At 33.8% G+C, this 72,089-nt stretch overlaps 3 protein-coding genes, 3 long non-coding RNA genes, 1 other non-coding gene and 1 pseudogene across 13 annotated transcripts in view; 4 read left to right on the top strand and 4 right to left on the bottom strand.

The window, feature by feature from the left end:
* Positions 1 to 2,752, top strand: part of LOC105178711 (uncharacterized) — a 12,042-nt gene extending 9,290 nt beyond the window's left edge. For 3 of the 6 annotated variants that reach the window (XR_016063209.1, XR_016063211.1, XM_088876483.1), the window contains exons 8-11: positions 22 to 237; positions 690 to 1,125; positions 1,368 to 1,816; positions 2,067 to 2,752. Coding sequence is in view for 1 of the 6 variants with exons in the window: in XM_088876483.1 (XP_088732609.1) it covers positions 22 to 30 (9 nt within the window). In the remaining 5 variants the exon portion in view is untranslated. The remainder of the gene's footprint in view (positions 1 to 21; positions 238 to 689; positions 1,126 to 1,367; positions 1,817 to 2,066) is intronic. The other 3 variants (XR_016063213.1, XR_016063210.1, XR_016063212.1) reach the window with 3 other exon arrangements.
* An 11,732-nt stretch (positions 2,753 to 14,484) lies between these two features.
* On the bottom strand, positions 14,485 to 30,114 carry LOC105178713 (uncharacterized). The gene is made up of 13 exons (XM_088876477.1): positions 29,942 to 30,114; positions 28,919 to 29,095; positions 27,897 to 28,073; positions 24,646 to 27,050; positions 23,880 to 24,062; positions 23,206 to 23,424; positions 22,157 to 22,339; positions 21,520 to 21,776; positions 21,174 to 21,397; positions 17,656 to 20,673; positions 16,876 to 17,091; positions 15,972 to 16,418; positions 14,485 to 15,728 (listed from the first exon to the last, which is right to left on the bottom strand). Exons 4-6 carry the CDS (start codon positions 24,796 to 24,798, stop codon positions 23,329 to 23,331), a joined length of 432 nt encoding a protein of 143 aa, XP_088732603.1. The 5' UTR covers positions 24,799 to 27,050; positions 27,897 to 28,073; positions 28,919 to 29,095; positions 29,942 to 30,114; the 3' UTR covers positions 14,485 to 15,728; positions 15,972 to 16,418; positions 16,876 to 17,091; positions 17,656 to 20,673; positions 21,174 to 21,397; positions 21,520 to 21,776; positions 22,157 to 22,339; positions 23,206 to 23,328.
* A 787-nt stretch (positions 30,115 to 30,901) lies between these two features.
* On the bottom strand, positions 30,902 to 33,176 carry LOC148784789 (uncharacterized). The gene is made up of 3 exons (XR_016063323.1): positions 33,004 to 33,176; positions 31,986 to 32,162; positions 30,902 to 31,140 (listed from the first exon to the last, which is right to left on the bottom strand). It is a non-coding gene; the product is annotated as an uncharacterized LOC148784789 (long non-coding RNA).
* Positions 33,177 to 34,007: 831 nt separating this feature from the next.
* On the bottom strand, positions 34,008 to 36,338 carry LOC148784788 (uncharacterized). Its single transcript, XR_016063261.1, has 3 exons — positions 35,641 to 36,338; positions 35,048 to 35,224; positions 34,008 to 34,202 (listed from the first exon to the last, which is right to left on the bottom strand). It is a non-coding gene; the product is annotated as an uncharacterized LOC148784788 (long non-coding RNA).
* TRNAF-GAA (transfer RNA phenylalanine (anticodon GAA)) lies at positions 36,307 to 36,379 on the top strand. Its single transcript has one exon. It is a non-coding gene; the product is annotated as a tRNA-Phe (tRNA).
* Positions 36,380 to 44,536: 8,157 nt separating this feature from the next.
* LOC148784786 (uncharacterized) lies at positions 44,537 to 47,419 on the top strand. 2 transcript variants are annotated; one of them, XR_016063312.1, is made up of 5 exons: positions 44,537 to 44,693; positions 45,613 to 45,789; positions 45,900 to 46,187; positions 46,265 to 46,479; positions 46,608 to 47,419. It is a non-coding gene; the product is annotated as an uncharacterized LOC148784786 (long non-coding RNA). The 2 variants fall into 2 exon arrangements; XR_016063311.1 differs by having other exon boundaries at positions 45,613 to 46,187.
* A 6,005-nt stretch (positions 47,420 to 53,424) lies between these two features.
* On the bottom strand, positions 53,425 to 57,236 carry LOC148784785 (uncharacterized; annotated as a pseudogene).
* Positions 57,237 to 61,523: 4,287 nt separating this feature from the next.
* On the top strand, positions 61,524 to 62,264 carry LOC148784784 (uncharacterized). Its single transcript, XM_088876516.1, has one exon. The coding sequence runs from the start codon at positions 61,524 to 61,526 to the stop codon at positions 62,262 to 62,264; it is 741 nt and encodes a 246-aa protein (XP_088732642.1).
* The last annotated feature ends 9,825 nt before the right edge of the window (positions 62,265 to 72,089 follow it).

Raw genomic sequence — 72,089 nt, 5'->3', positions numbered from 1 at the left:
CTTTCATGTGATCATTTGCAGGGCTGGTAATAAAGAAACATGTAATATACATTCGATCTCTGTGGCAAAGCATGTGTGTTGGGTCAAGACCTGATATGATTCTTCATCTGATTCAAGCACTGAGCCAAAGAAAGTCAGAGGTATCATGCAGTTGCTGCAGGCCAAGCCCATGTTCCACTATCTCTGACTGCTGAGACTCTAGCTTCCCCTGTGGTCCATGTGATCATGGCGGCAGTGGTAAGACAAAACGGAAGTTTCTGGAAGTGTTGGACAATTAAGTTACAAAATGATTGAAATAAAAAGCATGACTTGGAAAATGCCAACATCCAGAGGCCATAGGTGATCCTATGGCAAAAATTAACTCTACTGGATTTGGTTTACAGGAGGTTATTAAAGCTGAGAAGGAAATGGAAAAGTCTAAGATGTAAAATCCGCTATTACATTCAAAGAACGCATCTAAGTCTGGAAAGCTGAATATGAAAGGACTATCGTTGACAAAGTTGTTCACCCCAGTATTGTTTTTGCAGAATAGTAGTATTATGTATGCCTAGTTTGCTGATGGTGATTTTCTGGTGCAACAACATTCACTGTTGGATGTAGTGCATGAGAACTTGTAGTGCTCTTTTTTATTTTTAATCTATTTATGTTGAAAATATGGCAGTGACAAACTTTGATATGATCATTTGCAGGTCTGGTAAGAAAGAAACAAGGTCCTTCTGATATGCCAATGATATGCAAATATGTGCGGATCAGATTCAATCTATGTGCCAAAGTATGTGTGCTGGGTCAAAATGAATCTGATTCTTCATCTGATTCAAGCACTGAGCCAAAGAAAGTGAGTTATCACGCAAAGAAAGAAACAAGGTCCTTCTGATATGCCAATGATATGAAAATATGTGCGGATCAGATTCAATCTATGTGCCAAAGTATGTGTGCTGGGTCAAAATGAATCTGATTCAAGCACTGAGCCAAAGAAAGTGAGTTATCACGCTGTTGCTGCTGGCCAAGTCCATGTTCCACTTTCTATGAGTGCTGAGACTGTAGCATCCCCTATGATCCATGTGATCACGGCAGCAGTGGCAAGACATTCCTAAGGTTGAGACTTTTGCTTGAGGACAATATAAGGTAGTACTGTTAGTTAAAACATGTTGAACCAGAGGGCACCAATTGCTTACCCTTTTCATTTATTCTTTTGTTATACTATTGAAAGTAATTTGTTTTTATTTGCTTTTCCTAGTTTAGCGAGAACAATTGCTGGTAGAAAGTGAGTCTTTGTACATTGTCTGCTATAACATTAACCTAGACATCATCAAAGTCAAATTTCCTTGTGGAAATATTTGTTAATCCTGCTTGTTCTGGTTTTGTAGGGAGTCAATCTTTTGAAGAAGTATGGCCTAAGCCCTGGTACATTGGAGGGAGAACAACACAAGGAAATAGGGGGATGAAAATGTTGGCAAAATCTTCATTAGTGATTTTGTGGTTTCTATGTTTGGTAGCTTACATTTAAGCATGTCAACTCGCAATTTTAGATATGATTGGCTTTTACTTGGTGGGAAATTTTCTTTTGCCATGAATTTTTGAGTTGAACCTCTTGGATACACTCCGTGACCTAGAGAATTTGATCACTTCAGCTCTAGAAAAGATCTTGTTATCTGGGTATCTATTACGCATTTGTGTTGCTGACAAAGAATGCATTAATTTTCTCTGTGATTCTGTAGACTTTGGGAGCATGGATGACATTTCTGAAGTTTCTGGTGGAAAGGATGGAAATGGTTCTTAGTATGAGCTTTTGGTTTGCAGTCCATCCAAAATTGAGGTTAGTAAATCTCTTTTGTTAATCTGGGAGTTGGCTTACCAACATTGTTTTCATCCCAAACACTGAGGTGTTAAGCTTAACTGCTCAACTTCTATGCAGAAAGAGATATTGTATGAGATTACAGCAAAATGCTGAAACTGTTAATGTTACTCTTTATCAGCAGAAGATGATTATGTAGATGTTAAAACTTATCTAGCATTGATTATGTTGTTTCTTTCAATTGAGAGTTCATGGGCTGTGTTTCGGGCAGTCTTAGGTGGCTCCTTCCAGCCTGGAGAGTTCAAGGAATGAAGGTGGATTCCTACTTGGAAGTCTCTTCCAAACAGTGATAAGTCAGTATTGGAGTGAAGGCAGAGTCTAATGACATCTTGAAAAAGTGACTTGCCTTGTTTCTCATAGTTGGAATGACTCTGAAAAATAGATGCCTCTTGTGGTATACACTATGCTCTTCCGAGCTTGTACTCAGCTTGAAGTTCCTCGATTGTACTAATTTCTGACAAGGCCTCGTAGCCACATAATTAGACTTTGACAGGGAATGAAAAGAGTTGCTGATTTTACCACTTTCTGATGACGGCCTTGAAGGAACATAATAAGACATGACAGGGAATGAAAACAGTTGCTGAACTGAGGAGGGTAATCTTCCAGTGCCGATCAACAAGGATCCACTTTACACGGTGAGAACATGGATTCACTTTACATGGTGAGAACATTCTATTATAGCTTTCTTTCATTCATCCTATTATAGCTCTTTTTTATTCGTACTCCAACCTTAAGAAAGAAATAGGACTAACAAATTGATTTTTCATTTATTTGTGTTCGTTTCTAACCATTTGTTTCGTTTTGCGCACAGCCTATTGACAATAAGCCAACGAAGTTCAATCCATTGGTCACAATACTTCGGTTTATGTGATGTGCGTTTAATTGATAATTTTTCTATGGGTGATTTTATAATGTTTATTCTTTAATATGCTTTTTATTAGTGAAAACATTAAACGAAACACATATTGCTTCAAACTCCTAACTTAACTCAATCACTTAAGTTTCCTATCTTAATTTTTTTGAAAAATATATATATATATATATATATTTTGTTTATTTTCTAAGTTACTTCTAGTTCAATGCTTATTTTTTATTCTTTTTATTTACCTTATTTGAATGTTGACGATATTAATCGTTTATAGATTTTTTATTAGTTATCATATTCAATATATAGGTTATATAACTTATCATTATTTTAACTAATAACAAAGTTTTTATTATAGGGGCAATTAGTTATGAGGTTCCGAAGGATTAAATTTTAATTCCATTTATAATTAAATTTTTATTATCAAAAGGTTTTATATAATTTATACAAATATAAATTTATAAATTCAAATTATTGTTTATAGAATATTAAATTATTCATTTAATATATTAATAAAATTAGTTACTAGATTATAAATTTAAATTAAAAGTTTATTACACTACGAGTAATTAATTTTTATTTTCAAAAGGTAGAGGGGTAACAATATTTATGAGAAAGTATTATTTATACTAATTTATTTTATTGATCTTTATATAATTTGCACCTCTATAACTATATTTTATAAACTTCAATGAATCTGTAACAATTTACATGTCTTAATAATTAAACTATTGAATTGTTTATCTAATATATCAATAATATTAGTTGTTATATTGTAAATTTAAATTAAAAAATTCTCATATCGTACATTTTTTACATTAGTTAATTTGTTCTTTTTGCTTGTAACCAAATTTTGTTTTGAAAGGAAAAACTTACGAGAATGAATAATATGATCTGTATATATTTGTATTATTTTTTTGTAGTATACAATTTACGCCTCTAGTATTTGAATATTAAATTATTTATCAAAAATTTTTATAAAAATTTGTATAGGTTATAATTTAAAGTAAAAATTATGAATATTATTTTAGATTTTAAAATTATAAGATTATGTTTTTATTTTTATTTATAATTAAAATTTTATTATCAAAAGGTAAGTAGCATTATGGGAATGAATAGATTCCATATACTTTTTTATTATTTATAAATTTAAATTATTTAATTCATTGTCCTTTTATTGAGTCTGTATATAATTTAGACCTTTTGATAATTGAAATGTCAAATTATTTATTTAATATATAAGTATAAATTATTGTAAATTTTTAGACTTAGAACATTAATTTTTCAGAGGGTAAAATAGGATAATATGATCACATTTACACCTCTTAATAATTGAAATATTAAAAAATTATAAATAATTTTTTATATCAAAAGGTAGAGGATGTGTCAAAATATTATTTATAAAAATAAGTAATATAATTTTTTTTTATTTTTATAATTTCTGCTGATTCAAATTTAAATTTTTTTATTGAATTGTATATAATAATTAAATGGAGAGGATTTATTACACTTCTAATAATTAAAATATTAAGTTATTTACCTAATATTATTTAAATTAAAAAATAATTACCATTTAATAATTAAAATATTAAATTGTATATAGAACTTACAACTCTTAAAATGAGTTACTAGGATATAAAATTGAAATTATAGATTATTTTAAATTTTTAAAATTAATAGATTAATTTTTAAACTTTATTACAAAAAAGCAGATAATATTTATAGGATCGAATAATATGATCCTATATATGTTTGTATTATTTACATTTATTTAAATTTAAATTGTTTTGTTAATTTTCTAATTGAATATGTATATAATTAACACCACTTAATAACTAATATATTAAGTAATTTTATTAATATATTACTTTGTTATATATTGTATGCGATAAATCTCGGTTGGTTGTTTTCTGGATTCACTAACGGTAGGTATATTACATTATTTGTATGGTCTGCTCTTTTTACTCTCAGCTTTGCTATTTCATTAGCCTAATTAATTAGAGGTATAGGTTTCGTCTTAAAAAATTGTCACACTAGTTAATTAATTTAAATTTAAAATTGAAGGATTAAATTTTAATTTGTATTTATAACTAAATTTTTATCATAAAAAAAGGTAGCGGATGTTTTTATATAAATTTATATTTATAGATTTAATTAAAATATTATCAGATTTGTATAAATTATTAAATTATATTGTTTATTATTATTGATAAGTAAATATTTAATACCAAAATAAATAAATATTCTAATCAAATTAATTATTTTGTATTGGCATAAATTAATAATAGTGTAGTAGAATGACGCAAAAGTTGGAATTTTCTTCTGTTTTGGCCCTCTCAACATAATTATTTGTTTTCTGTTAAAATATTAAAATCTTAAATATGGATTAGTTAAATAATTAAAATATGCATTGAATATGAAACTAGAATGAATATATTTATATTAAAATCTAGGTGTCATTTTTTAGTTTTTATTTGTAAGTGGTATTATCTGTAATTATATTTTCACAAATAAAGTTCACAAATATCCTTAACTAATAATTATCAAATAAAAAGTCTTAAATTGACAATTTTGATTGTAATTGTCAGTTTTTTCACTCCAACAACGGCCTTTTCATAAATAACTAGTTTCTATATTCATCTAAGTACCATAATTGATTCTTTTAAATCGGAACTGAATGTTTATTTTTGCTTTTTATAAATTTATTTTAAAGAAAAAATATTTCTCATTTGTTTATTTATTTATTAAAATTTCTATTTCTATCTTAAATGTAAGGGATAATATCTACTTTCTATTTATTGTTCTATCTATACAAACCACCTCTCTCTTTTGAATAAAATCTAAATTTATAACCTAATACATTAATTAAAGAATTTAGTTTTCATTATAAAGAGGTGTAATTTTATACATAAAAAAATAAAAATTATTTTAAGTAATAAATAGTATTAGTTCTCATACTTTTTTATCTTTTAGTAATAAAAAACGAGCAATAAAAAATTAATCTTTTAATTTTCAAAATTTAACATGATTTAAATTTATCATAACAATTTTATTAATATATTAACCAAATAATTTAATATTTTAATTTTAAGAATAATAAATTACATACAGGTTCAATAATAATAATAAAATTATATAGGTCATATTGTTCATTTTTCATAAATATATTTTGACACACCCTCTATTTTTAATAGAAATTTATAATAAAAAAATTAAAAAATCATTTATACAAATTTGATAATCTAATTTTTATAATATATTAATTAAATAATTTAGTATTTCAATTAAATGTATAATTTTATATACTGATTCAATCAAAAAAAGGTCAAAAAAGATATGGAATCTTATTCTTAAATATTGCATCGCATCCCCTCTATCTTTTAGTAATAAAAAATTTAGTTATAAATAAAAATAAAAAAATTTATTTGTTTATGAATTATTTTAAAGAAATTGAATTTCTCATTTGTTTATTTATTTATTAAATTTTCTATTTCTATCTTATATTCACTTTCTATAGTTTTTATTATAAAGAGGTGTAATTTTTTACAACTATTATAAGTAATAAAAAAATTCGCGCTTTTATTATTAGTTCTCATAAATATTGATTTTATACCCTTTTATCTTTTAGTAATAAAAATTGAGCAATAAAAATTAATTTTTTAATTTTTAAAATTTAACATAATTTATACTTGATTTTAGTAGATGCCTAAGACATAGCATGAAGGAGGATTGTGGCCCAAGACCTCCCACGGCCTAGACCATAATGAAGGCCCAATATTAAATAATTTTATTATTTTAATTAAATAATTTAGTATTTTAATTAAACGTATAATTTTATATACAGATTCAATTAAAAAAAAATTAAAAAAATATGAGATCGTATTATTCATTCTTATAAATATTGCATCGTACCCCCTCTATCTTTTTAGTAATAAAAATTTAGTTATAAATTAAAAGAAAATTAAATCTTTTATTTTTAAAATTAAATAATTTTTAATTTAATTTGTTACCTCATAACTATTAATATTAATTAAATATGTAATTTAATATAAAGATTCTATAGGCTCTGTACGTTAGATGTATAATTTTATATTAGATTCAACAAAGAAAAAGTCAAAAAATATGGAATCTTATTATTTATTCTTATAAATATTATTCATATCCCTCTAACTTTTAGTATTAAAAAATTAGTTATAAATAAAAAATTAAATCTTTTAGTTCTAAAGACGGATAAATTTTAATTTAATTTATTTCCTCATATATCAATTAAATATGTAATTTAATATAAAGATTCGATAACAAAAATTAATAAAATAATTTAAATATAAATTAATACAAATTATTAAAAAAAATATACGAGATCAAATAATTCATTCATACCCCCACCTTTTGGTAATTAAAATTTAGTTATAAATAAAATGTAATTTAATATAAAGATTCTATAAAAAAAATTAATAAAATAATTTAAATATAAATTAATATAAATAATACTAAAAAATATACAGGATCACAATTCATCCATAATAACTATTATTAATTTTTCATAATAACATTAGATGTATAACTAAATATTATCACGGCGAGTCGCCGGGCGCCACACATCATTCGACTCCTCTAGATGAGGCGAACATTTCCCCTCAAACAAATTGGGCTACCACCACGACCACCGAAGCTTTTCGTCGTTACCGGAGCGACCCACGGTTGTGGACCACCACCAATCACTTCGTCTCCTCCTTGCGAATCGAATGAGACCCCTCCCATATTTAATTATCTATACATGCATTTCACGATCGTGGACCACCGCGAATGCTTCGCCATTTGATTTTTTTTTTTTTAATTTTTTGATTAATTTTAATTATATTAATTAAAATATATTTTAATTAATTAAGAATATTTTAAGTAATTACAATAATTAAATATTTTAACTATAATTGTTGTAATTAAATATATATTTTAATTAGTTAAAATAATTTTGGATTTAACAATTAAGAAATATAAAATTCTTTGAATTTAAATTTAAATTTAATAAGGCAAAATTTAATACTTATTTTTTTTAGGGTGACAATGGCAAAAATAAATATGAACCTAAACGCACCAGACGCATCTCCTCCACCTTCTGTTAGTTTCTAACAAAATGGGGGGTTTTTGCTGACTAAAACAAAATAAGCCGTTTTTTGCATACTTTCTAAAATATAGGAGAATTTTATGCATTTTATCCAAAAAAATTAGTTATAAATAAAAATAAAAAATTAAATCTTTTAGTTCTAAAAATGGATAAATTTTAATTTAATTTATTACCTCGTAACTATTAATATCCATTAAATATGTAATTTAATATAAAGATTCGATAAAAAAATTAACAAAATAATTTAAATATAAATTAATACAAATTATTAAAAAAAATATACGAGATCATATAATTCATCATAATTATTAAAAAAATTAATAAAATAATTTAAATATAAATTAATACAAATTATTTAAATACCTTTTGGTAATTAAAATTTAGTTATAAATAAAAAAGATAATAAAATAAATAAATTAATATAAATAATAATAAAAAATAATAAAGGCATTTTGTTATAATAATAGATGATAGATTTTTCATTTTAAAAAGTTAATTAGAAATATATTTTCTGCTTATTCCTCAAGATATATAACCTGAAAAACACATCAATAAAATTCCAATCAAACACAAAGTGTGATATGTATGTGATCCGACTCGAAAACCCAGCTTCTTCCCAAGCTAGTTAGCAGCCTTGCCTACGTACTCAACAATACTCTGCAAACAAGAAACGAACATTGGGATGTCTCCCGGCGAAGATGCTCCGACGCTCAAGTCAGTTCCCATCTCAAAGTGATTACACCTTTTTTTTAGGATAGCATTCAACGTTAAAAACCAAATAAAAAACTTACCTTTCCCTTCAGATTTTTCCCTTTTATCTCCCTGCTATCCCGCCATATTGGCAGGTTTATTCACGTTCCCGGTGCTAAGTGTCCCCCTTTATAGGCATCAAGTATGCTCTAAATATGTTTGGTCTTTTCCAGAATTACCATCATCAGTATATTATCGAATCTCGCTTGTATAAAATTATTGTGTTATTGATTGTCATTATTATTATTAATTATATTGATAATTAATAATTTGATATATATCTATTTATACTATTGAATAAGTGGTACGCGTCAGATGTGGATGCTTAGGGTATGAGAACAATCTAACTCACAACCTAACTAGACAACGCAAGGAGGCCAATAAGTTGTTCAGCCGAAGGACCTATATGCCCTATTTAGATTCAACAAAGAAAAAGTCAAAAAATATGGAATCTTATTATTTATTCTTATAAATATTATTCATATCCCTCTAACTTGAATTGAAGAGTTTTTAAAGAGTTTGAATAAGATAAGCTTTTTAATATTATAATGAATTGAAGGAGTTTCTCAAGGTTTTTTTTTTTAAAAAAAAAAAAACAGTAACCAATTAATATATTATTTAAACAATTTTATTAATATATTATTTAATAGTTAATACATTAAATAATATATTAATAAAATTGTTTAAATAATATATTAATTGGTTACTGTTTTTTAATTATTAAGAGATGTAACTTTATATACTTATTTAATGAAAAAAGTTAATAACATAGTTTAAATTTAAATTATTATAAATAAAAAAATATAACAGGGTTATATTACTCAAATATTGCTTTGACGTGTTCGGGTAATAAAACTAAAAAATTAATCTTGATAGTTTTTTAATCTAAATTTCTAACCTAATATTAATTAAATAATTTAGTATTTCAATTAGATGGATAATTAAGAAAATTAAAAAAAAGATATGGGATCTTATTAATCATTCTTTACATATTGCTTTCATACCCCCTCTATCTTTTAGTAATAAAAATTCAGTTATAAATAAAAATAAAATGTCAAATATTGTAATTCTAAAAATAGATATATATTTATTACCTCATAACTATTAATACCAATTTAATTTAATTTAAATTAGTATAAATAATAAAAAAAATATACAGAATCAATTTAAAAATTAATTAATTTATAAGTTACAAGTAAAACTAACAAATTAACTAATTTTAAAAATTTAAAATAATTAGTACAAGTATGAGAATTTTTAATTTAAATTTATAACATAACAACTAATATTATCGATATAATAGATAAATAATTTAATATTTTAATTATTAAAAACTATAAACTATTACAGATTCATTAAAGTTAATAAAATAAAGTTATATAAGGCCCTCCACTTTTTAGTAATAAAACTTTCTTTCGAAACCAAATATTCAAAAGTAACTTTCCTTATAGAATTGATTTTAAATCTCATTCTCTATTTGAAAATAAGTCTGACAAATATTTTAATTAAATTTATAACCCAATAACTCATTTTATTGATATATAAAATAAATAGTTTGATATATTCATTTCCATAAAATAATGTTTTGATGCCCTACCTTTTGATAATAAAAATTTAAAAACAATATTTTAATTTAAAATTAATACTTTAATTGAATAATTTATTATTTTAATTATTAAGAGGTGAGAATTATATAAAGAACAATAAAAAAACTTATTAAATAAATTAGTATAAATAACACTTTCTTATAAATATTGTTTTCCCTCAACCTTTTGAAAATAAAAATAAGTTACAATTTTTTAATTTAAATTTATAATATTAATATATTAAATAAATTATTTAATATTCTATAAACAAATTAATAAAATTATAAAAAAATATATGAGATTATATTATTCATTTACATAAATAATTACTTTGACACCCTCTCTAAATGAAATTATACAAGTGCGATAAACACTTTTTAATGAAATTTATAACTTAGTAACTTATTTTAATATATTAAATAAATAATTTAATATTTCAGAGGTATAAATTATATACCATTCACTAAAAAAGTTAATAAAATAATTTAATTTATGTGTAATATTCGTTCTCATTACTTTTGACACCCCCTTTATCCTAAATAAAAATTAAAATTAATCTTCTAATCCATACAATGAATTGATTTAAATTTTTACTATATACAGATTCAATAAATTATTTAAAATATAAATAATACACAGAATATAATTCATATTATAACCTAGTAAGTAATTTATATTTATATATTAATAATTTAATATTTTAATTATTAAGAAGTGCAATTTCACAAAAAATTTAATATAATTCAAATTAATTATATAAATAATAAAAATGGTGCAGGATGATTATTATAAATTCCCATAAATATTGCTTTTGTAATAAAAGTTTATAAAGAAATAAAAAAATTAATCTTCTCTAAGTGTAAATACATTAACAATAATTTCAGAGGTGTAATAAAAAAATATTAAATAAATATAACAATTCTACCTTTTAGTAATATATAAAAAAAAGTTTGTTAAAATAGTGTTTTAATTTTAGAAACAAAAATAAAAAAAATAATGGTCTAATTTTAGAAATTAAAAATAATTTATTCAAATATAATAATTTATTAATTTAAATTTATAGCCTAGTTACTAATTTTAATAATATATTCAATAAATAATTTAATATTTTAATTAAATTCAATAAATAAAACCTATGAGTTTATATTATTGGTTTTCATAAGTATTGCTTCAAACACCCCCTCTATTTTTTTGGCAATAAATATATAACTATAAATAAAAATAAATAATAAATCATTTAATTTAATAATATATACAAATCTAATAATTTTTTAATTTAAATTATAAAAATAAATTTATATAAATTATATAAAAAAATCCACTACCTTTTGATAATAAAAATTTAGTTATTGATAAAAATTAAAATTGAGGGATAAAATTTAAACTAATTACTAGTGTGATAATTTTTTAATCAAAATATAAACAAGTAGCTAATTTCCTTAATATATTAATAAAATAATTTAATATTTTAATTATTAAGTCGTGTTAGTTATATAGATTCAATTAAATTTAACAAAGTAATTTAAATTTAAATAAAAAATAACAATACAAAAGTATATAGAATCATATTATTCAATTCTATAAATATTATCTGCTTTTTTGTAATAAAAGTAAAAAAATTAATCTATTAATTTTAAAAATTTAGATTTATATTACAATTTAGATTTAGATTTTTATATTAATTTTAAAAGTATAATAATGTTACAATTTAGATTTTTATATCCTAATACCTAATCTTATTATTTATTGAATAAATAATTTAATGTTTAATTATTAAGAGGTGTAATTTCTATATACAATATCAATAAAAAAAAAAGTTAGTAAAATATCCAAGCTAACAAATACTTAAAATTTAAATAAGCATAAATTATAAAAAAAATATATATGAAGGCATATTATTCACTCAAATAATATTGCTTTGATAATCCCTCCACCTTTTGATAATAAAAGTTTAGTTATAAACAAATTTAAAAATTAAATTCTAATTCCAAAAAATAAATTCTGATAATTTTTTAATTACACTTGTTATAAGTAACTAATTTTAATAATATTAAATACATAATTTAATATTTTAATTTTTCAGAGATAAATTATATACGATTCAATAGAAAAAATATTAAAGTTTAAATTAGTATAAATAATATAAAAATATGAGAAATTATATTATTCATTCTCATAAATTACTATGATAATTTATTAATTTAAATTTATAGCCTAGTTATTCAATAAATAATTTAATATTTTAATTATTGCGAGGTTAAATTCTATCTACAGATTCAATAAAAGAAATTAATAAATTAATTTAAATTTAAATTAGTAAATATAAATACATTGCTTCAAAACCCCCCTCTATTTTGGTATTAAATATTTAGTTATCAATAATGATAATAAATAATTTAATTACAAATCTGATAATATTTTACTTAAATTTATATAAATTATATAAAATCCACTACCTTTTTTATAATAAAAATTTAGTTATAAATAGAAATTAAAATTTAATCCTTCAATTTTAAATTTAAATTAATTAACTAGTGTGATAATTTTTTAAGCTGTAACCTACGCCTTTAATTAGATTAGGCTGATGAAATAGCAAAACTGGGAATAAACAACTAATGAGTGGACCATACAAATAATGTAATATACCTGCTGTTCGTGAATCCAAAAAACAACCAATTAAGATTTATCGCATGCAATATATAACAAAGTAACTAATATTCTTAATATATTAATAAAATTACTTAATATTTTAATTATTAAGTGGTGTTGATTATATACATATTCAATTAGAAAATTAACAAAACAATTTAAATTTAAATAAATGTAAATAATACAAAAATATATAGGATCATATTATAAATATTATCTGCTTTTTTGTAATCAACTATAAAAATTAATCTAATTATCTTATTATTATTATTTATTGAATAAAATATTTAATATTTAATTATTAAGAGATGTAAGTTCTATATACAATTTAATATTATAATTATTAAATGGTAATCATTTTTTAATTTAAATAATATTAAGTAAATAGCTTAATACTTTTAATTATTAGAAGTGTAATAAATCCTCTCCATTTAATTACTATATATAATTCAATAAAAAAATTTAAATTTGAATCAGCAGAAATTATAAATAATTATTTATAATTTTAAATATTTCGAGGTGTAAATGTTGGTAACTAAAAAAATTAATGTTCTAAGTCTAAAAATTTACAATAATTTATACTGATATATTAAATAAATAATTTAATATTTCAATTATCAAGAGGTCTAAATTATATACAGACTCAATAAAGACATAATTTAAATTTATAAATAATAATAAAAATATATGGGATCGCTAATCACATTATTCATTACCATAATACCCCCTTACCTTTTGATTATAAAATTTTAATTATAAATAAAAATAAAAAAATAACCTTATAAGTTCAAAAATCTAAAATAATATTCATAATTTTTTATTTTAAATTATAACCTATACCAATTTTTATTAATATTTTTTATAAATAATTTAATATTCAATTACTAGAGGTGTAAATTGTATACAATAAAAAAATAATACAAAAGTATACAGAATCATATTATTCATTCTCGTAAGTTTTTTCTTTCAAAACAAAATTTTGGTTACAAGTAAAAGTAACAAATTAATTATTATTAAAAATGTACAATATGAGATTTTTTTAATTTAAATTTACAATATAACAACTAATATTATTGATATCTTAGATATATAATCCAATAGTTTAATTATTAAGACATGTAAATTATTACAGATTCATTGAAGTTAATAAAATATAGTTATAGAGGTGCAAATTATACAAAGATCAATAAAATAAATTAGTATAAATAATACTTTCTCATAATTCCCCTCTACCTTTTGAAAATAAAAATTAGTTACTTTGTAGTGTAATAAATTTTTAATTTAAACTTATAATCTAGTAACTAATTTTATTAATATATTAAATAATTTAATATTCTATAAACAATAATTTGAATTTATAAATTTATATTTGTATAAATTATATAAAAAATCCACTACCTTTTGATAATAAAAATTTAATTATAAATAGAAATTAAATTTAATCCTTCGTGACCTCATAACTAATTGCCCCTATAATAAAAACTTTGTTATTAGTTAAAATAATGATAAGTTATATAACCTATATATTGAATATGATAACTAATAAAAAATCTATAAACAATTAATATCGTCAACATTCAAATAAGGTAAATAAAAAATAAGCATTGAACTAGAAGTAACTTAGAAAATAAACAAAAAAATAATATATTTTTCAAAAAAATTAAGATAGGAAACTTAGTGATTGAGTTAAGTTAGGAGTTGAAGCAATATGTGTTTCATTTAATGTTTTTACTAATAAAACGCATATTAAAGAATAAACATTATAAAATCACCCATAAAAAAAATTATCAATCAAAAGCGCATCACATAAACTTAAGTATTGTGACCAATGGATTGAACTTTCGTTGGCTTCTTGTCAATAGGCTGTGCGCAAAACGAAACGAATGGTTAGAAATGAACAAAAATAAATGAAAAATCAATTTGTTTACTAATCCTGTTTCTTTCTTAAGGTTGGAGTACGAATGAAAAAGAGCTATAATAGGATGAATGAAAGGAAGCTATAATAGAATGTTCTCACCATGTAAAGTGAATCCATATTCTCACCGTGTAAAGTGAATCCGTGTTGATCGGCACTGGAAGATTACCCTCCTTAGTTCAGCAACTGTTTTCATTTTGTGTTCCCTGTCAAAGTCTTATTACGTGGCTACGAGGCCTTGTCAGAAATTGGTACAATCAAGGAACTTCAAGCTGAGTACAAGACTGCCCGAAACACAGCCCATGAACTCTCAATTGAAAGAAACAACATAATCAATGCTAGATAAGTTTTAACATCTACATAATCATCTTCTGCTGATAAAGAGTAACATTAACAGTTTCAGCATTTTGCTGTAATCTCATACAATATCTCTTTCTGCATAGAAGTTGAGCAGTTAAGCTTAACACCTCAGTGTTTGGGATGAAAACAATGTTGGTAAGCCAACTCCCAGATTAACAAAAAAGATTTACTAACCTCAATTTTGGATGGACTGCAAACCAAAAGCTCATACTCAGAATCATTTCCATCCTTTCCACCAGAAACTTCAGAAATGTCATCCATGCTCCCAAAGTCTACAGAATCACAGAGAAAATTAATGCATTCTTTGTCAGCAACACAAATGCATAATAGATACCCAGATAACATGATCTTTTCTAGAGCTGAAGAGATCAAATTCTCTAGGTCACGGAGTGTATCCACGAGGTTCAACTCAAAAATTCATGGCAAAAGAAAATTCCCCACCAAGTAAAAGCCAATAATATCTAAAATTGCGAGTTCGCATGCTTAAATGTAAGCTACCAAACATAGAAACCACAAAATCACTAATGAAGATTTTGCCAACATTTTCATCCCCCTATTTCCTTGTGTTGTTCTCCCTTCAATGTACCAGGGCTTAGGCCATACTTCTCCAAAAGATTGACTCCCTACAAAACCAGAACAAGCAGGATTAACAAATATTTCCACAAGGAAATTTGACTTTGATGATGTCTTGGTTAATGTTATTATAGCAGAAAATGTACAAAGACTCACTTTCTACCAGCAATCATTCTCACTAACCTAGGAAAAGCAAATAAAAACAAAGTAATTTCAATAGTAACAAAAGAATAAATGAAAAGGGTAAGCAATTGGTGCCCTCTGGTTCAACATGTTTTAACTAACAGTACTACCTTATATTGTCCTCAAGCAAAAGTCTCAACCTTAGGAATGTCTTGCCACTGCTGTCGTGATCACATGGATCATAGGGGATGCTACAGTCTCAGCACTCATAGAAAGTGGAACATGGACTTGGCCAGCAGCAACAGCGTGATAACTCACTTTCTTTGGCTCAGTGCTTCAATCAGATGAAGAATCAGATTCATTTTGACCTAGCACACATACTTTGGCACATAGATTGAATCTGATCCGCACATATTTTCATATCATTGGCATATCAGAAGGACCTTGTTTCTTTCTTTGCATGATAATTCACTTTCTTTGGCTCAGTGCTTGAATCAGATGAAAAATCAGATTCATTTTGACCAGCACACATACTTTGGCACATAGATTGAATCTGATCCGCACATATTTGCATATCATTGGCATATCAAAAGGACCTTGTTTCTTTCTTACCAGACCTGCAAATGATCATATCAAAGTACAAACCATAAGTCACTGCCATATTTTCAACATAAATAGATTAACAAAAAAAAGAGCACTACAAGTTCTCATGCACTACATCCAACAGTGAATGTTGTTGCACCAGAAAATCACCATCAGCAAACTAGGCATACATAATACTACTATTCTGCGAAAACAGTACTGGGGTGAACAACTTTGTCAACGATAGTCCTTTCATATTCGGCTTTCCAGACTTAGATGCGTTGTTTGAATGTAATAGCGGATTTTACATCTTAGACTTTTCCATTTCCTTCTCAACTTTAATGACCTTCTGTAAACCAAATCCAGTAGAGTTAATTTTTGCAGTAGGATTACTAGCCTTTGGATGTTGGCATTTTCCAAGTCATGCTTTTTATTTCAATCATTTTGTAACTTAATTGTCCAACACTTCCAGAAACTTCCGTTTTGTCTTACCACCGCCGCCATGATCACATGGACCACAGGGGAAGCTAGAGTCTCAGCAGTCAGAGAGAGTGGAACATGGGCTTGGCCTGCAGCAACTGCATGATACCTCTAACTTTCTTTAGCTCAGTGCTTGAATCAGATGAAGAATCATATCAGGTCTTGACCCAACACACATGCTTTGCCACAGAGATCGAATGTATATTACATGTTTCTTTCTTACCATCCCTGCAAATGATCACATGAAAGTTCAAATCACAAGTCGTAGCCATATTTTCAACATAAATGGATTTAACAATAAGAACACTAGAATTCTCATGCACTACATTCAAAATTGAATGTTGTACCATAAAATCACCATAAGCAAACTAGGCATACCTAATACTAATATTCTGCAAAGAAAATGTATAATTAGACTTTCTTGCCATTTCCATTTCTAACTATTTTCATATTGTATGCAAAACATGAGTGATTTAATTATTCACACCACAAACTTTGGAGTTCTGAAGTCTCATGGGATGGTAAATGGTCGCATAGCCAACACATCATTTTCAGTATATGGACGCATATGGACATACATCAGGCATAGAATATGACAAGTAGAAGAGTAGTTAGTGCTTGTTACATGAGTAAGCCTGATCCTTACGCTATTGTTTTAGCACTACTGCATTTGCCCATGCAAATTTTTCATTGAAATATGAACTTTGAATTAGCAGCCAATATGTTACGAGAAAAGTAATGCCTATAAAATGGTAAATTTTCAATAGACCATGAAAAAGAAGGAGAAAATACCTGAACCAAGGTTTCTGTTGGGAGACTTTGGATGTCTGATGTGATTGTAGTCATCATCACCAGCACCCCAATTCTTAAATGCGATGCAACTGGCTAACAATAGATAATGAGCAGCTGCTTCAATAGCAACATAAGCAAAACAAAAAATCCCACAAGTGACACATGAAAATATTCCCTGCTCATGTTCACAAGCTCTCTTTGTTTCAGAATCTACCAACTATGCATAAGGATCCATAGAAGGAACCAACTGCAGATCGGTGAAACTTCATCACAAGCAATACAGCATGAAGTTTTGAACTCAAGATCAGGACTGAACATTCGATTTCTATCCTCGTATATTTACACTTCATTTTCATCTCATTGATTCATTAATATGAAATAAATAAAATAACTTACATATTGTAAGCATGTAAATGTATATGAAATTAATATCTTTACTAATTATACTAAAAATATTAGCTAGCATATTCTAAACTAAAACCATAGACTATAATTAAACAAATTTTTAAATAAAACAAAACTGAAAAGAGAATATATGAACAATAAAAGAAAAGAAGTGTAAAGTAGTATTTGATACCTAAAGGCTTCTCTTGATCCCATTGGTGAAATAATTATTAAGAACAAAAATAAAGAGGTAAAAGACGACACACAACATTAATTTTAAGGCATGCTAGCTCTGAACTTCACACAAAAATCCACTCACCACAATAACAATAACACAAGAGTTAAATCTCACTGCTATAACTTCCAAATGTGATGTGTAAAAAACTATAACCTACCTTACACTCCCACTCCCACTCCCATCCTCCAGGAAAATGGGGTAACTTAACATTATTAAAGTATGCAACAAATTCTTTCTTAATCACTCGAAACAAGCATGCACAATAGTTTTAATATATATCTTATCAAATTCCCCCACACCGGAACCATGACTTTCCTCAAGCATGTCTCAATCCAAATACACGAATTATCCAAGTAGCAATTCTCAAATTTTCTTTCATATCATTCAAGTATATCCCCTATACTAATATGACTTAATAGTATAAGAAGAGCCAGCAATATTGACACAAGCACTTGCAACACAACATTCAGCACACAAGTATCCCATTGACTTCATCAAAATAAAATGAAACAAGTCTCAGCACTCTCACAAGGGTATCACTCTAATCACTCATAAAGTGTTTAAGAATTTGGGTTCCACTCAAATCAATACATAGAATGTCATTACCATAGACTTGCTTGTGAATCAAATCTCCTCCACCAACGAAATGAAAATTAATACATAAATCAAAGGGTCTTTCCATGGGTTGTAATGGGGTTTAGGACAAGGGGTGGCAAAAGATAAGCTGAATTGTGGCTTATGAACTCAAAGGAGTGATGCCAACCTAGTTGCTTATCCTTCCAACCTCACTGCCATTTAACTCGATTCAAATGATTTGAACCATCAAACACCTCCAATTTTTCCTTTTGCTGTTTGTGTTTCTCTGTTTCTCTCTTTTTTTCTGAATCTTTTCTTCTTTCCTCTCTTTTATTCTTCTTTTTCTTCTCTTTATTCTCTGTTTCATCATTTGCTTTTCATTTCCTCGTCCAATTTCTTTTTTTCTTTTGTTTCTCTTTTTTTTTTCTCTATATTTTTTCTTTCCCTTCTTTTTTTCTTCTTTTTCCTTTTCTCTTTATTCTTTCTGTTTCATCATTTATTTTTCATTTCCTCGTCCCATTTCTTTTTCTTTTCTTTTCTTTGGGACTAGCAGTGCATCGCTTGTATGCAACCTCATTTCATTCTCTCATTTTCATGTCAATTTACAAACAACCAAGCCAACACCACCCCCTTGAATGGGTTCAAAAATCATTTCAGGAGATAATCAAGAAGGGGATGATTAAGCTTATAACGCGGTTTAACCAACAAAGGAAAAGCCAAGGCTCAAATGAGTTTAGCTATGGGTGAATTCAAGGTAGGCTCTTTTGAGGTCAATGGGGTATTCCTAAGTGCCCTTATCACTTTCATGCACCAATCTTACAAGAATGTGAACTCAAAATGTATTACACAAGCAAGTTCTAGAATGTACACACTAAGTTTGATGCCCTCAATCAAAAGAAATGTAGGAGCACTATTTAGATGAAAGTGCTTTGGCCCAAAAGCTCACACAAAGGCTTTTGTACTGATTCTTGAACATTGCTTATTTGATGCGGTCAATGGAACACACTTCATACAATTTTTTTTTTTAATATGCCACTAGTGCTAGTTTCTCTTACTTATCTCGACTTATACCAAAAATTTCTATTAATCTAAGGGATAAGACGAGAACAATCAGAAAATTCAAGTGCTACCACAGGATAATTCGCATATTTTTCTAAAGACACTAACTTCCTTCACAAGTTTACGTGTTCATTAAAAATTGTCAACCCCCAACGAATAATTTTCAGTCTCCACACATCCACATTCCAACAAATTAATTCCCTGACTAATCTAAGACTATTGTCACAATGAATATTGGGCTTCAATCTCTTGTTAAAGGTTGTCACGCTAATTTGAAAGATATCCCAATGATGTAGCCTAAATTTCAGAGGATAAAGGTGGTTAATACTCAAGCCCGTGACCAGCCGATATATCTGTATCTCATTGCTCTCAAAATTGATTCTTTGCGCTAAAGATATGTATAATGATTATCATTTCTTGTGCATTTTCACATGTCTCTATATTACTTACTGTCCAGGGGTTATTAAAGTTCCAACTATTTCACAAATCCCTGGGAACAAGGTACTACATGGTTGATCATAACTAACAGCAGCAATCAAGAAAAGCAAGTTTTTTGCATAAACAGAACCTCTATGAAATACCTTATTTTCAAACATACCTGTAAACCTCTCATCTTTGAGAACTTCACTGGTGAGACCTTTCTTCTTCTTTGATGTTTTCTGAACATCTGCATCATCAGCTCCCTTATTCTCATTCAACTCTTCGTCCTCCTCAAGAAGTCGGGCTGCAGAGCTTAATTAACTTTCGGCATTCCTCTTAATCTGAAGGATGAAAGATAAATGAAATTGAATTCTCAACACTTGATAGGAAGAATGATATGAGTTTATATTTAAGTATGAGTCATAAGGCAGTTGAAATTGCATAAATATATGCATATATGTATATACACAAAATCTTTACCACGTCATAAACTTTATTCAAGTTAAACTGCAGCGTACAATGGAGAGAGCGCTTATAGTAAGTTTATCGAATTCGATCAATAACTAAATCATCTAGCATTACCATCTTGTTCTTCTCAAGTTAATCAATCCTACCAAAGTAATTATCACAAAAAAATTAGCAGTAACAGCAAACCAAGCAACCAACAATTCCCCCCTCAAGTTCCCTGTAACAATCAATTTCTTTTCATTTTTTCTTGCCCTTTCCTCTCAACTGCTCTGGCTTTTCAAACCCTAAATAAAAGAAACAAAAAAAATCGAGAAGGGGAAACATGTGTGTATGGATGGGGTTTGATGGTGGGAGGCAAACAGTAGGTTTTTACCAGTGGGGTTTTCTTTCTTGGATTTTTGTGTCGTATCCACCTCCAACGCCGCATCTCCTGGGTCTGCTGATTGATGAAAGAATCACATCTTGGCTTCCATCAACCGGAGTAATAAACCCTCTGCCAGTGGTACTAAACCCCAACACCTCAGTTGGTTTTTCCTCTCTGTTTTCGTGGGGTTTTTAGAAAACCCTTCTTTTGCCATTTATCCTTCACTTCGAAATCTGCAGATATGACATGATATTGAAGACTTGATTAGGTAAATGTGCATTTTTATTTGATGACTTCTGCATGCACAAAGAACGAAATTTTGTTCCTGCTGTCCAAATGAAAACATGTGTCTCACCTAGGAGCTTGTACTTTCTTCTTGGATTTGGCCTTTGTGTTTTCATGCTCATCTTCTGACAATTCACTCGATGATGATGCATCAGAACAACCAATAGCCTTTTCATCCTCTTCTTCAACAGCTTCAAAATGCTCCTCCAGCAAAGATGGCATATTTTGTTGTTGATGGCATTGGGTGCAAAGTCAGGTATTCGTTTGAGAATTCATCAACCTCAAAGTCCTTCAAGCGGTGTCAAGAAAAGATACATAATTTGGTTGCTGTTTGGACGTAAACAAATTCCAATACATATGTTATCAGTACGAGTCCAAAAGTGATGCCATCATCATTAATGAATCTTTGTACATTAATCATCAAATAAAATCCACCCAATACATTCGTGTACTATTCAAAAGGCTGTCACGCTAATTTGAGAGATATCTCATTGCTCTCAAAATTGATTCTTTGCGCTAAAGATATGTATAATGATTATCATTTCTGGTGCATTTTCACAGTCTCTATATTACTTACTGTCCAGGGGTTATTAAAGTTCCAACTATTCACAAATCCCTGGGAACAAGGTACTACATGGTTGATCATAACTAAAAGCAGCAATCAAGAAAAGCAAGTTTTTTGCATAAACAGAAGCTCTATGAAATACCTTATTTTCAAGCATAGCTGTAAACCTCTCATCTTGGAGAACTTCACTGGTGAGACCTTTCTTTTTCTTTGATGTTTTCTGAACATCTGCATCATCAGCTCCCTTATTCTCATTCAGCTCGTCCTCCTCCTCAAGATGTCGGCCTGCCAGAGCTCGATTAACTTTCGGCAGCTTCCTCTTCATCTGCAGGATGAAAGATAAATGAAATTGAATTCTAAACACTTGATAGGAAGAATGATATGAGTTCCAATATTTAAGTATGAGTCATAAGGCAGTTGAAATTACATTAATATATACATACATGTATATGCACAAAATCTTTACTATGTCATAAATGTTATTAAAGTTAAAAGTGCAGCGAACAACGGAGAGAGTGCTTAGAGTAAGTTTATCGATTTTGATCAATAACTAAATCATCTAGCATTACCATCTTGTTCTTCTCAAGTTAATCAATCCTACCAAAGTAATTATCACAAAAATAACAATAAACCAAGCAACCAACAATTCCCCCCTCAAGTTCCCTAAAACGGTCAATTTCTTTTCCTTTTTTCTTGCCGTTTCCTCTCTAGTGTTGTGGCTTTTCAAACCCTAAATAAAAGAAACAAAAAAAATCGAGAAGTGGAAACATGTGGGTATGGATGGGGTTTGATGGTGGGAGGCGAACAGTAGTTTTGAGGGTTTTTACTAGTGGGGTTTTCTTTCTTGGATTTTTGTGTCGCATCCACCTCCAACACCGCTTCTCCTGGATGTGCTGATTGATGAAAGAAACACATCTTGGCTTCCATCAACCCGAGTAATAAACCCTCTGCCAGTGGTACTAAACCCCAACCCCTCTGTTGGTTTTTCATCTCTCTTTTTAAAATGAGGGGTTTTTAGAAAACCCTTCTTTTGCCATTTATCCTTCACTTCGAAAAATCTGCAGATATGACATGATATTGAAGACTTGATTAGGTAAATGTGCACTCTGAACTTGTTTTTATGTGATGACTTTTGCATGCACAAAGAACGAAATTTTGTTCCTGTTGTCCAAATGAAAACATGTGTCTCACCTAGGAGCTTGTACTTTTTTCTTGGATTTGGCCTTTGTGTTTTAATGCTCATCTTTTGACAATTCACTCGCTGCTGATGGATCAGAACCACCAATAGCCTTTTCATCCTCTTCTTCAACAGCTTCAAAATGCTCCTCCAGCAAAGATGGCTTTTTTTGTTGTTGATGGCATTGGGTGCAAAGCCAGGTATTCGTTTGAGAATTCATCAACCACAAAGTCCTGCAAGCCGTGTCAAGAAACGACACATAATTTGGCTGCTGTTTGGACGTAAACAAATTCCAATACATATGTTGTGAGTACGAGTCCAAAAGTGATTCCATCATCATTAATGAATCTTTCGACCCAATACATTCGTGTACTATTCAAAAGGTTGTCACGCTAATTTGAGAGCTATTTCAGAGGATAAAGGTGGTTAATACTCAAGCCTGTGAGATATATCTGTATCTCATTGCTCTCAAAATTGATTCTTTGCGCTAAAGATATGTATAATGATTATCATTTCTTGTGCATTTTCACATGTCTCTATGTCTCTATATTACTTACTGTCTAGGGGTTATTAAAGTTCCAACTATTTCACAAATCCCTGGGAACAAGGTACTACATGGTTGATCATAACTAACAGCAGCAATCAAGAAAAGCAAGTTTTTTGCATAAACAGAACCTCTATGAAATACCTTATTTTCAAACATAGCTGTAAACCTCTCATCTTTGAGGACTTCACTGGTGAGGCCTTTCTTTTTCTTTGATGTTTTCTGAACATCTGCATCATGAGCTCCCTTATTCACATTCAGCTCTTCCTCCTCCTCAAGAAGTCGGGCTGCCAGAGCCCGATTAACTTTCGGCAGCTTCCTCTTCATCTGCAAGATGAAAGATAAATGAAATTCAATTGTCAACACTTGATAGGAAGAATGATATGAGTTCCAATATTTGAGTATGAGTCATAAAGCAGTTAATATCACATATATGTATATACACAAAATTTTTACTACGTCATAGACTTTATTCAAGTTAAAGTGCAGCATACAATGGAGAGAGTGCTTAGAGGTGTATCAAATAACATGTTGTTCTTCTCAAGGTAATCAATCCTACCAAAATAATTATGAGAAAAAAATTAGCTTCAAATAAGATGGCGTCAAATAGGGGGGATTCGTGGCAGATATGAGAGGAAGAGGTCTCTAGCATATAAAATTGTAAATAAGTAACTATATTTCTTGCTGTATGAATGTGGAAAAAGTGAGCAAAATCACTGACCTCAGCTGCACGGATTTTATATGGTCGAGACACATAATCCTCCAAATCTAACTCATTACTTAAATTCATTTTAGCAGTGCAAACAATACCATTGGATTGAGACTTCTTTTTATGAGTGAGATGTGAGAACAGTTTTGTTTACTTTAAGAACCAGCAAACGTCAAATAGTAGATGATCTTCGAGATTCACCTGAGAGACGAGCCTCTTCTGACATCTATCTGGCAAAGGGAACTCAGTATTACGATCAAGTCTTCCCAGACATAGGAGGGCAGGGTCCAAAGTGTGAGCTCGGTTAGTTGCCATGATAACCTTCATATTAACTGTCTGGTCAAATCCATCCATTTGTAAAGTCAAAGTACATTACAACTTAGAATGTTAATGGTATAGGATGAGACATGGATACTTTGAATAACCACTCTTTCAGACACGCAGGCAATACTCGACATGTTGGCCTGAAGGTATACACATGACTGAGCGCACATGCATATGTTTCCACCTGCAGTTGTCCTGATACATTAAAAAATGTTTGCCTTGCCTGCTGAAAGAGTCTTCAGCACAGTCAATTTTTCCATCCTTCTTAGGAATGCCACCACGAAACATCTCTTAGCCAAATTGTATATTTCATGTAGCTTTGAGAGGTTATATTTACCCTGTGCTGATATGGTCATCTAAGAGGAATAATCCATAAAATAAAAGACAACCATAATAATATAGCATTTAAACATTTTTAGAATAATTATTGTGAGTTATATTGGTAAAATAATATCATGGTCAGAATCTATCACCTCCCAACCAAAAATAGTAGTCATATAAAGTCTAAATAAAGGCTTCTACACGGGATTTTCAGATAGCCATAAAAAAATACGACATTTTTTAGATATAAACCAAAAATAGAAGGAAATGACTATTGCAATTTTTTTTAAGTTATTGCCTTCCGCACAACAAAATACTATTTTCCGCTATTATAAATATGTAAAACTAAGCTTATCAAACTCCCCAAACTTAAACAATTATTGTCCTCAAGCAAAAGTCCGACACTGCAAAAAATATGATCTCAACATTGTGCTAATATTCCGTAACAACAAAGGTAACCTATAACCCATATGCAGATAATCTCAAAACACAAATGCCGCAATACGTTATGCAAACGCTAACTTATCATAATGAGGGTAAGAGGCCAATCACATCACAACACTTTGTCTCGCCAAGTAGAGAGTAGAACAATCAAGCTTCCACAAAATCATAGGTTTCTAAATGTCACCATACTCGTTGCTTCAACACAATACCCTTTATCTCCTTATTTCTGCATAAGTTGGGACGACTTTTGTTCATTCTTTTCTTTGGCCATTTTTTTTCCCTTTTTTCTTCCCCTTTTGTTGTCATGGCTTTTATTTTCTTTCTTTTTTCTTTGTTTTTGCCCGTGACTACGTTCTTTAGGCCGTATTTCGGTCTTTTGACGCGAATGACAACACTTGTGGTGAAGGCACCCGGTTACTCAACCAAAAAACGTCGTATTTCGGTCTTTTGACGCGAATGACAACACTTGTGGTGAAGGCACCCGGTTACTCAACCAAAAAACGTTTTACCTAAAGTGCTTTGCATACTCATGGCTCTAGTCACCGTTTTACGTGAATAACAACATTTGTGATGAAGTTACCCAGTTACTAAGTGACCTAAACCAGCGGAGTAGATGTAGTCTTCCTTTTTCTTGCTATTCTTTCTTCATTTTTTTTTTCATGGTAAAAGAAATTTCAAAAGGGGAAGGGCCTTTGAATTTTTCAAAATGATGCACTGTCCCACGTTAAACTTATAAGGATCAATTGGGTGGCGTTTTGACAAACAAATATGATTTCACAAGAACTCCTATGATTGAGTGGAAGCAAAGACATTCCAAATCTATTTCAAAGCAATTCAGAATGCATGAAATTAGGCCTCAATTACTCCACATTTACTCAGAGCAACAATCACATAACGCAAGTGCACATTCATGTCTGAATCTTATGCATTGTGGCAGGTTTCTAAAAGTTCTAATGATGACGCTATCAAATTCTGTTATGTCGACTGGTATGAATGGTTATTGATACAGATGAGTAAAAGGGGAGGAACTGTAATTTTCAAACCAAAAGTGAAGGTTTCTGTCCATATTGGAGTTCAGAACTTAATGATAGAATCTTTACAGACCTACAGACCACCCTCAGTGAAGATACGAAGAAAATAAAGGCTGGTAACAGCTGCAACCCAAGCACTTCCAGTCGCATAGACCACTAAATATGCATAAGGAAATCCGGTTAACCTAAAGTTATTTAAAGATTGTTTTTTAGCACAAGGGCAAAAGCAAACTTAGAATGCTAACCCATCCATTATGGCACTTGCAAGAAGATATTAATCCATACAAGGAAAAGATGAAGAGGGCTGACCTCACTGTTATTTGCCTAGCTACTGAAGGGCCGATAAATAAGTGTGCTCATATTCTTCTCACCTTTACATGCATTGGCAAATACACTCCCACTCACATTTGGAGAAGCCATCGTGAAGCGAAAATAGTCAGTCATTGCAGGAACACGTGTACCACTGCTGGTATCACGGAAATCTATCTGCATTTAAGTCATATAAACTAAATTGTCAGATGGTAAACGTTAATTATTTTTCTAGTAGTAACGCAAGTTGAGAGTATGAATTTCTTAAGCCTTGATCTGTAGCTATATATGTAATAGATATATGCTTCCAATTCTATGAATAATAAGCCTCTTCATAGAAAAAGGTGAAGATAAAGAAACAAAAAGGACAATCAAAGAAAGAAGTTGATATGTCAGGGTCAGAAACCGTGAGCAAGTCGGAAAAACAAATTAATTAAAAAAGATATAAATAATAGCATTTTGGAAATGAACTCATACAGAAGCAACTGGAGAAAGATCTAGAGATGTTTGCTTGAAAGAGCAACTAGAAATGAATAGTGGAGAGAACACCAATTGGAGGTGTCAAGGGGCCACATACAAACGTGCCTAGATGATATGTTGCTATTAGCAAACCATCAGTTTTTTACTTGAAAAATTATTTCCTAAACTATAAATTGCCATGAAGCAAATTTTATTGTGCTATCTTTTCAGTTGGGTATCTTTGTTGATGGCAAGGCGTGTATTAGGCAGTAACTAGGATCGTTAAAAAACTCTATATGAGTCGTAATGCTTAGTCTTTTTCTTAACTACAGTAGTTTCTTACAGTTATGAGATAATCATTATAGGAATAAAGAAGTTATGTTCATCACATTATAAAGGGGGTAACTGTTAACACTTAAGACATCACCAAAATATGTGAAAGCATTGTGGCAGGTTTCTAAAAGTTCTAATGATGACGCCATCAAACTTAGAATGCTAACCCATTCATTATGGCACTTGCAAGAAGATATTAATCCATACAAGGAAAAGATGAAGAGGGCTGACCTCACTGTTATTTGCCTAGCTACTGAAGGGCCGATACATAAGTGTGCTCATATTCTTCTCGCCTTTACATGGATTGGCAAATACACTCCCACTCTCATTTAGAGAAGCCATCGTGAAGCCAAAATAGTCAGTCATTGCAGGAACACGTGTACCACTGCTGGTATCATGGAAATCTATCTGCATTTAAGTCATGTAAACTAAATTGTCAGATGGTAAACGTTGATTATTTTTCTAGCAGTAACGCAAGTTGAGAGTATGAATTTCTTAAGCCTTGATCTGTAGCTATATATGTAATAGATATATGCTTCCAATTCTATGAATATTAAGCCTCTTCATAGAAAAAGGTGAAGATAAAGAAACAAAAAGGACAATCAAAGAAAGAAGTTGATATGTCAGGGTCAGAAACCGTGAGCAAGTCGGAAAAACAAATTAATTAAAAAAGATATAAATAATAGCATTTTGGAAATGAACTCATACAGAAGCAACTGGAGAAAGATCTAGAGATGTTTTCTTGAAAGAGCAACTAGAAATGAATAGCGGAGAGAACACCAATTGGAGATGTCAAGGGGCCACATACAAACGTGCCTAGATGATATGTTGCTATTAGCAAACCATCAGTTTTTTATTTGAAAAAATATTTCCTAAACTATAAATTGCCATGAAGCAAATTTTATTGTGCTATCTTTTCAGTTGGGTATCTTTGTTGATGGGAAGGCGTGTATTAGTCGGTAACTAGGATCGTTAAAAAACTCTATATGAGTCGTAATGCTTAGTCTTTTTCTTAACTACAGTAGTTTCTTACAGTTATGAGATAATCATTATAGGAATAAAGAAGTTATGTTCATCACATTATAAAGGGGGTAACTGTAACACTTAAGACATCACCAAAATATGTGAAAGCATTGTGGCAGGTTTCTAAAAGTTCTAATGATGACGCCATCAAACTTAGAATGCTAACCCATTCATTATGGCACTTGCAAGAAGATATTAATCCATACAAGGAAAAGATGAAGAGGGCTGACCTCACTGTTATTTGCCTAGCTACTGAAGGGCCGATACATAAGTGTGCTCATATTCTTCTCGCCTTTACATGGATTGGCAAATACACTCCCACTCTCATTTAGAGAAGCCATCGTGAAGCCAAAATAGTCAGTCATTGCAGGAACACGTGTACCACTGCTGGTATCATGGAAATCTATCTGCATTTAAGTCATGTAAACTAAATTGTCAGATGGTAAACGTTGATTATTTTTCTAGCAGTAACGCAAGTTGAGAGTATGAATTTCTTAAGCCTTGATCTGTAGCTATATATGTAAAAGATATATGCTTCCAATTCTATGAATATTAAGCCTCTTCATAGAAAAAGGTGAAGATAAAGAAACAAAAAGGACAATCAAAGAAAGAAGTTGATATGTCATGGTCAGAAACCCTGAGCAAGTCGGAAAAACAAATGAATTAAAAAAGATATAAATAATAGCATTTTGGAAATGAACTCCCACAGAAGCAACTGGAGAAAGATCTAGAGATGTTTGCTTGAAAGAGCAACTAGAAATCAATAGCGGAGAGAACACCAATTGCAGATGTCAAGCGGCCACATACAAACGTGCCTAGATGATATGTTGCTATTAGCAAACCAACAGTTTTTTATTTGAAAAAATATTTCCTAAACTATAAATTGCCATGAAGCAAATTTTATTGTGCTATCTTTTCAGTTGGGTATCTTTGTTGATGGCAAGGCGTGTATTAGTCGGTAACTAGGATCGTTAAAAAACTCTATATGAGTCGTAATGGTTAGTCTTTTTCTTAACTACAGTAGTTTCTTACAGTTATGAGATAATCATTATAGGAATAAAGAAGTTATGTTCATCACATTATAAAGGGGGTAACTGTTAACACTTAAGACATCACCAAAATATGTGAAAGCATTGTGGCAGGTTTCTAAAAGTTCTAATGATGACGCCATCAAACATAGAATGCTAACCCATTCATTATGGCACTTGCAAGAAGATATTAATCCATACAAGGAAAAGATCAAGAGGGCTGACCTCACTGTTATTTGCCTAGCTACTGAAGGGCAAATACATAAGTGTGCTCATATTCTTCTCGCCTTTACATGGATTGGCAAATACACTCCCACTCTCATTTAGAGAAGCCATCGTGAAGCCAAAATAGTCAGTCATTGCAGGAACACGTGTACCACTGCTGGTATCATGGAAACCTATCTGCATTTAAGTCATGTAAACTAAATTGTCAGATGGTAAACGTTGATTATTTTTCTAGCAGTAACGCAAGTTGAGACTATGAATTTCTTAAGCCTTGATCTGTAGCTATATATGTAATAGATATATGCTTCCAATTCTATGAATATTAAGCCTCTTCATAGAAAAAGGTGAAGATAAAGAAACAAAAAGGACAATCAAAGAAAGAAGTTGATATGTCAGGGTCAGAAACCCTGAGCAAGTCGGAAAAACAAATGAATTAAAAAAGATATAAATAATAAGATTTTGAAAATGAACTCCTACAGAAGCAACTGGAGAAAGATCTAGAGATGTTTGCTTGAAACAGCAACTAGAAATGAATAGCGGAGAGAACACCAATTGGAGATGTCAAGGGGCCACATACAAACGTGCCTAGATGATATGTTGCTATTAGCAAACCATCAGTTTTTTATTTGAAAAAATATTTCCTAAACTATAAATTGCCATGAAGCAAATTTTATTGTGCTATCTTTTCAGTTGGGTATCTTTGTTGATGGGAAGGCGTGTATTAGTCGGTAACTAGGATCGTTAAAAAACTCTATATGAGTCGTAATGCTTAGTCTTTTTCTTAACTACAGTAGTTTCTTACAGTTATGAGATAATCATTATAGGAATAAAGAAGTTATGTTCATCACATTATAAAGGGGGTAACTGTAACACTTAAGACATCACCAAAATATGTGAAAGCATTGTGGCAGGTTTCTAAAAGTTCTAATGATGACGCCATCAAACTTAGAATGCTAACCCATTCATTATGGCACTTGCAAGAAGATATTAATCCATACAAGGAAAAGATGAAGAGGGCTGACCTCACTGTTATTTGCCTAGCTACTGAAGGGCCGATACATAAGTGTGCTCATATTCTTCTCGCCTTTACATGGATTGGCAAATACACTCCCACTCTCATTTAGAGAAGCCATCGTGAAGCCAAAATAGTCAGTCATTGCAGGAACACGTGTACCACTGCTGGTATCATGGAAATCTATCTGCATTTAAGTCATGTAAACTAAATTGTCAGATGGTAAACGTTGATTATTTTTCTAGCAGTAACGCAAGTTGAGAGTATGAATTTCTTAAGCCTTGATCTGTAGCTATATATGTAATAGATATATGCTTCCAATTCTATGAATATTAAGCCTCTTCATAGAAAAAGGTGAAGATAAAGAAACAAAAAGGACAATCAAAGAAAGAAGTTGATATGTCATGGTCAGAAACCCTGAGCAAGTCGGAAAAACAAATGAATTAAAAAAGATATAAATAATAGCATTTTGGAAATGAACTCCCACAGAAGCAACTGGAGAAAGATCTAGAGATGTTTGCTTGAAAGAGCAACTAGAAATCAATAGCGGAGAGAACACCAATTGCAGATGTCAAGCGGCCACATACAAACGTGCCTAGATGATATGTTGCTATTAGCAAACCAACAGTTTTTTATTTGAAAAAATATTTCCTAAACTATAAATTGCCATGAAGCAAATTTTATTGTGCTATCTTTTCAGTTGGGTATCTTTGTTGATGGCAAGGCGTGTATTAGTCGGTAACTAGGATCGTTAAAAAACTCTATATGAGTCGTAATGGTTAGTCTTTTTCTTAACTACAGTAGTTTCTTACAGTTATGAGATAATCATTATAGGAATAAAGAAGTTATGTTCATCACATTATAAAGGGGGTAACTGTAACATTTAAGACATCACCAAAATATGTGAAAGCATTGTGGCAGGTTTCTAAAAGTTCTAATGATGACGCCATCAAACATAGAATGCTAACCCATTCATTATGGCACTTGCAAGAAGATATTAATCCATACAAGGAAAAGATCAAGAGGGCTGACCTCACTGTTATTTGCCTAGCTACTGAAGGGCAAATACATAAGTGTGCTCATATTCTTCTCGCCTTTACATGGATTGGCAAATACACTCCCACTCTCATTTAGAGAAGCCATCGTGAAGCCAAAATAGTCAGTCATTGCAGGAACACGTGTACCACTGCTGGTATCATGGAAACCTATCTGCATTTAAGTCATGTAAACTAAATTGTCAGATGGTAAACGTTGATTATTTTTCTAGCAGTAACGCAAGTTGAGACTATGAATTTCTTAAGCCTTGATCTGTAGCTATATATGTAATAGATATATGCTTCCAATTCTATGAATATTAAGCCTCTTCATAGAAAAAGGTGAAGATAAAGAAACAAAAAGGACAATCAAAGAAAGAAGTTGATATGTCAGGGTCAGAAACCCTGAGCAAGTCGGAAAAACAAATGAATTAAAAAAGATATAAATAATAAGATTTTGGAAATGAACTCCTACAGAAGCAACTGGAGAAAGATCTAGAGATGTTTGCTTGAAACAGCAACTAGAAATGAATAGCGGAGAGAACACCAATTGCAGATGTCAAGGGGCCACATACAAACATGCCTAGATGATATGTTGCTATCAGCAAACCATCAATTTTTTATTTGAAAAAATATTTCCTAAACTATAAATTGCCATGAAGCAAATTTTATTGTGCGATCTTTTCAGTTGGGTATCTTTCTTGATGGCAAGGCGTGTATTAGTCAGTAACTAGGATCGTTAAAAAACTCTATATGAGTCGTAATGGTCTTTTTCTTAAGTACAGTAGTTTCTTACAGTTATGAGATAATCATTATAGGAATGAAGAAGTTATGTTCATCACATTATAAAGGGGGTAACTGTAACATTTAAGACATCACCAAAATATGTGAAAGCATTGTGGCAGGTTTCTAAAAGTTCTAATGATGACGCCATCAAACTTAGAATGCTAACCCATTCATTATGGCACTTGCAAGAAGATATTAATCCATACAAGGAAAAGATGAAGAGGGCTGACCTCACTGTTATTTGCCTAGCTACTGAAGGGCCGATACATAAGTGTGCTCATAATCTTCTCGCCTTTACATGGATTGGCAAATACACTCCCACTCTCATTTAGAGAAGCCATCGTGAAGCCAAAATAGTCAGTCATTGCAGGAACACGTGTACCACTGCTGGTATCATGGAAATCTATCTGCATTTAAGTCATGTAAACTAAATTGTCAGATGGTAAACGTTGATTATTTTTCTAGCAGTAACGCAAGTTGAGAGTATGAATTTCTTAAGCCTTGATCTGTAGCTATATATGTAATAGATATATGCTTCCAATTCTATGAATATTAAGCCTCTTCATAGAAAAAAGTGAAGATAAAGAAACAAAAAGGACAATCAAAGAAAGAAGTTGATATGTCAGGGTCAGAAACCATGAGCAAGTCGGAAAAACAAATGAATTAAAAAAGATATAAATAATAGGATTTTGGAAATGAACTCCTACAGAAGCAACTGGAGAAAGATCTAGAGATGTTTGCTTGAAACAACAACTAGAAATGAATAGCGGAGAGAACACCAATTGCAGATGTCAAGGGGCCACATACAAACGTGCCTAGATGATATGTTGCTATCAGCAAACCATCAATTTTTTATTTGAAAAAATATTTCCTAAACTATAAATTGCCATGAAGCAAATTTTATTGTGCGATCTTTTCAGTTGGGTATCTTTCTTGATGGCAAGGCGTGTATTAGTCAGTAACTAGGATCGTTAAAAAACTCTATATGAGTCGTAATGGTTAGTCTTTTTCTTAACTACAGTAGTTTCTTACAGTTATGAGATAATCATTATAGGAATAAAGAAGTTATGTTCATCACATTATAAAGGGGGTAACTGTAACATTTAAGACATCACCAAAATATGTGAAAGCATTGTGGCAGGTTTCTAAAAGTTCTAATGATGACGCCATCAAACTTAGAATGCTAACCCATTCATTATGGCACTTGCAAGAAGATATTAATCCATACAAGGAAAAGATGAAGAGGGCTGACCTCACTGTTATTTGCCTAGCTACTGAAGGGCCGATACATAAGTGTGCTCATAATCTTCTCGCCTTTACATGGATTGGCAAATACACTCCCACTCTCATTTAGAGAAGCCATCGTGAAGCCAAAATAGTCAGTCATTGCAGGAACACGTGTACCACTGCTGGTATCATGGAAATTTATCTGCATTTAAGTCATGTAAACTAAATTGTCAGATGGTAAACGTTGATTATTTTTCTAGCAGTAACGCAAGTTGAGAGTATGAATTTCTTAAGCCTTCATCTGTAGCTATATATGTAATAGATATATGCTTCCAATTCTATGAATATTAAGCCTCTTCATAGAAAAAGGTGAAGATAAAGAAACAAAAAGGACAATCAAAGAAAGAAGTTGATATGTCAGGGTCAGAAACCCTGAGCAAGTCTGAAAAACAAATGAATTAAAAAAGATATAAATAATAGGATTTTGGAAATGAACTCCTACAGAAGCAACTGGAGAAAGATCTAGAGATGTTTGCTTGAAACAACAACTAGAAATGAATAGCGGAGAGAACACCAATTGCAGATGTCAAGGGGCCACATACAAACGTGCCTAGATGATATGTTGCTATCAGCAAACCATCAATTTTTTATTTGAAAAAATATTTCCTAAACTATAAATTGCCATGAAGCAAATTTTATTGTGCGATCTTTTCAGTTGGGTATCTTTCTTGATGGCAAGGCGTGTATTAGTCAGTAACTAGGATCGTTAAAAAACTCTATATGAGTCGTAATGGTTAGTCTTTTTCTTAACTACAGTAGTTTCTTACAGTTATGAGATAATCATTATAGGAATAAAGAAGTTATGTTCATCACATTATAAAGGGGGTAACTGTAACATTTAAGACATCACCAAAATATGTGAAAGCATTGTGGCAGGTTTCTAAAAGTTCTAATGATGACGCCATCAAACTTAGAATGCTAACCCATCCATTATGGCACTTGCAAGAAGATATTAATCCATACAAGGAAAAGATGAAGAGGGCTGACCTCACTGTTATTTGCCTAGCTACTGAAGGGCCGATACATAAGTGTGCTCATATTCTTCTCGCCTTTACATGGATTGGCAAATACACTCCCACTCTCATTTAGAGAAGCCATCGTGAAGCCAAAATAGTCAGTCATTGCAGGAACACGTGTACCACTGCTGGTATCATGGAAATCTATCTGCATTTAAGTCATGTAAACTAAATTGTCTGATGGTAAACATTGATTATTTTTCTAGAAGTAACGCAAGTTGAGAGTATGAATTTCTTAAGCCTTGATCTGTAGCAATATAATAAGTTCAATAGACAAACCAATAGTTGGATCAAGGTGCTCAGTGTTCTTAATGTAAAATGTGTTTACCCTGACAGACGTGAGGTTTTTCAATTAGGAAAGTAATTCCTCTTTAATCTTTTATTCTTACAGTCATTACAACTGAATCTGCAAAATACACTGTCTGATGCAGCAAAGTTCAATCATGGTTTTACCACATTGATTCTTCCAGTTCCATTCCACCCAATAGCAAACAAGTCATATGGTTTTCAGGAAAATTGCAACATCTAAACATCAGAGGAAAGAAAATAAAGATAACAGGATACCTCTATATGTGAATATCCATCATGTTCCATTGTGGTTATACTTCCAAGCATATTGTAGCACAGAAAGTGCCTCTTTCCAGGCTGTGCAGGAGTAGCTCCAGGCTGAAAAGCTTCTTGCATTCTTGGCCCGGCAGTTACTATCATATGCCTGGACCCACTCTTCCCATTAAGGTTATCTTTGTGGCCATAAGAAGCCTTCTTACGAGATCCAGCTTTGGGAATAGATTCCAGCCCGTCATTACAATCTTCTTCCCAGTCATCGTCATAATTAGAGCGCCTACGTAATCTTTTTCTGCTAGGTGGCTCAAACTCACCATGGCTATCCTCACGTTCGCGGCCATCCTGCGGGCACTCCACCGTCTCTCCTTCATCGTGGCTACAAAAACCCTTCAGATTGGTCCCCTTCTCCTTCACTCCCTCTCCGCAGATCTACGATGGTTTTGAGGGTTTTCTCTGCAAGAAGAGAATCGAAAATGAAGTGGAGAAGCTGAAAATGGGAAGAGGAAGAGGAGGTGATTTTTGAGGGTTTTCACCGGTGCGAACGACATCTGTATATCTTTCTCATTACCGTTGGAATGGAAGAGGGGGATTTTTACCGGTGAAGAGGGGGTTTTTACCGGTAAAAGTAATTCGTTAATTATTTTCTGTATGAATGAAAGATCAATTGCGGGGATAGCTCAGTTGGGAGAGCGTCAGACTGAAGATCTGAAGGTCACGTGTTCGATCCACGTTCACCGCATTTTATACACAGTCGCGCCTTTTCTCTCTTATTTCAATTATTTTTCGGTGAATGATATTTCTATTTTGAATTTCGAGAGCAAATATTTACTATTATTTTGTTTTATTTTCGCCTTTCATTCGTCGTACTTTCCTACAACATTCGAGTTATTTAATTTTTTATGATAAAAAAAAATATTATATTAATATAATTTTTTTAAATATATTAATAATAATATAATGAGTCGTGATTTTTGATTAAAAAATTATTTATTTTAAAGATAATCACAATTTGGGCAATTTTTTTTTCAAGAAAAGCGCAAGTCGTGATTCATCGATTGGGCAATTTTTTTTATTTTTATTTAATTAAATTTTAAATAATTAATTATATAATTTCATTTAATTATACATAATTAACATATTAAAGTTATTCGTTTAATTATATATAATTAATTAAAATTATATTAATTTAAAAAATTACAATTAAGTGTACAAATATAATATGTATATTTTTTCGTACAATTGTAAAAAATACAATGAAGTATACAATTATTCTTGACAATCCGATATCGACACATCTGATTGTGTAGAAGAATTTCTTTGTTGGAATCGTTGTCTTGCACATGTTTGCGCTCAATCCATCTCGTTGTGAATAATTTATAAAATTATATTATTTCATTAGTCCTTTTATTAAATATAGTTTATATTGAGCGATGTATTATTTAACCGGAGTATTTTATGATTTTGGCTATTTATATTAATGTTCAATTAAACATCACATTTGATATAAAAATGGTATGGTTGGTTAATTAAATTATTAGATTTTTTATATTTAACCAAATACATAATTCTATGTATTGTTGTTTAATTAAATTATATAATAACGATAAATTGATAGAAAATTCATAGAAATATTCCGAAAATTATATTTAAGAAATATTATATTATTAAAGAGGGAAAATGAGATTTTAATGGTAATATAATTTAGAGATGTTATTAAAAACGATAGTTATAAATATATAAGGGGTTGATTGAATGAATTCTTATGAATTAGTTGATAAATCAAATATATGATTTGTTATACTCCGGTTAAATAATAAACCGCTCAATATAAACTATATTTAGTAAAAAGACTAAATAAATAATATAATTTTATAAATTATTCACAACGAGATGGATTGGGTGCAAACGCATACAAAGCAACAATCCCAACAAACAAAAAATTCTACACAATCAGATGTGCCGGTATCTGGTTGTCAAGAATAATCGTATATTTCATTGTATTTTTTACAACTGTACGAAAAAATATACACTATTACATTTGTACACTTAATTATAATTTTTAAAATTAATATAATTTTAATTAATTATATATAATTAAATGAAATTATAACTTTAATATGTTAATTAATACAACTGTAACTTTTATATGTTAATTATATATAATTAATTATTCAAAATTTAATTAAATGAAGAAAAAAATTGCCCAAGTCGTGATCACGACTTGAGCTTTTCTTATAAAAAAATATTTGCCCAAGTCGCTTGTTTTAAAAAAAAAAAATTTAATCGAGTCACAATTTTATTATATTATTATTAATATATTTTAAAAAATTATATTAATATAATTTTTTTGGATAATAAAAAAATAAATAACTCTACAACATCCTTATAATTATAAAATCTTTTATGTAAATTATTATTTAATCACGAAATCTTTAAATACGCCTTTCTCCCACAATAACACGTAGACTATTCATTTACGCAGCTTCTAAAGTTAATTTTTGGATGCAGAAATATTGCTTTGAGCCTAGCTTCCATTTCTCTTTAATAAATATGTTTTTTTCCCACCAAATCTAGCTTCACGTGTATTTACTAACAACCACGTGACTTTTCCCTCTAATTCTTAATGAAAAGTTATGCGGGACTAACATTGACAATTTTTCTTCATATATTGGATGAAATATGAGAAAAATGTAATATATGGGACTATATTAAAAATAAGTTTATTATATGAGACCACAAATGCAATTTTTCCTAATGATAATTTTTTAATAAATATAGTAGAAGAGCTTGTTAGCATTTTAAGAATAAATTAAGAACTCCTTACTTTTTTTTTCTGAAGAAGCTTGTAAACTTCTAATAGTTTAATTTTTATGAGCTTATTTTTCAAAAATTTTGTCAAATATTTTGCAACATCTTATAAGTTATTAAATTTCTTATAAGATGTTCTCAAAAGCTCGTATACCCACTCAGACATCCTCTATGAATTTTTCATTTAGATCCTTTGAGTGTCATCTATACTTTAGCGTGCTAAATATTATCTAATATATATCTTCTTTTAAAAAATAAAAAAAAGAATTATCCAATGTATATACGTGTGATATGGTTATTGATATAACGACACAAAGTTTAGTTTATTAAATTCAAATCAAGAGATTAGGTTATAAGAGAAAGCACAAATAAGAAAGTTATATATAGAATTTCAACGAAGCCTGATAGGGGTACATCATACCTACTCGGAAAAAGATATAAATAACCTTTCAAACATACCACTATAGTCCTAGGACCGGCGTCTTTCTATATCGGGTTGGATCGCTCGACCAGACCCGCTCTAATGACCCAAGATTTAGACCATAGATAATCTAACCACTCATGATTTGAGATGACGTCACATGGGCATATTTAGCCCTGTAAATACCCTCATTCTATGACATTTATGATAAAACATTTTTATTGCTTTTTACCTTATTTACTACTTGGATCGCCAATTACTATCTTGAACTTGAACTGGCTTAAGCATCAGAGAGTCATCATGAGGGACTATCCCTACTAGCTTAATGTGTTTTCTGCAATACGAGGAAGGGGGCACTGTGTGGCTAGTAGTCCATAATAAACGACTACTTCCACTAATAGCAACACAACAACAGAACTCCCGCTGACACTAGCACAACGCGCTGACAGGAATAGCACACAGAATCCAACAGCATCAACAGAAACAAGCAAGGTGTAGTATGAAGGCAGTAAATTGAGCACATTTTCAAAATGTGGATTCATTGAATGCAGAAAGCAATATACATTGTACAATCGATACTAGCGCAATGGGATCGCCTTGAGGGGGACACTAGCATGTTTTCAAATGTCTATTTTGCCATGTTTTGACATATAAGTGAAAACTATATTTTAAATTATGTATTATTAATTAAATTAAATTGAATTGTTATTTAGTTAAGTGTCTTTAATAAACTATATTTATTTATAGAATATATTGATTACAAATGAAATACCAAAAAACAATATCAAACTTTTAAGGTATATTATTTACTATAAATAATATTTAAATTAAAATTACCATTATATGTATTTAAAAAAAAAATTTAATAGTTGCATTTATTCTTAGATTTTAAATAAATTAAATCATTTTTACTAAATTTTTTAAAAAAAATTAATACTTTTTACCTATCCTAATTTTTTTTATTCTTCTTCCCTCCTTCTTCACCGCCCACCACTACCGCCAAGTATCACACGAAGATGAGTCGATGTAGTCTAGATTGGGCAATTTCTTTCTAGGCAACTACTCACCCTAGATTTGGGTTGTGACAGTCACCAACAGATGAAAAGGCGACAGTCACCAATCAGGCGGTGATTGGGCGCATTCGCCTAAAGTCGGTGTCCCACCCATAGAGGCAGCAGCTATCATCGATGACATATAAAATATATATATAAATACTATATTCCATATGTATGATATATATATATATACGTATGTGTATATATAAACCTCAAGATATATTTTCAAAATTATTTAAAATCTGAACTGTTCATTTTGAACTATTGAAGATCAATAGCTATTAAAATAAGAGTATAATGGACAACTCATTAAAAATTTTAATGTTGTTAAGGGTAACTAATGGAGGGGAGTGTGTGAATTATTTTTAAAAAATATAGGGGATTTTTTGCCTATATTTTTTAATACGAGGAGTTTTCAATCGAATTTTTAAATCACGGGGTTTTTTATCCAAATTTATTCAAAAATAAATTCATATTTTAAGAAAAAAGGCTAAATTGTATTTTGCCCCCTTTCTTATCTTGAAAATGCTAAAAAAAAAGCCCTATGTTGAGAAAATAGGCAAAAAAAAAAAAGATCTATATTCATTAACCTTTAGCAAAGCCCCTTTCTTATTAGAAATAACATAAAGTGGACCAATCTTTGAATAAAAGGATTCACCTTTGATAATTTATTTTGGACCAATCTTTTGAGTGTGTTCTTTTTCATATCTATATTTTATTTTTAATATGCCCATTAAATATTTTTTTCTTTATAATTTGCTAAAATCTAAAACACTTATTATATTAAATAAAATATGAAACTGAAAAATACTTTTAAACCCATAGTGTGAAGATTAAATACTAAATAATTAAATATTCTTCTTCCAGAATTTAGTAAAATATTAAAATACAAAAATTAATTTAACATAAAGATTAACTATTAACAAAAATCTTCAACAAATATATATATTTAAAAAAATTATTAAGTCTAGAATAAATTACTATACATATTAATAGAAACTATAATATAATACAAATAATATATATTTAATATGAAATTATTTATATGTATATCAGTTTCATTACAATATATTTAATATTATATATTATTTTAATAAATTAATTAATTATCACATATAAAGTTTATTCTACTTTACGTATTTTTTATTTTCAAATTATTCATAAAAATTTATTTGATTAATTTGGGGCAAAAAGAAATTTTATCTCTAACTTAATTACTTAATCTATAAGAACTAGAATTCTTAAATTAGCTAGAAAAAAAATTATGGGGTGATGCCTACCACAATTAATTTTCAAGCCCAAACATCAAATTGGGTCCAAATCAAAACCAATGAGTCACACACCCATTCATGCAACCTAGCAGGCCAAGACTCTGTTGTCCTATTACAATTTCTAGGCTGCAAGGACCTCAATCTATTCCTATCACCCTATTGATGAGATAGAGTTTATAAAACAAGACACAATCAACAAACCCAAGTTTCAAACAACAAGGTTGACACATTAACAGTTTCTCGACGTTACAAGCCACATTACCCTAAAATGGCTCTAACAATGACCTTATATCCAGCTGAATCCACTGTTAGAAGTGGTGGGTAACCATTTTCCCTGTATTCCCACTTGATTGATCAAGATTCATTCAAATCGACACATCTCTTAGGAAATAATTCCAAACAACGGATAGACATCATCCCTAGAATGCTGATGTCCTAAGGATGTATAGAATATCTCATTTGCACCTAACAAATATGGAATTCTTTCCCAAACTCCTCAAGTTTAAGGTAAGTAAAACTTAGAGAGCTCATCACACTTTTCAAACAGCAAGGTTGTATGGATCTTACTATTTTCCACACTCTCTACTTAGACTTCATCTTTATTTTTCGTATTCAAACACTTAATCTCCATTTATATTACTTATTTCACAACAATCTCACATTTATTCAAGTTTTTCTCATTTTATTAAGTTAAATATGTTACTGACTTAAACATTAGAGTACTAACCATTATTTTGCAAGTCAATACTATGATAATCTTAGAATGTTCAAAAAGATCCTTCAATCCTCGTGGTGCTGTTGGATCCCGATACATGTCATTGGTATCTCCTATGAGAATAAAAGCTAAAGACATGAAAAATTGCTAATTCGGACAACAAGGTGATAATGGTTCATTTGAAGGAAACACTACACTTCTTTCTAGAGCTAGATCCATGATGCGAAAGCAAAAACAGGAAATGTATATATTTTGGGTTCACAGATTTTTTCAATTCGATCGGACCAATGATCCAGTGATTTTGTAATTTATTCGGTTCAATTATTGGTCCAATTATCAAAATATTTGTTCCAAACTTGCCTCAATCATATTCAAATGCGAGTATGTATGGATTCATTGTGACCAACTAATCATTCCTAAATTTGTCGTTCATATGAAATTATGCAACTAGGGAAACCATCCTTCATGCCCAAATTACAAGTTTTATTACCCTAATATTTCTTATGACTTAAGTATTTATTGTTTACGACATGTCTAACTTAAACATCGAAAGGCTATAACATGACCCTTCCTAATGTGATTATTACTATTTCCCACTTTGTATGTTTCCTATTGGAAGGAACTTATGTCTATTTGAAAAGTATATTTCATATCATGATGTAAACACGATTTGAGATAAATGTACGTACATCAATATATAAAAATATTTATGAAATTGTATTTAGTTCAAGTTTCATTAATTTAACAATTAAGAATTTCATACAAACTTAAATGGTAATATATTTTTATTTACCTATACTTGATCTTCTTTACTCTTTGTCAGATTACAAGATATGGAAAAAAACTTGAAGTAGTTGTAACTAAGAGGATGTTTAGGTAATTTATTTATTGCATCTTCCAGGATATTTTTTTAAGTATAAAATATTAAAATAAGACTTTCAAGTGCTTGGAACGTTATAAAATGCATAAAATGTGATGCTTCTACTTTTTTAATTAACACGGTCAAAATTAACAAAAAAAAATATTAAAATCTTAAAATTGCGTTAGGAAGTGGTTTTACTGTTTTTTACTCGGAGTGTGTTTGCGAAAGACTTTTGCTTTTTAAAAAAAGTTTTTGAAAGAAAAAGTTAGAAGTTGTACCAGAATAAAACATGGGTTGTATTTGTAAAAATAAAGTAAAAAACAGATAAAAACTAAATTGGGCAGTTTTAGGAAAAAAGTACTTCTAAACCAAGTTTAATTGATTAAAGATCATATTGTCCCCATGCGTTAAAAAGATACTATTTTCGCTTAAAATTTGTACTTGTCTTTTGATAATAATAATAATAATAATAATAATATTTTCTCAAAAAATAATAAATTTAATTTCAATTAGTGTATTTCGTATTTAATTTTTACATAACAGTGATCCCTTCAAATTGGCTCCACTGTAAACCAAAAAGCCGTATAGACTTCAGTGTGAGTGTCATTTATAATTATATTGTCATTTGCAAAACTGGAGGAATATTATATGTTATTATGCATCGCTATATATATATATATATATATATATATATAAAATGGTCTTTCCTTTCGACGAACTTGAATAAAATATTTTTTGAAATCGTTCATTGATAAATGAATATGATATTTGGCTATGTACTTGGATTTGAATTGGCCTTCTAAACTATAAGAAGCTAAGTGCTACAACGTGGTTATTATTATCGTCTTGTGTTATTCTGGTATCCGTTATGAACTTCCGTTGGGAGCCACCTCTAGAGTCCATATCCAAAAGGCCCCATTTATCTTGATATTGTTCAGTTCAGCGTAATATTGGATATGCATGTGGTCTTTAAACGGTCTATTTCCTATATAATTGTTCAGACTGGCTTTATGGATTTATCATGTGATTCTTGCTAAGCGGATAATCGGCCCGGGACTGGATGGTTCGCAGGGCACGCTGGTGTAGTATTGGGCTGCCAGTTGAGGTTTCGTCGTTTAGTTTCCACCTAGGTGTCCTTTGACGTGCAGGCGGGAGGTTGTTTGTATTTGATCGGCACCGTCATGTACCTAGGCATTGAAAATTCTATGCGGTCGTGGGGCCGCTCTCTGCAAAGAAGATAAAGTAGTAAATGGTCTTTAGGAAGACACAAGATGGTGATCATAAGATTCAGTCCTTGACTGATATGGTTTTCATAGGCTCAGTTGTTACTGCTACCAGTCAATATAATGTTTCTGTTAATTATTTTGATTGGGTTTCTATTATTAACTATTTTCTTCAACGTGCACACACTCATGGCCTCACTAAGCTTTTGCTTACGTATTTTAAATTTCTTCCTCTAGATACAGGAGATAAAGCGAACAACTTAGGATTTAACTGGCTTAGGAAACATATCGAGGTGGTTAAGAAAGAGATCGAATGATTAGGACTTGTATTTGTTTCAGTTATTAGATTATTATTTGGTGAATATATTGATGTTATAATTTTGGTAAGGTTGCAGACCAAGTATAGGGCCTAAGAATGGGTACTACTTTTGGGGTATCACATAATTTAAAATGTTACCACTATGTAATATAATTTAAAAAGTTACCACTAACTTATATATATAGATACTTAACTATATATATAGAGAGACAATGGTAGAGAAGAAAAAAAAAATAGAAGAGTAGAGATGAAAAACCAAAGAAAAAAAGAGACAAAAGAGAGAGGCAGTGGAAGAGAAGAGAAGAGAGGAGAGGAGGAGGAGGAATTTTGGGCTGTTTTCCATTACCATTAAGCTCGAGCAATTTCTATAGCTGAATTGGTAAGTTTTTGTTCATCTCTCTTGATTAAATTCGTGTAGGAGCTAGGCGTAAACTGAAATTGAAGGAAACTAAATCGATTGAAATGGAAGGAAGGCATCAGGAGAGACTCTATTTTGAATAGTCTCTGTAAAACTGGATTTTCTAGAGTTATACCGATCCAAATTTAGTGATTCTTGAATTTGTGGGAACTTTGTGATGTGTAATAAAACTTTGTGGTTTTTATTAGAAGCTAGATTGGTCGTTTGAATAGGTAAAAATAAGAAACCTTTATATTGCTCTGTTTCTGAGGGGAATCAAATAAAGTGTATTTAAAACCATATAACTTGAGTTCTACTGGTTCAATTAGCATGATTCTTTCATAAATGAAACTAGACACAAAAGGAGATCATATTATGAAAATATGGTGATTTTTGTAAGAGTATATGATTTTTGCGAGAATTTTTAAGTAGTAGGTTCAAATCTATTCTAGTTTAACCGGGCCGTACTAAAACCTAAACAACTTATTACATAGAGATCCAATTTGTATGATTCTTATTGAAAATAGAGATAGAAACAAATTAGAATATTTAGGGTAAAAATAGAGCCTGTAGCATAAAATAGAGATGCTGTCCAAAATTATTTAGAAGAGGCTAATGAAAATGGTAACATAAGTATTTTTATTTTATCCTTATTTGCGAAAGTGTGGATATCAAAATGAATACATTTGAAATAGTATTAAGATCTGGATCAATTGGGAAAAACCCACACCAGAAATTAAGACCATTGACGATCTACATATTGTGTAAGTAAATGATTGAAATTACCTATATGTTCATATTTTATCTTGATATTATCTTTGTTAAAATCTATATCAACTCACAAAGTGCTGGAAGAATAGCCTTTTCTATATATTGTCCCCTCGTTTCTTGGCTTTTCCAGATCGTTGGATACATAACCCTCCCCCTGCTGTAAATGTTGGTGAAAAGATGGCTGCCCTCTTCTCCTTGCTGGAGGAGTTGAGCAAGAAACTTTATGACTATCAAGCCTTTATCGATGAAATGCTCCTAGTACACTTTGGCCTGAGTCCTCGAGTGGAGCATTTGGAGGAGCCCCTGGGTATTCTATTATCTTTCTTGATCTTGATATCTTTATTATTGCATGATTATAACTATTTGATTCTTTTCTTTGGCAACGAATATTATGTTCATCAAACTGATGCGTGACAGTGTCCCTTGGGGTCACCCGATAGAGACCCCTCCGCTAGGTCCTCCAAAAGGGACCCCAGCCTCAAGTGACTCTAAGTGGAAAAGGCTATGGTTTATGGACTTCCAACAAGAGGTTGGCTAAGATAGCCAAGCCCTTCTTGTAGTATGGTTTCATAGCCTGCAAGGAGCGGTATCCCCCGTCTAGAGAAGAGCCTTTATTTCTCAATCTTGATGTTGTAATGGATAATACTCCAAACCCCTTGACCACCTCTTCGACTTCCGTGACCCAATCTCTCCATGTTGAATTAGGTAACATTTCTTCCTTTTTCAATCATTTTATAACTTTGCCTTACTTCGAACTGATTTGGGGGGTTCTTTCAATGGAGGACCTGAACTATATCCTAGGAAAGGTTGATGTTGAGGTAAAAAGTCCCCCATAAGAAGCTGTAATTCATTCTGTTGCGGCGGATGTCCTAGACGAGGGGCCCAAGGAGGAGGATATCCGCATGTTGCCAGTGGAGAGCCCCAGGAAGTCTTGCCCGATCACCCGCTCTAAAGAAAGTGAGAAGGACCCCGTTTGTGGGGAAAAGGAACGAAGAATGTAATCCCCCCCCCCAAACAATTTACTTTTCTACTTTGCTCCCTTCCCCTATTGTAAATGGGGATGAAATAATTTTTTTTTCCGTTTGTGGATGCTAATTTGCTTTCCTTTTGCCTCCTCCCGCCCAGGTTTTAGATCGAGGGTCGTAATACGACATTCCATATTTCCGTTGCAAAGCCTTTAGAGTGCCCCTGAATGGAAGGAAAGAAAGGTAAATAGAACTCTATCCTAGCTACCGGGGAAGGGAGAGGAGAACAGAGGTAACCATCAAACAATAGAATCTCACCTCAAACAAAGGCCCTCGGAAGAGCCTGAAGTAGAGAAAGCTACAATAAGAGAATACCTGCCAAAAGCTTCACCTCGGTAAACCTTTGGAATACAGATCGTCGAGCCGCCGACAACTCCCAGGGTTCACTAAAACAGGAGGTACTCTGCGAAAGACTATTGACTGACCTGTCGAGCTGATCCGACACCGAACGTTGGCAGGTACTTGTCAGCGGATAGTGACTGACTTCCTAGTTGGAAGGCAGGAACGGAATACACGAGGTAAGGCTGCTCCGTGCGCACGAGTAGTCCCTCAGGATATTACTGTGCCAGCCATGCAGATAACCAGAAGCTAATCAGAGCCCTGCTGCTAGCGGCTGAAGACCCGGCTGATACTTATTCATTTTCTGCTTGAGGTCTAATCGTGCTATACTATATTTTTACATGATATGATGTTGAAATCTTGCTTGGAGGGCCCCTCTGTATACCAGGTCGTTTAGGGTAAAGGTGTGCTGCTGAATGTTTCTCCTGTTACGCTGTCAACCCTGCATCTTTAGCTGCTATTTTCTCTTGAGGATGGTGTTAGTTTTCATGATATTTTTGCTAAAAATAAATATGCATGTAACTATGAAAAGGCATAAGAGGGATTTATACGGGGCTCAGGTTTCCCTTATGACGAATGCGTCCGTATCTTTTTAGATAGTTTACTCCTATGCTGTTTTATGCCTCGTCTTACTACTTTATATAAAGTGTGAAAAAATTTCATACCTTTGTGAAGGATGACCCTAGGCTGGGGAGAGATGCCCCGCAAGAGGACTTGTTTGGTGATGGGGGATATCCTCAGGAAGGACCTTTTTGTTTGAGGGGAGTGTTATTCAGGAGGACTTATTTGTTTGAGGGGACGTCTTTTGTCATGTGTAGAATTTTTTAAGGATGTGTATGTTCCATAGTCGAGGCAGAGGACGCCCTTCACCATTTTCTAACTCGTAAGCTCTTCGGCCTATTACTTCAGTACTTTATATGGTCCCTCACAAGTGGGATCTACCTTTCCTACCGACTTTAGATTGTCCAATCTTCGTAATACTAAATCTCCAACTTGAAAGCTCTGAGTTTTTACTCTTTTGTTGTGAGCACTGATCATGGTATTTTTGTACTGTTGTATGCAGAGAAAAGTTTTTTCTTTCAATTCTTCAATAAGGTCTAGATTTTTCGCTAGGAGTTTTGTATTATTCTCTTCAGAAAAGTGTAGGATTCCATGAGACGGTATCCCTAGTTCTTAGTCCTGTAGACCAAGGTAAAGGGACTCTCCCCCGTAGGCCCTCGAGGTATTGTCTTGTAAGCCCATAAAACGCTAGTTAATTCTTCTGCTCAATTTTCACCAACTCGTTCTAACCTCCTCTTGATCCCTTGTACCAATATACGGTTGGTGGCCTCCACCTGTCCATTGGACTGGGGGTGTGCTACCGACGTGAACTTTTGCTTGATGTGTAAGCCTTTGCACCATTCTTGTATGTTTCATCCTTGAAACTACCAGCATTGTCTAAGATTATCTTTTTAGGAAGTCCAAAGCAACAAATAATATTCTTCCATATAAACTTCATTACTTTCCCTTCTGTGATGCGAGTGAGTGGCTCTGCCTCCACCCCCACATCGTAAAGTAATTAATGGCTATAAAAAAATTTCTTTGGCCGGAGGCTAGGGGAAAGGGTCCCATAATATTCATCCCCTACTATGAGAAAGGACAAGGTGACAACATGGTAGTGAGGGGCCCCGCCAATTGATGTATAAGGGTGGAATACTTTTGAAATTTTCCACATTTGCTCACTAGATGCCTAGAATTTTATTTCATGGTGGGCCAAAAATACCCAGTTCGTAAAGCTTTGTTGCCTAACATCCATGCTCCTTATGTGCTCCACAACAAACAACTATGTATTTTTTTCAACACATGTATTCCTTCTTGTTTAGATAAGCATGGGAGCAAGGGATTTCTTATACATGATTTGCCTTGTAATAAGAACAAGTGGCCCGGGCCTTAAGTCTGTCTACGTCCCATCTATCATCAGGGAGGTGTCAACCATCGAACTACAAGTGTGCTCCAGTCTTTTGCTGGAGAGATAGCTTGAATGCTCGAAGGAGCCATTAGCTCTGGCAGGTGTAGCGCTTGCAAGTTTAGAGAGGCAATAAGCTTAATATAGTCTTCTCTTGGAATTTAAATAAGTTGAAAACTTTCGAGTCCTGTCTTTAGTTCTACTCTTTGTTGTAGTCACTGTATCATGCTCTCCTCTTTGGCTTCGTATGTTTTGTTTACTTGTTCAACTATTAACAGGGAATTCGAGTAGGTGACAAGATGCCTAGCCCCCACTCTGTGAACCATCCTCATATCACTAGTGCTTCCTACGCGACATCGTTGTTGGAGGCCTTAAATTCGAATTTGATGGAAAATTTCATATCTTCCCCCTAGAGTGAGGTGATGACTACATCGCTCTACTTCCTTGTGTTGTGGCTGACCCATCTACATGGAGTAACCATAATTCCTTCTTTGGATTTCCGCGAAGGGCGTCCCTATCATCTCGGAGACGAAGTCAGCCAAAGCTTGGGCTTTGATTGCTATTTATGTCCAATAAGAAATATCGTGTTCACTCAGCTCCATTGCCCACTTTACCAAAACATCCTGAAGTATCCGGTTTTCCCAAAGTTTGTTATAGTGGCAAATTAGTTCTTACTTTGACAGGGGATGAGAGAAAATAAAGGTGCAGCCTCCTAGCCGTGATTACTAATGCCAAGGCCATTTTTTCGATTGGTGTGTATCGCCCTTCAGCTCCATTGATGCGACGTAGTAGATAGAAATTTGTTTTCCTCCATGTTACCAAATGAGAACAGAGCTGACCGCCTGAGGAGTAACATAGAGGTAGAGGTAGAAGGTGTCCCTCAGTGAAGGTTTTACCGAGAGGGGGAACCTTGCTAGATATTTCTTGAGTTCCTTGAAGGCTTGTCAACAACCAATGTCTCACTCAAAGTTCATTGCCTTCCTCAAAGTTTTGAAAAAAATGCAAGATTTTCTCTACAGCTTTAGAGATAATGCGACTGAGTGCAGCTATTCTCCCAGTCAACCGTTGTACTTCTTTAATATTGGCCGGTGCATTCATATCTAGAATAACCCTGATCTTGAGGGGGTTGGTTTCGATACCTCTTCGAGTGATCATGAATCTGAGGAAACGCCCCCTCGTACTCCAAACACGTATTTTCCTGGGTTTAGTTTTAGTCTGTATTTTCTCAAGGCTAAGAACGTTTCCTCCAAATCTGCAATGTGATTTTTAGCCTTTTTACTCTTCACTAACATGTCGTCTACATAGACTTCGATGTTCTTCCCCAGTTTTGGCTGAAATATCTTGTCTACTAGCTGCTAGTAGGTGGCTCATGTATTTTTTAAGCTAATGACATGGCTATGTAACAAAATGTGCCCGCACAAGTGATGAAACTAATCATTTTCTGATCTTCAGGAGCTGGCATAATTTGATGATATCATTGCGAGGCATCCATAATGCTTAGCCACTCACATCCGAATGTGAAATCCATCAGTTGATCGATTTGGGGTACATGATAAAAGTCCTTCGGACATGCTTTGTGGAGATCCCTGAAGTCAGTACACATCTCCATTTTCCTCCTAGTTTGGGTACCAGGACCACATTAGTCAACCATTCAAGGAACTATATCTCCGTGATGTGTCCTCCTGTCATTAGTTTATCGACCTTAACTTGAATTATTTTGTCCTTTCTCAAGTCCGAAGTGTCTTTTTCTTCTGCTTTACCACGTTTGATACTGAGATTTATGTTGAGATGATGGGTAATAACGCTAGGGGGTCGATCCCTTCCAAGTATTGGGGCTCCAGGCGAAAATATCTGTGTTACGTCTCAAGCATTGGATTACTTCTTCCCGTACCGCGTCTTCTATTTAGGAACCAATTTGGGTAACCTTCTCCAAATCCCCAGGTATAAGCTACATAGTCAATAATTCCTCAGCTGGTTGGACTTTGGTAGGTGTCCCTTCTTTGGGCTCCGCTTCTAGCAGGTCCTTCCTCGTTTACTCTGGGGTCCCTCCTTAGATGCCTCGTCCGTGCACCTCTTTACCTTTTTTGGTGCAAAACATAGGTTAACACTTTAATACTTAAGTTAGTACTTATATCAGGATTTGGACTTATCTTGAAAGACTTATGGCCTTTTGACTAGTCTTGCTCAGTCTGTCCAAATCTTCCAAGAGTCTGTTACTTGCTAGTTATGAGCTATGTTTCCACCAAATGTATAGGAGTTTGCCAGAGATTTATTGTGATGTGTCCTAATGTGTTGGAACCTATACCACGTGTCCGCCTATCTGTTTTATAGTTTTATTAATAAGCAGTAAAAGTTGGTAGGAAACTGCTTATGACTTTTGCTTTTGCTTAAATAAACTTAAAGATTATTTGCAAAAACTTCTATTTTTAGATTAGTGGTTTTTATAAAATAAGTTGAAAATTAAGGCAGAATTAGAAGTGGTGGTGTTTGTAAAAATTACAATTGGAAACAGATAAAAGCAAATTTGGTAATATTTGAAAAAAAAAAAAAACTCTTTAAAACAAACTTAATGATTAAATCTCGTTTTACCCTTACGCATTAAAAGCTTGCATTTATTTAATATTTTCACTTGTTTTTAATAATTAGGTTCCTAAAAAATCATAAATTTTATTCAATTACTACAATTCATATTTCTGTTTTTTACTTGTCATTTATATTACTAAATATTGAATACTAATAAAAACAAGTATTCAATAAGTAATTTAATTATTTATTCATACACAATAAATAAACTTGCATGATTGCCCAAAAAATGTTTTTTTATTAATTAATTATAATAATTTAATTTATATTAGTCTACAAGATAGGATAATATAAGATAATATAGCAATTAAAATATAAAATTCTATAGTATTAAATATGTGAAAACTGTAAATTGCATTAGTGCTAAATTATTCCAATTATTTGAAACTTTAATATCAACTTTAGATGTGCAATTTTGAAAATAAATTAAAAAGGGTAATTTTTAATTGAAATTATTATAATTAGAATTGCCATTTACAATTTTTCATAATAATTAAAAGGAGTGATCACGGTGCAGTTCCGATAAATTCTATGACATTTCTAAATCGAATTGCCATTTACAATTTTTCGTAATAATTTGTCAAATTGCCACTTTCAAAAATAAAATCGAAAGTGCAATTTTACACGATTTCGTACAATTTTGTTTTAATGCTTACAATAATTACATGTTTACACTAACAAAAAATAAGAATATACATAGTTAAATTCTTTAATCAATAAAGAGGAATAAATTATGAGAATAGTTGAAGTCAAAATATATAATAACTTCATAACATACACGTCCTTAAGTGACAAAGAGTAATAAGTTTTTGAAATGATTGACCCGATTACATTTTTGGTCCCACAAGTGGACCCGATTCCAATTTCAGTCCCATACTAAGTGCAATTCGCACATTTGGTCCCGTAAGTGGATTTTTTTTTCAATTTCAATCCCAATTGGGGATTTCCGTTAAACTTGACAGCTGCTGCCGATTGCCGTTAGGTGCTGTTGTAAATGGAGGGAAAACATGGAGAATTGGAGGGAAAATCAACAATTTTGTGGGAAATTATACTATACCCCTCTTCCTTCTATTTAACTCCCAATTCTTCATTTCTCCTTGCATTTAGTAGAAAAAAATCTCACAAAATATGGCTGCTAGTAGAGAAAATTTTTGTCATTGTGGAAGGCTTGCGATTTTGAAAACTTCATAGACCGACGACAACCCAGGTAGGAGGTTTTTTGGGTGTACGAAAAAAAGAAGCGGATGTGGTTTTTTTCGTTGGGAAGATCCGCCGATGTATGCAAGGGCAAAGGTTATAATACCCGGATTGCTTCGAAAACTGAATAGAATGGAGGACAAAATTGCACAGATGCAACGAAGACAAACTGTTTTAGTTTATTTTTTGGTTGTATCTTGGCTTATGGTGTTATTTAAATATTGCTTTTGTTGAGTCTTTGTTACTTTTCTTTGGAGTATATTTCTCCAATTTTTCATGTATTCGGCAATATTAGGTTGCTATTTTAGGATATGTAATTTGTATTTTTTACTCTATCATTATGTTGTTTTGTAATCGGCAATATGTAATTTTGTACGTAATATTATGTTATGGTTAATATTCCATCTTCAACCAAAAACCTGAGCAATCAAGTGAAAAAATATTGTAAAAACGGCCTGTAAAATACTGCAAAAATACAACAATCAACCAAAAACAAAGAAAAATATAGAACACAGAGATGCAAGAAATGCCCTGTTTTTATCATTAACTTGTCAAATTGTCATTAACCCCATACAAAATGCCACAAAATATTATGAACTTGTCATTAACCCCATACATAATACCACCAAAATGTCATAATGCTCCACCACATAAGAAGACAAAAATCAATACAAAGTATCATTGTTTTGATCCAACACAAAATCAAAAAAACACCAAAATGTCATACTGCTGCATGTAATGTTCACTTTTTCTTGCTCTTTGGATCTACAAGTGAAGCCAAGTTGCTCATGCTAACGTATTTCTTGCCATCTTTCTCCAAGGTAGGAACCAAACCTTTGAAGCTCGATCTAGTTTATGGTCGAGGAGGAACAACTGGATGGTTTGTACTAAAAGGAACAGGATCTCTTATATTGACTCCTGAAGTTGATGTCCTCTTGCTTTTTTGCTTGAATTGCATTGATGAACCACTCCTTTTTCTAGCCTGCAAAACAACAAGTATTAGTACAGTAATATCTGAAAAATTAACATTAAAGCAATAAGTACACTAATTGCTAAATCACTTATTGTTAATTTGTGTGATGATTGGGAATCCTCATTAAGTACTGGAAGTTGAGAGCTTTCATGCATGGGGTTATCATGATAAACCTATATATTCATGAAAAGCGGAACAAGTTCATATCATATATTTATGAAAGATATAAGTTGTCAAAGTAGAAAATAACATCTATCAAAAATTTGTCAAATAACCAACTTAGATTGCACTTACAGGTTCATTTTCAGAATCCTGAGTCAGAGGTGGACCTTGAAGACCTTGAACGGTTGACTGATCTCTTGAAACCTACAAATATACATAGCAACATTCAATAAACTAAAAATAAACTGAAAATAAGAAACTGAAAAATTGCAGAAATGAATACTCACTACTGGTTCAGTTGGAAGTGGTTGATCCTTCTTCTTACAATATTTTTTGTTATGTCCAGTTTCCTTACAATGGCTACATGTAATGATTCATTGTTGTCTCTTCATCTTTACCGTAGTGTTCTTGGTTGGCCTCCTTTTTCTTTGCTTTCGAACAGGTTCATCAGGCTCCAATCTCCTTGCTTTTGAAGGCCTGCCAACACTTCTTCCAGGATTGGGGGGAATAGGTGGTTCCAATGTACTTTTTTTCCACAAATGAGGCCCATTCACTGGAAATATGGCATGCTCATACACTTTATTGAATGTCTGAACCCAGTAACACTTATCAACATAATCTTCAGGCTTCTTTACTTGACTACAAATTGCAGACATTGCATGCTTGCAAGGGATACCACATAAATCCCATTTTCTACATGAGCATGACTGTTTCCCAAGATCCACAGTGTATTTTGAATCATCATAGCATGAGATTTCATAGTGGAAGTCTGTTGACTTAATAGGTATGCAATCACCAGCTTTTGTCATATTTTTCTCCACAATCTTCTTTATCTTCGGACATATTTTTCCATGTCATTTCTTATATGCCCTATCTCTGTTTTCTTGCAATTTAGTCATCAACATCTCCCTTATTTCTTCTAGCATTGTCAAGATAGGTTTTTCCCTTGCACTCATTTGTAGCATTGAATGATTCACATAAATTGTTCAAAAGAATATCACACTTTGAGACAGTACTAAAGTATGACCTACTCCACTGTGAAGGATGTTTGTCAGAAAACCATTCAATCACATGTTTATCAATTTTTTCCATTTCTTTCATTCTTTTTTCAAAATCTGGCACTGTACTGGCTAATGCACATTTCCACAAAGCTTTTTTATAAGCCAAACGCTTAAAACCAGCCCTCTTCATGTTCCCATGCAAATGTCTAACACAAAATCTGTTTTCACATGCTGGAAACACACTATCAAATGCCTGAAGTAATCCCTTCTGCTTGTCTGATATGAATGTGTACTCATACTCCCTCGTTATGTTTAGATCAACTTTTAACAGCAACAAGAACCATTCCCAATTATCTTTATTCTCCTTATTTACCACTGCATAAGCTATAGGAAATGAGTTGTTGTTGGGATCTATCCCAACTGCTGTTAATAACACCCCTCCAAATGGACCCTTTAAATGGCATCCATCCACACCAATAAATGGTCTACAACCCGACTTAAATCCTTGTTTCAAACCCTCAAAACAGACATAAAATTTTTGAAAAGCTTTTGCACCAACAGCATCCATGTTATTGCTTACTTTTAAAATTACTGTGGATCTTGGATTGCTTCTTCTCAATTCATCTGCATAATCCCATAGCATCCCATATTGTTCTTCTGCCTTACCCTCAATTTTTTCAATTGCCTTATGTTTAGCTCTGTAAGCTTGAGATTTGGACACACCGACTCTAATATCTCTTATCACATCATTTCTGAAGCCTTTAACATTTCTCTTAGGGTCTGATCTGAAAGAACTTTCGTATTTTCCTGACAACCATGTAGACTTCACATTTTTAACATTATATGTCACTCCACATTTGTGCTTAGGATAGTATTCTCTTATCTGAAATGTATGTTCTTTTGCAAGCTTTAGAGCATGAATTCTCCAATCACATCCTTCAACACCACATTTAGCATATATTCTCCTTCCATCATTTTTTGTAATCTTGAGTGTCCTTTTAGTTTTTATTGCATGGGAATGGACAACCAATCTAAATTCAGTTTTGTTAGAAAATATCATCCCAAGTTCAAATTTCGGGTCATATGTATCAACATTGTTGAAAATTGGAAACTTAGAACCCTGCTCAGCGTCAGAACCCTCACCACTGTCAAAATTTTCATCACTAGATCCTTTGGTCCCCTCAATCCCACCATCTGAATCAGCCCCACCATCAGGTTCACCCCCCTCCCTGTCATTGTTTCCAGTCCACTCAGCATCCATATTTGTATTTTCATTAAATAATTCATCATCATTTTCTTCTTCAGCCTCCCCCATCTCATATTCACTGTCACTAAAATCCTCACATTCAGAGTCAGTTTCATTTGTATCATTCTCATCAATATTAGCCCCCTCATTCGTTTCAAGCCTAACACTGGAAGACCCAACTTCAGTCCCTATATCATCTATCCTTATATCTAAGTACACATCAACTACCCTGTCAATATAATGATCCAGACAAATAGATACCAAATCATCACAGAGCATAAAAGTTGAAATACATGTTCACCCAATTTGTAGTACATCTTGAACCCATTTACATACCCCAAATTCAAACACAAATGATCCAAATAACTTAGACAAATGGAATTTATGTCTACATAATCATAAACAACAATCAACCCCCCTTTATAATCAGCAGATCCATGATTACTATAGAATTGTCCACCATGATGCAATTTCAGAGTAACAACAGGAGACAAATCATCTGAAATAATTAAAGCAAGAAAAACCATATAAATACACAGAAAAACTGAAAGCAATAACAACCAAATTCAATATCCCCTTTACTCAAATTCAATATTGGAATAGGTACTCAAAATCCACAACCATCAGCAAACACAAATTACAGAAAGTTGATTATAATTTGTTACAGAAAGTTGAGTTATTTCATTAAAATCAAAATTCCCCAATCTGTTTTAACAGCATTTGTTGGTGAAGTCCACGTAGGTCAATGTTTGATGGGAAGTAGTAATTGACTTTGATGGAAAACAAACCTCAGAAGAACAAATAACTCTATCTACTTGCTTTACATTTATCAGCAAGCAGCATAGTGACGGATGGTGGAGATGGAAAAACACCAGGTCAATGTTTCCACTTTCGGCAATTGCATAAATTCTTAACAAAATGTGTCCCGATTGTATCGAGCAACAATTACGATAACTATATTTGAAGCTTCCTAAAACCTCCATTAGATGCAATAATATCAACAAATCAGTTCATAAATCCTAAAGGCAGACCAAAATTAAATCGTTGTATCCAGATGAAAAGAAGAAAAATTGCCGACTCAATGGCAAATAATGCTTGGCCATTTGCATTTCTTTGATGCTATAAAATAGAAAATATTCATCATTTTCTGTCTTTTTAATCCTATTCCTGCCATATCCTAACTCTCAGAAACAAACTGCAGGAAAACCCAAAAGCTTCAGTTCAAATTACATACCGTAATCGGGAGGGGGGTTTTCGTTTTCTGAGGGGTCGCGTAGAGCCATGTCAATTACGCACGCTCACCAAAACCTTGCCTTCAACAATGGCCAACACTTTGCTCACCAAGAAGAAGCGCCGGTGAACGAACGGAGAAGAAGCGCCGGTGAACGAAGAAGAAGAAGCGTAGGTGAAAAGGGGAAAAAAATTAGGGGGATTTGACTGCTGTAAATTTTGGGTCTTTTCCTTCTAATTCAGCGTAAGGTGAAGTGAAATTTCTCACGTGCAAATCACGTGAGAAACGACCTAACGGCAATCGGCAGCAGCTGTCAAGTTTAACGGAAATCCCCAACTGGGATTGAAATTGGAAAAAAAATCCACTTACAGGACCAAATGTGCAAATTGCACTTAGTATGGGACTGAAATTGGAATCAGGTCCACTTGTGGGACCAAAAATGTAATTTACCCTGCAATTTTACACGATTTCGTACAATTTTGTTTTAATGCTTACAATAATTACATGTTTACACTAACAAAAAATAAGAATATACATAGTTAAATTCTTTAATCAATAAAGAGGAATAAATTATGAGAATAGTTGAAGTCAAAATATATAATAACTTCATAACATACACGTCCTTAAGTGACAAAGAGTAATAAGTTTTTGAAATGATTGAAGTCAAATGCACAATAATCAACATAACATACACGTCCTAAAAGTTTTGCAAATTATCTTGAAGGACAATTTCCAACTAACAAATATATGAAAAATGTAATATCAACTTTAGATATGTAATCTTGAAAATAAATTAAAAGGATAAATTTGAATTTAAATAGGGTTAAATACACTTTAGCTCCCTCAAATTTACTCCAAGTCTTAAACCCCTCCCCCCCCCCCCCAACATTAATTGTTGGGGGAAAAATATCCTTTATTAGACATGCTCGGCTTCCAGGAAGGGCATCTTTCGATGAGGTACTTGGGACTTCCTCTACTTTCCTCTAAATTATCGTTAACAGACTGCCAGCCTTTATTATTAAAAATTGATCGACGCATTAAAGGTCGGGAAGGAATGAGATTATCGTATGCTGGGAGGGTACAGATTATTAAATCTGTCCTTATGGCGTTAAGTATATATTGGGCTTCTACATTCATCCTATTTAAAGGTGTTATAAGGGAGATTGAGAAGCGTCTGAGAGCTTTTCTGTGGAAGGGCACAGGAACCAGTGGATATGCCAAAGTAGCATAGAGGGATGTCTGTAGGCCGGCGTCGGAGGGAGGTCAGGGCCTACGGGACATTGCTACTTTAAACCGTACCTTGATGAGCAAGAAGCTGTGTGATGTTATTCGATGTGATAGAACATCAATCTGGGTAGAATGGTTATATAATGGGAGGCTACGTGATAAATCTGTATGGACGGACACTGACAATGGTGGTTCGTGGGGCTGGAATCCTTCGTCTACGCCCCTTGCTTCAATCAATGGTAGACTATCAAATTGGTGATGGAAATTCATTTTATCTGTAACATGATCCATGGCATCACCTTGGTCCCCTTATTGAGAGATTTCCACAGGGTCCACGTATGCTTGGGCTTCGGACGACGGACAAGCTTAGCAGTGTTATTATAGAGGGGCAATGGCATTGGCCTTTCGTTATGGACATTGAGTGCTTGGAGATTTTGCATGCATTGCCAATAATTCATGGCGAGACAGATCGCATTATTTGGCGATTTGAGATGGGACGACCTACAGTTGCATCTCTTTACAAGCTATTGGACCCACCGGGACCCAAGGTAGGTTGGTCTTCACTACTCTTGGGTTCTCTGAAGATCCCCAGGCATAACTTCATCTTATGGCTTGCGATTTTGGGAAAACTATCCACAGCTGATAAACCATAGCTATCATACTTAGGCGCCTATATATTATGTGATGAGGGCGCAATGGAGACACATACTCATCTATTCTTTTGATGCGTTATGCCAGAAGCTGCCTGACAGCGATTCGGCGGATTGTTCGGTTTGAATGGCCTAATAGAGAGTGGTCACGGGACGTTGAGTGGGCTGCAAGGAAATGGAGAGGAAAGCATATGATTAACTTGGCTTATCGTGCACTCCTGGCTGCTTGCATTTACCACATTTGGAGGGAACGAAATTTGAGACGATTTGAGCATACAGAGCGACCACCGAATATAATAGCTACCATTATTGTGGAAGATATTAGACAGAGGATTATTAGTGTTAATATATCTCGTTCTGTTAGTTCATGTGCGTTATATAGATTCTGGCGTATCCCTTGGCCTCTTGAGGAAGAAACCACCAGTTGAGCACTGTTGTACTGTACGATCTTGTTTTATTAATGAAACTTACATTTACCCAAAAATATCCTTTATGAGTTGGAAAAGTCAAAAGAAACATGAACTCTCCTAACTCTCCTCTCACACACACTCTTACACCTCCAAACACACACACACACACTCAACGGTGGATAGCACGGTGGCAGGGATGGCTCCGCGACGGCAGAGGAAGCGGATGATGAGGCGGCTGTTGTCGATCACCATGGAGAGGGTGATCTGTTGATCGATGGTGGGGTTGGCGACTCCATTATCGCGCGAATTCGAGCAGAGTTTAGCATTGCAGAATTTTTTGCACTTGCAGAAATGGTGATCGATGATGGCGATCGGGAATCAAAGGCGACACTCGCTGCACTGATGCAGAAGTTTGTCCTTGTACCTATGTCGGAGAAGGCTGGATCGGGGACTGAAACTTGAAAGGAGGAGCCCGCGGCTGTTACAGCAGGCACAACGGTTGTGACTGCTGATGCAGTTTCTGTTCCAGCTGCCGCGATTGCTATTGCCACCAGCCCGCTGCTACCAACGCCGACACCACCTGCTGCTAAAACTAAAGGTAGAGATGATAAGTTCCGACTGCCATCGTTCTCGCCCACCGGAATATTTGTGGGTAATGTGCCTTTAAAATTGGGTTAAAATTTTTTGAATTCTGTTGAAAAAATTACCGATGCTTTCTATTCAACACGAAAAGTATTGTCGTATGTGCCTCCCATGATGTAAAATGGGAAAATCATTGTTCGTCCCACGTTAGATAGATTTAGAGAGGGATCTCGTCGATGGAATGCAACGGCGGTGGGTTATTTCTTGGGAAACGTCCATATTTTCATCACTTAAAAGATTATGTTAAATCTCTATGGCCATTATTGAGTGAAGTTACGGCCACGTCAAATGGGTTCTTTTTTTTCTGATTTAAGACCGTGGTGGCGATGGAAGAAGTAATCGAGGGAGGATCGTGGTTGTTTCAAGGACAACCAATTATGCTACAAAAATGGGAGCCAGGCATGGTCCTTCAAAAACTGAAACAAACACGATCCCGGTATGGGTTAAATTTCGACACTTGCCGGTGGAACTATGGACTAATGATGGATTGAACACGGTGGCTAGTGGTATTGGGAGACCTCTCTACCCGGATGCGATCACTCAAGCATGCATGAGGCTGGATTTCGCTCATGTATGCATCATGCTGGATGTTAATTCTAAACTCCCGAATCACTTGATTATCATGTCACCAACAGAGGAGGGGGGCAAAATTCCGTGTAAGGTCGATGTAGAATATGAATGGCTACCTCCTAAATGTACCACTTGCATGAGTTTGGGACATGCTACGAATGATTGTATCACTACGAAACCTCCCAAACCACCTGTCAATATCTATGTACCGCGAGTACGGCCTCCAGGTCGTATCTGCTGCTCCACCACCCACGGAGCAATTCTCCACGGTTGCTACTCCGGTGAGGGAGGTGGCGAATTGCACTGCTTCCCCCTTACGGGAAAATCAAGGTAAAGAAATTATTGTCCATATTACCTTTAATGCACTAATTCTCCTTGATGATGACGCAGAAGAAATTTTTTGGGGTCCAAACAAATGCAGCCCTCTATGAGTAATCCATGTTGAACGCAGTTGTTTAGAACGTCTGGGGTCTGAATAGGAGGGACCATCAACTAGCTGTCACCAATCTAGTTGAGGAGTTCAGGTTGTAGTTCATTGGTCTCTAGAAACGCAAATACAAACACAGAATGCGGTACGTATTCAACTCGCTACCCTACCTAGATAGAAATGGTTTATTGATCCTGTGAGTGCTGGTAATCGAATTTGGATTGCATGGGATGATGATACTCTTGTTGTAACTATTTCAGACATTGGTTCTGAATTTATTCATTGTCATGTCCATGTACAGAACCTCCATGATACCTATGCTTTTATTATTGTTTATGGTGCCAATGAGGTGGGTGCTCGATGAGAACTATGGCAGACACTCAGTATACTGGCAAGTCAATGTTTCTAAGGAGATGTGGATTATAGGTGGAGACTTTAACATCATCCGTGACTTAAGTGAAGTTTGTGGCAAGTCGGTGGATATTTGCTTAGCCAGCGATGAATTTAATGCCTGCATTATGGAAACTGGTTTACTCCCTATGCCGATGCAAGGAGAGTGGTTTAGTTGGCACAATTGTAGTATGGACTCACGTAGCTTATGGAAACGGCTGGATCGAATGCTGATCAATGATCACTGGCTGACACGATGGCCGAATGCCTCCTATATGTGTCTGCCACCCCGTACATCTGATCATTCTCCCCTTGTGCTGAAGGGGGACACACAACATAACTTTGGAGGTATGTTCCGATTTGATAACTATCTTACCCTCTCACCTCAGTTTCGAACTACTGTGCAGACTGTTTGGCAACACAATTTCGTGGGTATTCCGATGTATTCCATTACTCGTAAGCTTAAAGCTCTTAAACCAGTGTTTAGGCAGCAGCGGAGAAACAAGGGGGATCTATCACAGAATGTCCAGAATGCTAAGGAATTTCTTGATACAGCACAACGACTTCTAAGCCTTGATAGACATAATGCTTTACTTCTGCACCTTGAGCATTGTTGTAGGTTGGTCTATGCAAAAGCAGTGAAACTTGAGCAGGTTATGCTACAACAACGGGCCAAGATGCAGTGGATGAAAGGGGGAGATCAGTTCTTTAGGGTGTTCTTTCATAAAATTGCACAGAGACGAACTAAACAGCGGATTTTTTAGATTGATGATGAGCAAGGCAACACTCACACGGACCCTCAAGATGTAATTCAAGAGTTCATTGCCTTTTATAGCACTCTATTGGAAGGTGAGAGGAACAGGTAGTTCATTGATATTCGATATCTACGCTCCTGGGCTTGCCACATTCTTACTGATGAGGAGGCTCAGGAGATGGTGCGCCCTGTTACAGCAATTGAGATAAAATTGGCCCTCTTTGACATTGCCGAGGATAAAGCCCCTGGTCCTGATGGTTACACCTCAGGCTTCTACAAAGCAACTTGGCCTATTGTGGGTGCTGAACTCACGCATGCTAGCATAGACTTCTTCACTACTGGGAGACTATTGAAGCAGCTAAACACTACATACTTAACACTTATACCTAAAGTGCATAATCCGATTTTTGTCCTATTGCATGCTGTAATGTTCTTTATAAAGTCATTACCAAGATCATAGTGCAGTGTATCAGTTTGGTATTGGAAAAGATTATCAGCCCATCCCAAATGGTTTTTGTTTCAGGTTGCTCTATTATCGACAATATTCTTCTGGCTCAGGAATTATTTTCAGGCTATAATCAGCACCAGCTACCACCTCGTTGTGCTCTCAAGGTGGATATCCATAAGGCATATGATACAGTTGATTGGGATTTTCTTCTGGCTACATTTCAGTTGTTTGGATTTCCAAATAAGCTCATAAGGTAGATTGAAGAGTGTGTTACTACACCTTCGTTCTCTATTGGGATTAATGGAACTCCTCATGGATTCTTTGTTGGAGCTAGGGGCCTTCGGCAGGGAGATCTAATGTCACCAAATTTATTTTTCCTGATTATGGAAGTTTTGAACCTCATCTTGCAGCAGCTGATAGATCAGGACATGAACTTTGCATTTCACTGGAAGTGTGCCCCACTTTGCCTAGTTCAGCTTGGATTCGCGGATGACTTATTATTGTTCTCACGATCAGAGGTGGATTCGGTTCACTTACTCAAACGAGGACTTGATTATTTTGGAGACATGTCTAGCCTCAGGGTCAATCCTCAGAAGAGTCACCTGATCCTTTCACGCGCAGGTCATGGAATCAGGGATCAACTGTTAGAGGTACTTCACTTTCCCAATGGCTTTTTACCGCTTAAATACTTGGGATTACCACTTATTTCATCTCGCCTTACTATTGCTGATTGTAAACCCCTCCTTACAAAGTTGGATCAGCGTATTAAGGGTTGGGAGAGCATCTCCTTGTCTTATGTTGGGCGTCTTCAGATCATTAAATCTATACTTACAGCATTCAGTGTATCAATGGCTTCTGCTTTTATATTACCGAAAGGGGTTATAAGAGAAGTGGAGAGGAGACTACGGGCATTCTTATGGCAAGGTACATATGACCGTGGATATGTTAAGGTAGCTTAGGAGCATGTTTATCGACCCATTGATGAAGGAGGTCATGGGCTTTGGGATATTCTTGCACTTAGCCATGCACTCACGGGTCTCAAACTTTAGAAAGTTATATATGGTGATCAATCATCTATATGGGTGAACTGGATATACCATACACGGTTACAGGATATGACGGTATATGGACAACTCCCGAACAAGGCGGTTCTTGGGGATGGCATAAACTTCTTCTCCTACGCCCCCTACTTCGACCTTTTGTTGAGTACCAAATTGGGGATGGACTACCTTTTTATTATGGCATGATCCTTCGCATGAACTGGGACCACTTATCCAGCAATTTCCACATGGCCACTACCTCGCAGGTACCAATTGACAGATACAGTTGCTGTTGTAATTGAGGATGGGCAATGACAATGACCCCATATTGCGGATATTCATTGTCCACAGATGCTCCATACTCTCCCACATATCCATGGAGACATTGACCGTATTTCTTGGCGATCACAGACTGGGCTTTTGACATCGGCTACGCTACTCCAGGTTTTCGGAACTGCGGGTACCAAGGTAGGCTAGTCTTCACTACTCTTGGGCCCCTTCAAGATTCCTCACCATACGTTTATCCTCTGGCTCGCCATCCTTGGAAAGCTTTTTACAGTTGACAAGCCTTAGCTATCTCACTTGGGTACCACTTGTGTCTTGTGTGATGAAGGGGCTACTGAAACACACAATCACCTTTTCTTTCATTGCCCCTACTCAAGACACTGCTTGAGGGTGATCCGGCGCACCTTTTGTTTTGACTGGCCCCACCGTGATTGGACTACCGACGTTCTATGACCAGTAAAAATGTGGCGAGGAAAACATTGTATCTCGGGTTCTTATCATGCACTATTGGGCTCTCTTGTATACCACATATAGCGCGAGCGCAATCTTCGACGATTTGATGGAGGAATATGCGGGGCACCTTCCGTAGGAAAACTTATTATTGAAAATGTCCTACAACGGATACTTAGTGTTGATTTACCTCCTTCATTAGTACTGTGCACTTTTTCGTTTATGATGGATCCCTTGGCCTGTCGAGGTGACTGCCTAGCCTTTCATGTTGTATTATACCAATGTACTATTATTTATTTAATGAAATTTACATTTATCGGAAAAATACCCTTTATACATTCCATGTATTTATTTATATGTTCCTAATATATTTTAAACATTATTTTACTATCAAATTAACTTTTTACCTAGAACAAAAATATTCTTGATTGAAATATTGAATGAATAATTACTAACTTGAGCATCATAGATCGAATTAAAGTAATAAATTAGTATGGTATATATAAAACAAATACTAATCACAGACAATTTATCTTATTTATTTAACCTAAACCAAAAGTTATTAACTAACTAATCAAAAGAAACTTGATTTTTCTTGATAAATATATTCGATTTTCTTAATATAAAAGAAAAATGAAAAATTGATGAAATGTTGCACATTTGTGAAAAAATATGAATGGATACACTTTTGTTTTGATTTTTGTAAATAATATATATATAGAAATGGAGATGTAATTATTCATCTTTCTCTAAAATTATTTAGACTGGGTAGTTGATAATTTAAGTTTAAAAAATTAATAATATCTTTTTACATTCGATATTTTTTGTATTTAGTTTACTCATATATTACTTAGTTTTTAGTCTTTGAAGTTTCAATTGCTTAAGCTGCTAAAAACATTTTTTTTAACATTAAAGTATATTTATTTAATCAATATTTTATGTTAACTTTTAGTGAAAATCTTAAAAAGCATTTGTGCTTTAAATATATTGATATGTACTGTGGTCCAACAGAATCATAATAATCAAAGGACTTCCAAAAAATTTTAAAATTATCGGGGTACTGACATGTAAAATAAAAGTTATCACTCCAATGCTTAAATCAGTACCGTGTTTATTGAAGAAATAAAAGAGAAACTTGAATCGAAGTGATAATAATAGTTGGAAATAGTGTTAAAGTGATATAATTCGTTTGGAGTGCCAAAGTATGCTGAAAATAGCTAAAAAATGGAGAGAAAATGAGAGTTGGAGTGTGATAGAATGTGTTACCAAAATGATCATGTCTCATTTTATCGATGTCCGTAGAGCAGGATCCTTAGTTATGGCAAATGATACGACATTGGATAGCTATATGTATTACCTAAATAAAAGAAAAACAGTTAAGATTTGGACTTATTTGGAAAGTGTTATGACCATTTGAAGAAGTCTTGCCAGGTCAATCCGAAAATCGAGGAATTAGTTACTTGCTAATGGAAGAGTTCATTCCAGTCAGGTCTCTTCGAGTTCATTGGAGATTTTCTACCATGATGTGCCTTGCAGTGTCAACAACCTGTATGTGTGTCATCCCTACTGTATTCTAACTCAGCCTACTGGATTAGGCTTATTTCTCAGTGCTGCCAAATTAGTAAAGCTAATGCAAGTTATGGTCTTTGTTACCTTACTCATGGGCCCGCCGAACTTGACCTATTACGCTGCCCTGATGTTCAAATATTTAGTCCGAGAGGGTTAAATGTTAAAATTATTAGTTTTGCAGATAAATAAAACATGTAATATAGTTGAAGAGAGTAAAGTGAATTTAACCCTTAAAATTAATATAATGAGGGTAAAGTAGTCCAAAAGAAAGTTGGATCTAAAGTGTCTTTTTTAGATATTTTAAAAGTAGAAGTTGTTATACCCAAACACCTCAAAAGTATTTTTTTGAAGTTAGAAGTTGAAAAGTCCTTTTCCAAATTCCTCATAGACACTCTTAATTGAAGTAGTTCAAAAGTAAAAGTTGCAAAACAAAAATACTTTTTCAGCTTATTTGAAATAATCAGTTTATAAGTGTTTACCCAAAAAAGTAAGATTGTAACAATCTTATAATCTCCTTTTGTAAGCGGTTTAAAAAAGCAGTTTTCAGCTTCTAATTTCAAAAAAATACTTTTGAGTTGTTTTGGCCAACTTCTGTTTCTCGAACTACTAGAGAAAGCTCTTTTTGACACAAAACTTATAAGCACCTTGAGGGGGGAGTTTTTAGTTGTTTTGGTTTTATTATAAATAAATTTAACTTTCTTTTGAACTATTCTATCCATATTGTAATAATTATAATTTAATTTTACCCTTTTATGTTTTATTTTCACATTTGCTTATCTAAAGTTGATGTCACAATTTTCAATAATTTGAATAATTTATCACCAACAAAACTTAATAATTTTACATATTTATATTTTAAAATGTTTATATTTTATTTTTTATATTATATGATATTCCTATATCATATAAAAATATAAATTAAAATGCTATATTTAATTAAAAAAATATATTTTTTTGGTAATCATGCAAGTTTATATGTTGTGACGAATGAACAATTACATTATATTATGAATGCATAATATCATTTTCACTTTGGAAAAAAATTATATTACATATCGGTAATATTTTAAATTATGTTATACCCTAAAAGTAGGACCCCTTCTTTAGGCCCTATACTTGGTATGCAACCTTACCAAAATCATAACATCAATATATTCACCAAATAATAACCTAATAACTTGAATAAATACAAGTCCTAATCATTCGATCTCTTTCTTAACCACCTCGACTTGTTTTCTAAGCCAGTTAAATCCTGAGTTATTCGCTTTATCCCCTGTATCTGGAGGAAGAAATTTAAAATACGTAAGCAAAGGCTTAGTGAGGCCATGAGTGTGTGCACGTTGAAGAAAATAGTTAATAATAGAAACCCAATCAAAATACTTAAGAAAAACGTTATATTGACTGGTAACAATAACAATTGAGCCTATGAAAAAGATATCAGGTAAGGACTGAATCTTATGATCACATCTTGTGTTTCCCGAAAGACAATTTACTACTCTATCTTCATTGCAGAGAGCGGCCCCACGACCGCATAGAATTTTTTATGCCTACGTGCATGACGGTGTCGATCAAATACAGACAACCTCCTGCCTGCATGACAAAAGGACACCCAGGTGGGAACTAAACGACGAAACTTCAACTGGCAGCCTAATTCTACCCCAGCATGCCCTGTGAAGCATCCAGCCCCGGGCTCTCACGAGGCGCCTATCGCAAAGCGCACCATGTGGCTAGTAGTCCGCTAACTACGTCCGCCAATCTCCGCACACACCTTCGCTCGGCACTAATGCAACGCGCCGAAATATATCAGAGTCGGGAGGAACAAATCACAAAATCGTAAATTGCACACGCGAATTTAGAAAACCAGATTTTATTGAACTGAAAAGTGCGTATACAATGATCAACGATGCTAGAGCAAGGGGATCGCCTTGAGGGGGACTCTAACACGTCACTAAACCAAGCTTCTTGAACTCATTCCCCCCCTATAATAGGCATAAAAAAATAAATCTTATTTCCTACACTAGACAATAGAAAACCTGAAATTTGCACCTCAGGAGGCGTAACGTCCCCCTGAGCAACAAAGCAGTAACAAAGCAATAAAAGGCTTACACCTAGGACTCTAAGACTGTTGGATGTCCGTTGTCTGTCGATGAAGGCTGAGTGGTCGGCCATGTAGAACGGTTGAGTGGTCGAAGTGCGCGTCAAGGGGGCCTAGTGTGCGGGCGGCCCTTGACATTCTCCCCCACCTGAGATAGCAACGTCCCCGGCGCTACGGAAGCATGGTACGCTTCGACAAGAGGTAGAAACGCCTTTAGGTTCGTCACTCGCTCCCAAGTGTTCTCCTTGTTGCTGCATCCCCTCCATTTCACCAAGTACTCTGTGTGGTCTCTCTTCGCGGTACTTGTCACTCGGTGATTTAGGATTGCTTCAGCCACCTTCTCCTTCGTCTCTTCAATTCAAGTTGTGGGCGGCTGGGTTGATTGCGGGTGTCGTCTTCCTTATCTGCTGAATACTTCTTCAATTGGCTCACATGGAAGACGTTGTGGATCTTCCACCACGGCGGCAACTCCACCTTGTACGCCACCGTCCCAATACGCCTAAGGACAGGCAAAGGACCAACATACTTCTACATCAATCGAGGATCTCTCCCCCTTGATGACTTTGACAATCTCGGATCCGGGACCTTCACCAGCACCAGGTCTCCCGCATTGAACTCAATGAAGCGGCGATTCTAATCTGCATACTTCTTCATCCGCTTCTGAGCTGTCTCCAGGCAACTTCTAGCGATATCAACATTCTGCTTCCACTCCTAGGAGAAACTTCGAGCAAGAGGGGATCTCACACTTTGTGGGGTGTCAAGAGTGTGAGGAAGGAGCGGCTACTGCCCAGTAACGATTTCAAAAGCGCTCTTGTTGGTCGAAGAGCTCTTTTGAGCATTGAAACATAGCTGAGCGACATCCAGGAGCTTCACCCAATCCTTCTGCATACCTCGCACAAAGTGCCGAAGGTAGTCCTCCAACATAGAATTAAAGCGTTCTGTCTAACCATCGGACTGTGGATGATAGCTCGAGCTCATGGAAAGTGTAGACCCGAGGAGTTTGAACAGCTCGGTCCAGAAGACGCCAGTGAAACGGGAGTCACTGTCACTCACAATATCCTTTGGCAGTCCCCAATACTTGACGATGTGTTTGAAGAAGAGATGAACCGTCCCTTCTGCTGTAACGTGCTTGGGTGCTGCAATGAATGTAGCATATTTTGACAAAAGATCTACCACGACGATAATAGAGCCTAAGTCCCCGACTTTAGGCAATCCAGAGATGTAATCCATGGAGACGCTCTCCCATAGATGCTTTGGGATGGAAAGTGGTTGCAGCAAACCAGTCTTCTTCTGATGGTCTGCCTTGTCCTGCTGACAAATCAAGCAAGTGCGGACATACGTCTCGACATCGTCCCGCATCTGTGGCCAATAGTAGGCCCTCCGCACCAAGGCATACGTGCGCTCCTGCCCTTGGTGTCCTGCCCAAAGAGTGTCATGGCATTCAGAAAGAAGTAATTTCCATAGGTCCCCGCCTCTCGGAACATATACGCAGTTTCCCTTGGTCATCAACAATCCATCCTCGATCCAAAAGTGTCGAGCCTTGCCCTGCTCGACAAGCCGAATCAGGCCTTGTGCTGCGGGATCTCTCGGTAGTAACTCCCGCACCTGATCCTTCACAGAGATAGCAGCCGCGCTAGAGGAGAGCGCTGCTATCGACTCCAAGTTCGCCAAATCCGCCCTGCGGCTCAAGGCGTCTGCTGCGTGGTTGCTAGAGCTGGCCCGGTACTCCAACACGAAGTGAAACTCTAACAACAACTCCTGCCAACGTGCCTGCCTACTGGTCAGCTTCGGCTGCGACATGAAATGACTCACTGCAGTTTTATCCATCCTGACCACGAAGGGAGAGCCTAACAAATAGTGCCGCCATAGTCGAACGCAATGAACTACGGCCAACAACTCCTTCTCGTGCACTGAATAACGTCGTTCAGCATCCTTCAACTTTCTACTCTCAAAGGCAACTGGATGGCCATCTTGCATCAGAACTCCTCCTAAAGCAAAGTCTGAAGCGTCTGTCTCCACCACGAATGGCTTTGACATATCTGGTAAGGCCAACACAGGATCTATCACCATCGCTCTCTTCAAATCATCGAAGGCTACTTGGCATTGGGGTGTCTAATTCCAAGTCTCTGTCTTCTTTAGTAAGTCTGTCAAAGGCCGTGCTATCGCGGAGTAATCCTTCACGAAACGCTGATAATAGTTCACCAAGCTAAGAAATGAGCGCAAGTCATGAACATCGCTCGGCGGTCTCCACTCCTCGATAGCCTGTACTTTCTTGGGATCCATCCGAATGCGTCCTCTCTCCACGATGTGTCCCAAGAAACTAATAGTCTCCTGAGCAAACGAGCACTTCTACACCTTCACGTATAGCTCGTGCTCGCGGAGTCTCGTCAGAACCTGCCGCAAATGGTCCTCGTGCTCGGCCAAGGTTCTGCTGTATACCATAATGTCGTCCAGGTACACCACCACAAACTCGTCAAGAAAACCGTGAAGTACCTGGTTCATCAAGGTGCTGAAGGTTGCGGGAGCGTTAGTCAGGCCGAAAGGCATGACAAGAAACTCGAAAGCTCCGTACCTCGTGACAACTGTCGTCTTCGTCTCATCTCCTTCCTTGATTCGGACCTGCCAATAACCCGACCTCAAGTCTATCTTTGTGAAGTAGTTCGCTCCACTCAAACGGTCGAAGCAGTCTGCCACCAACAGTATCGGGTACTTGTTCTTCACAGTGATCTTGTTCAGTGCCTGATAGTCACAACACAGGCGTAGGGAGCCATCGGCCTTCTTCTGAAACAGGACCGGCGTTCCATACGACGACTTTGCGGGTTTGATGATTCCACTCTCCAGCATATCCTTCAACTGCTTCCTAAACTCCACAAGCTCAGGTTGCGACATTCTGTACGGTGCCCTGGCGGGCGGCCTCGTGCCAGGCACCAACTCAATTTCGTGATCTACTGCCCTCTTCGGCGGTAGCTTTCGAGGCAGCTCGTCTGACATCACGTCCTCAAACTCCTTCAACAGGTTCTTGATGCCGCTCGGGATGGGCCCTGACACCTCTTCCATTTCATCAAAACAAAGAGTTCACAAGTAGGATGGTTCATTCCGCTTGCAACCCTTCTCAAACTGCATGGCCGACAAATTCTTCTCTCCGGTACGTCCGGCCAAGGTAGGGATGACACACGATTTCGCTTCCATCATCATCAGCGAATCGACATGAGGTAAGACACTTTTGCGTGTATCCCGTAGAAATTCAAGCCCGAGGATAAGCTTGAAGTCGTCCATTACCACAACAGAAAGATTGGTCTTGCCCTCATAAGCACCAACCTTAATCAGCACAGACTTGGCTACACCAGCAATGGGTTGTGCAGCCGAGTTGATTGCCTTCACACGCCCAACTCCCTTCTCCAGCACGAGCCCGAGTCTCGCCACTTCGGCGCTCGCAAGGTAGTTGTGAGAAGCTCTAGTATCAATCATGGCACGGATCAGCTTGCCATGAATCTTCACATCAACGAACATCAACCCTTTCTTTCGAGGAATCCGGGGCTGAACTTCTTCTTCTTTCTTTTTTGACTGTTCCACAGTAAGAGCCGGGACAGTCTTTCTCGCAAGGGGTGGCACAACTCTCTTCACCGTCACCGTAGAGACTGTGTTGCACCATTGGGATACGACACCCAAATTATCCATCCTCCTCCGAATCATTCTCGCCACCTGCCGCTGCTTGTGGCTCCCCACTCTTTGAGGATGATGCATTATCGGCAAAGGTCGTTGCCAATGCATTCAACACCCGTCTCTTCGGGCAATCCCGATACCCATGTGGACCATCGCAGAAGAAACACCCTCTCCTCCTCTCCGGTGCTGCCTGCCTGTTCTCCTGGGGCTTGTTCCTATTTGAACCGCCCTGTGAGCCATTTTGAGGGTGAGGTTTCTGGTCTCCCCCACCTCTAATGAAATTAT

This window comes from Sesamum indicum, linkage group LG12 (genome assembly GCF_026168435.1).
Source record: "Sesamum indicum cultivar Baizhima isolate 11 linkage group LG12, ASM2616843v1, whole genome shotgun sequence".
NCBI lineage: Eukaryota > Viridiplantae > Streptophyta > Magnoliopsida > Lamiales > Pedaliaceae > Sesamum > Sesamum indicum.
This window is presented reverse-complemented; position numbering and strand designations above follow the sequence as displayed.

Bases quoted from the DNA above. Each gene is read 5' to 3' on its own strand.
- LOC105178713 (XM_088876477.1), bottom strand. From the start codon at position 24,798: ATGGATGGATTTGACCAGACAGTTAATATGAAGGTTATCATGGCAACT. The intron at 24,063-24,645 runs GTGAATCTCGAA...TTCATCTTGCAG, and splicing joins AGAAGAGGCTCGTCTCTCAG to ATGAAGAGGAAGCTGCCGAA. The intron at 23,425-23,879 runs GTATTTCATAGA...CACGGCTTGCAG, and splicing joins CAGCTATGTTTGAAAATAAG to GACTTTGTGGTTGATGAATT.
- LOC148784784 (XM_088876516.1), top strand. From the start codon at position 61,524: ATGTGGATTATAGGTGGAGACTTTAACATCATCCGTGACTTAAGTGAA.